At 38.0% G+C, this 68,993-nt stretch overlaps 7 protein-coding genes across 10 annotated transcripts in view; 4 read left to right on the top strand and 3 right to left on the bottom strand.

Moving 5' to 3' along the window:
* LOC144648187 (RYamide receptor-like) overlaps positions 1-620 on the bottom strand; it is a 1,620-nt gene extending 1,000 nt beyond the window's left edge. The window contains exon 1 of the mRNA XM_078507819.1: positions 1-620. This exon is cut by the window's left edge and continues 1,000 nt beyond it. Within this exon, the coding sequence (XP_078363945.1) occupies positions 1-515 (515 nt within the window). The 5' untranslated portion in view covers positions 516-620.
* A 10,401-nt stretch (positions 621-11,021) lies between these two features.
* On the top strand, positions 11,022-13,191 carry LOC144653890 (uncharacterized). The gene is made up of 2 exons (XM_078514020.1): positions 11,022-11,107; positions 12,520-13,191. Exons 1-2 carry the CDS (start codon positions 11,035-11,037, stop codon positions 12,900-12,902), a joined length of 456 nt encoding a protein of 151 aa, XP_078370146.1. The 5' UTR covers positions 11,022-11,034; the 3' UTR covers positions 12,903-13,191.
* A 3,911-nt stretch (positions 13,192-17,102) lies between these two features.
* On the top strand, positions 17,103-22,456 carry LOC144636326 (neuropeptide FF receptor 2-like). The gene is made up of 3 exons (XM_078495514.1): positions 17,103-17,594; positions 18,735-19,346; positions 21,195-22,456. The coding sequence occupies exon 3, from the start codon at positions 21,284-21,286 to the stop codon at positions 22,454-22,456; it is 1,173 nt and encodes a 390-aa protein (XP_078351640.1). The 5' UTR covers positions 17,103-17,594; positions 18,735-19,346; positions 21,195-21,283.
* Positions 22,457-25,861: 3,405 nt separating this feature from the next.
* Positions 25,862-27,425, bottom strand: LOC144648180 (neuropeptide FF receptor 2-like). The gene has a single exon (XM_078507811.1). The coding sequence runs from the start codon at positions 27,349-27,351 to the stop codon at positions 26,251-26,253; it is 1,101 nt and encodes a 366-aa protein (XP_078363937.1). The 5' UTR covers positions 27,352-27,425; the 3' UTR covers positions 25,862-26,250.
* Positions 27,426-38,267: 10,842 nt separating this feature from the next.
* LOC144648156 (neuropeptide FF receptor 1-like) lies at positions 38,268-51,470 on the top strand. 3 transcript variants are annotated; one of them, XM_078507794.1, is made up of 2 exons: positions 38,268-38,406; positions 49,606-51,470. In XM_078507794.1, exon 2 carries the CDS (start codon positions 49,716-49,718, stop codon positions 50,838-50,840), a length of 1,125 nt encoding a protein of 374 aa, XP_078363920.1. In that variant the 5' UTR covers positions 38,268-38,406; positions 49,606-49,715; the 3' UTR covers positions 50,841-51,470. The 3 variants fall into 3 exon arrangements, with proteins under 3 accessions (XP_078363920.1, XP_078363913.1, XP_078363928.1); XM_078507787.1 differs by lacking the exon at positions 38,268-38,406 and adding an exon at positions 42,391-42,648; XM_078507802.1 differs by lacking the exon at positions 38,268-38,406 and adding an exon at positions 45,500-45,530.
* A 5,926-nt stretch (positions 51,471-57,396) lies between these two features.
* On the top strand, positions 57,397-59,620 carry LOC144636318 (galanin receptor 2a-like). Its single transcript, XM_078495500.1, has 2 exons — positions 57,397-57,730; positions 58,311-59,620. Exon 2 carries the CDS (start codon positions 58,406-58,408, stop codon positions 59,618-59,620), a length of 1,215 nt encoding a protein of 404 aa, XP_078351626.1. The 5' UTR covers positions 57,397-57,730; positions 58,311-58,405.
* Positions 59,621-61,479: 1,859 nt separating this feature from the next.
* The window catches only part of LOC144653582 (metaxin-1-like), a 13,613-nt gene continuing 6,099 nt past the window's right edge, over positions 61,480-68,993 (bottom strand). The window contains exons 6-9 of one of the 2 annotated variants that reach the window (XR_013570765.1): positions 67,867-67,943; positions 67,049-67,206; positions 63,530-63,845; positions 61,480-63,464 (exon numbers count right to left, since the gene is read on the bottom strand). Coding sequence is in view for 1 of the 2 variants with exons in the window: in XM_078513622.1 (XP_078369748.1) it covers positions 63,595-63,845; positions 67,049-67,206; positions 67,867-67,943 (486 nt within the window). In the remaining variant the exon portion in view is untranslated. Of the gene's footprint in view, positions 63,846-67,048; positions 67,207-67,866; positions 67,944-68,993 lie in introns of both variants that reach the window. The other variant, XM_078513622.1, reaches the window with a different exon arrangement.

Raw genomic sequence — 68,993 nt, 5'->3', positions numbered from 1 at the left:
AGTTGACTCGGAAACAGGCACACTGCAAAAACGATCACGACTATGACAACTGCTTTTACAACTTGCATGTTATTTTTTCTTGCTGTCCTCAAGACGACATCGCCCTGGATGTTGAGCGCCCGTTGTGAGGCTCTCTCGTTCCAAAGATAAACAGCAATTCGAATATATGCTGTAGTGATGATTGTTAAAGGTAGCAAATATTGAAAAACTACAAGAATAGCTGTGTAGATGTTTCTGTAAATAATTGCAGGCCACTCTTCTTCGCATTCGCTGACACCAGTTGATGTGACTATGGGCAACGGCACTACAAAGATCACAGCAAGTACCCAGATTCCTCCAATTACAAGAAGCGCGGATTTTTGCGTCATCTTCAGATGAAAAGGTTTAGTTATGACTTGATGTCGCTCAAGAGCCATAGCCGTAATAGTGAAAATGCTTACAAAAAGTACCAACGTGGACAGAGGACGCAGGAATTTGCAAAATAGTAGACTGTACGGAAAATTTGCCAATTCCATGTAAACATCGCTTAGAAGACATACAATGAGCACAAGATCGGACACTGTTAAATTCAGGATAAACCAGTCGTTTGCAGTTCTTCTTTTCTTTCGCTTTAAAGCGAAAAGAACAAAGAAATTTCCCACAAATCCAAGCACGAAAATGAAGAAGTAGGCCACTATTCGTATGATGCTTTCAGGAGAGATATGGCCACCATCTTGGTTGTCTAAACCTGACTGAGAACTGTTGTTCATTCTCTTATCTACCGAAGTAAAAAATAAAATAAAATCTGTATTAGAAGGCCATTCTTCTATTTTAAATTTCACGAGCCAATTGCAAATGCTCCATCATTGGTTAATATTCATTTTCTTAGCATTACTGGTTACTATAGTAACCGTATAACCTGTAAATGTACAAAAATGTAAAAAAAAATGTAAATGTTGTTTGTAGTGGTAATGCACTTTGCTTCATATCTCTTCGAGATAGCTAGTTTACAGGCATGCCACTGAAACAGAGCAAACAAATATTTTTAAATGAACATAACAAGGTTAAAAATCCCAAATGGCAGGAGGCAGACCAGTTGGCTTTATACAAAGCGTGATCGAGGATTTGAACTCGGGACAACCGAGAAACAAATTCAGCTAGTGGCAGGGGCAGGTCTTGAACCGGGGACATCCAGATTACAACACAAGCGCCCTTAACCACTCGGCCACGCTAACCCCCTGAAACGTTTAATTTTAGCTTTCAATGCTTATAAATCAAAAACGACCTCAGTGATTTTTCATTATTGAGTAATGATCAGCATGTAATGAAACACACGTTTTGCAAAGTTTAAAATGTATATACGGATCAGAGGGGGCTCAAAGCCACCGTTGAATATTTTCTTTGAAATTTTTTTAATAAAAGTGCTGGAAACCGTTACCTGGTTGAATAACGGTAATATTAAGTTTGAATACCAGAATTTAGAAGGAGTTTTAGGCCTAGCATGAGAAAACTCATAATTAACCACCACCGCAAAATATCGACCAGTAAACTGGAAGGTAGAGATTTTAGGCCAGTTTGAGAATAACAAAATTTACAAGGATTTTTGTAACAGAAAAGCACTACAGTTTTACTGGATGGCACGCCTTGTTTTCCACATTCAATTTTTTCTAATTTTGAATGGGCATAAAAAGTACCCTCTTTTTTCCAAACCGATGTGTTGCTTTTATGTTTAAGGAAATACTGCTGTTGATTCTGAGGTTAGTTTTCGCTAAATTAAAATTAAAATGTTTACTCCCGAGTGGAAGAAAATTAAAACAAAACAACCTCGAACAGCCGAACAGATTCCAAGGGTTAAAAGAGTCAAAGAATTCGGTTCCATGCTAAGTTTTAAGTATTTTTTTGGACCGATTTTATTTGTAATTGATGTAAATAAACATTTATTTTTGAAAATGGTAGTTGAATGAAGCGCGCATGAAGTAAATTTTTCCCGAGCGGCAAAATCACAACAGAGCCGTAGACGCTTTGGTGTAATGCTTAAAACTTTCGTCAGGCAGCTAGTTTTTAGTGCCATCGAGCTGTTGTCATTCATGGTTGGCCCATTCTTCCACATTAGGGCCGTGAAAAAATGATTTTCGTCCTTCGAGACTCGCCCGTTAGTTGTTGTTTTAATGAAGAAAAGCACACAAACAACTTTGACGGCAAAATCGAATTTATTTTCTCTTTCGCTCTCCGTCTCGTAATAAGATACAGCTTACCTTGTAGCTCGTATCCTTAAAAAAATATTGAACGGATTCACTTTTCATATTCCGAAGATAATATGTCATCGCTTTCGCAAAACACAGCGTATGAGCTTTACTCAGTGAGATTTTCACTCGTCCATTACGTCATCAGCGTGCTCCATCGGGATTTTGAGTACGCTTACGTATACTGAATTTGATTGCGCGGCTCTGCTAGCTATGTTATAATGAATAATGATCAACACTGTTAAAGGTGTATTTTCAGTGACGCGTAATTTTTTTACGTACGTGAAAAAATTTAGAGACAATGTATGAACGACTTGCGTAAACGTGTACGCAAGTCGTTCTTACATTGTCTCTAAATTTTTTCACGCACGTTAACGCACGTTAAAAATTACGCGTTAGTGGAAATCCACCCTTTCTCTTGACATAAAATTCGCTGAACATTTAATTTTGATGTCAAAAGGTTTAACAATTTTCGACTTTAAAAACGTTTACAATAAAAAGCAAACGTTTTCGGTACAGAACGAGAAGACAGAAGAAATTTGTTTTTGTCTTCAGGTAAATTTGTCATATATCAATGCATCACTTCCCGTAAATCGCTGATGATGTCTGTTTAACTGCTGGGCTATAATGACATACTTGACAATGATGTGACACATTTTATATTATATTTTGACCTTCGAATCTTTAAAATGACAGTCAACCTAAATTTCACCGCATTTTGCCCTGACGTTAAATGTAATGGCTAAGTTAGATACATGTAGCTCGCACCTTTCAAAAAGAATGGCAGATTGAGATAACAAATTCAACAAGATCAACTTTGTTCGTTACAGAAAGTGTCATTATTATCTAGAAAGGTGACAGCTAGAAGAAGAATATAAAACCTATATCAAAAAAGTCCTTTTTCCCGGCAAAATTCTCCTACCTTATGAAGACTTCGATGTGAACACTTTTCAAACTTGCAAAATACGTTGTCCTTCTTAAGTTTGCTCAAAATATCTTTTCATGCGGATAAAATAGATGTCAGTGCTAACAACTTCTGCGATTGCCCACCGCCGCTCAGAACACGCAGCAATTGCATCTTAAAACAATAGACCACAAGTCGCAACAATGGCTCAATCTTTAAATAGTACTAGAGGAAGTGTTAATAACAAAGTGCCTCATATAACGATTGGTCTAAATTGCGAATCCGCACGTCAACACATAATTTGCCCTGGCAGATAATAATAAACTTATACAAACACACTTTCAAAACATACGACCAGGTGATACTCCTATCACGGGTCAGATGATGCACTTTTATTTAAACTATTTGACAAGAGGGAATGGGACTTTTAAAAATGATGATGAGTTATTCCATTGAAGTCAAAATGAGTAGTTATTTGACTGGCATTTATTAAGCAACGAGTAACCGCCTTTAAAGTCACCCGTGTAAACCAAACTTTTTTTAATAAGTCTAAGAAGGCAGCGTTTCATATCATAAATACAATTAATTATTTATGTTTGCAGAGTGTAAAGTGCTAAAGAGTTAGAATACATTGTGATAAATTAACACTCAGCGGCGTGCAAGGCCGCACATTCTGTATTCATACCTGATATTAATAATTTAATCATATGGTGATTTAAAACTGTATATAGCTCCACAGAAAATGGTATATGCTTTAAATTGAGATTTTTTCGGGCGCTTAAAATGTTAGCAGGTCCAAACCTTTCGGGGCTGCTGTTTCTGTTCCGGCTGTTCCTGTTTTGACTTCCTAGCGTAGTAATACTTATAATACTAGTAATACTTGAAGTCTTGTACACTTTAATTTATTGCTATTATACATGCTATTTCTAATAAAAATATTTCTCCAATATGTGTTATTGTTTTTTTTACAGAAAATTGGTCACGTGACCAACTGTTGCCAAAAGACTAGTTGTAACATTGATAGAAGATTTGCAAAGGTAACAAAATTTAAAATGAATCTTTAATGCATATTTTCGGCGTTTCATACATTTCCCTCTAAATAGCTAGGTTCTGAGGGTTTTGACACATCTTTACAAACAATTGTTTGGAAGAACAAAAAAATGTGTTCTCCTCCTTTCACAATCTTATGAGTTACTTTTTTCGGTTGAATGTTTCATGATAATTTAGATCACAAAAAGATCAAATACAAATAGACAAAAAATGCAAAACCAATTTACGCGCGCATATTTAATTTTCGCAAAGTCATGACACAAGATCAAGCTTTAAAATCCTTAAGTTTTTTGTAATCTATAATTCAGAAATTTATAGAACAATCCCAGCTACTTTTAATGGCCTATTTTGGCTTGATCAGTACACAACTGTTCAAACACAATTTAGCAGTTTTTATTGCGCGACACCGAATAATGTCAACAGTGACTGTTGACATAATATTCACTGAACATTTAATTGTGATGTAAAAAGGTCTAAAACTTTTCGACATAAAAACGTTTACAACAAAACCTTTTCAAATCATATTAGACTTTTCGGTTCAGAATAAGAAGGCAAAATAACTGTTTTTGTTTTTTCCTCAGTAAAATTTGTTATATATAAGGGTGATTTCCATGTAACACAAATTCATCACCTTCCATAAATCGCTGACTAATGTCTGGTTATCTGCAAGCCTATAACTGATTACATACTTCACAAAAATATGACACATTTTATATCTTTTGACCTTCAAATCCTAAAAATTTAAACCTAAATTTCTCAAGATTCTGATTAAGTTGAATTAAGTTGAATCATAAAAAAGGTAGCTTGAGATTTCAAATTTAACAGGAACACTGTTGCTCTTTGCAAGAAGTGTTATTATAAAAACGAAAACGGACAGCTACTGAAGTAAAAGACAAGAATTTTAAAAAAAAAAGTTTTCTGGCAAAATTCTCTTACCTTTTGAAGACGTTGATGTGAACGCAAATGTGCCTGACTCTCAAATTGGCAAAATACGGAACTCTTCGCCAGTTTGCTCAAAACATCTTCCAATGCAAATGGAACAGATGTCAGTGCTGAAAACGTATGGGAAACAAGTTAATGGATCTTTAAACAACAGGCCAGAGGTGATAATAATGGCTCAATCGCTAAAAAAATACAGAGGAAGTGTTAATAGTATAGGGAAAAATATAGATGAGAGAAAGAGGTAATGAAATTGCATAAAGAGCTAACGATTGGTCTGAAATGAGTACCCACATGTCAAGTAATAATTAGCCCTGACAGATGCCCCCTTAGTATTTACAAGAATAAGAGAAAACTGGCAGAAGATGCCTTTTTATTTAAACTATTTGACAACAGGAAATGGGACTTTTAGAAATGATGATGAGTTATTCCATTCAAAATGAAAATTAATTTGGCTAAAAAATTTACTAAGCAACAAGTAACCGCCTTTAATGTTATCCGTGTAAACCGGATGTTTTTTTAATAATTTGAAGAAGGCAGAGTTTCATACCTCAATCAAAATAATAATTATTTATATTTGTTTCAACTCTAAGGATTTCGAATTCATTGTGATGAATTAATACTCAACGGCGAGCATGGCCACAGTATTTTGTATTCATATTTCTATTAAAAATTTGATAATCATATGATGAATAAAAAATATGCAGCACTACTCAAAATGGTATATGCTCTAAATTGAGCTTTATCGGGCGCTTGAAATGTGAACAATTCCAAACCTGTCTGGGCGGCTGTTCCTTCGTCATTAGAAATAGCCGTTAAAACCGTTTTAACGGCTTTTTCCATTGATAAAAGTAAAAGGGAATTGAAAGGGTTTCGAGGATCCAAAAAACTCTCTGTTAGGATCTTTTATTTTCACCTCTACATCACCTAGAATTCACATTTACTGGATAAAGTTTAAGCATCAACTGAAAACTTGTATATCTTGATTTTGCGTTGTGTATACCAAAGTAACTCCGCATTGTTCAATAACACCCCCCTTAAATGTTAGCCCTCGGACGTACAAAGGGGTGGGAGTTGGATGACTCACCCCCACCCCTCCCCCTTCCCCCATAAGGTTTTTTACAAATTTTGAACAAAGGATTTACTCTACAATGCTGAAACTCTCAGTAGCTGTTCATTCATCCTTTGTGGAAATTTTGATATGTCAACCATGTGTCCATGATATTTGACATTGCCATGGCAACGTCACAAATACAAGCAGGTCTTGCCAAAAAGCGCCATTTTTAACATTTTTCTTTATTTTTTCCAGTTTTTTGAGACAGAAGTGCAAGATTTGTTTATTTTTACATTTCATAAGCATTCTGGCTTGATTTTGCATCAATTTCCGTTATTTTGTAACTTTCTAAGAAAATGTTGAAATCTAAGATGGCGGATCCAAGATGGCGGCTGTAATGACGTCACGTTACGTTTATTATTTCATCTTGTAGAGTTAGCTAAGGGCTTTCTTCTCAGTGCAAAATCGCCACGCCTTAATATAACGAAAACTCCGGGGAGGGGCTCCATCCACCTCCCCCCACCCCCTTGTACGATGGTGGGGGTATGAGTTTGCTTGTACGTCCGAGGGTTACGTACTCAATACGTAAGTACTCTACTTATGTCTTTGCCAATTAAAGCTTTCTAGACTTTCAATAAAACACGGGTTCGGGAAAAAGTGCTCGTTCCAAACAGGTCACCCTATGCCCCATCATTCTCGTTCCCAGAGCCTTCCGTTTCTTTTGGTCACGTGGTCGGCGAAACGGAGGGCTCTGGTAACACTGACTACCGGATGTCGTAAAATCCACGACATCCGGTAGCGCATGCCCACTGCATAAATGTTCGTCTGCGCCTGCTCAGTAAAAGAAAGGGGAAGGCTGGGACTGACTGAGACGAGAAGAAAGCGAATTTTGAAAGAAAATGCGAGATTTGACTTTGGCGTGCTGTTTGGTGTTCGAAGAGCTGTACAGCAATCCTTTCTACAATTGTCGGAAGACATCAAGAAACAAGGAATGGAACAGGAAGCCGCCCTGCCTGCTGTAGTCGTTAAGAAAACGACTGTCTTTGTGTTTTGCCCGCTGGTTTTGGCAATTCAAGTCGTTGATATTCTAACTTACAGAATTCGATTCGTTTGGAACTCATTGAATTGCATGGCTGATAGATGATCATGTGTTCTTGTTGTGTCGTCTCTACGCGCAATATTATCTGACGGCAGATAGAAAAGTTAGAATCCAGAGGAATTGGAGTTATAGTGTTTAAACATGGATATCATCAGCTGATAAACATTCCGACGGTTGATGATACTGTGAAATTTATTTATGGCCATGCGGAGGTATTGTAGAAAATTCAGAACTAAAAAAGCCGCTGATCGACGAGGTATCATTCTATTGAGCAGCGGTAAGAAATATGACATTGAATTTCAAAGTCTTCATGTATTCATGAACTCCATTTAGTGTGTATATCTTGTATAAGCTAAGTTGATAGTGCAAATGTTTGCAATACATGTATTTTTAATGCAATAAAAAGTACAACCGAGTTACACCTTACAAGAGATGTACTTGTCATTCGTTCATATTCCAACAAACTACCACTGTTATTCGGTCTTTTTTCCGGTAGCATTTTCAAACTTGCCCGCTGCATCTTCAATTGTTTCGATGACCGGAAGTATAACCAAAATTGCGTAGAAGCGTTTCGTTTTTTACCTAATTACGCATACAGTTTTTATCAGCCAATCAAAAAAATCATATTTTTTACCGTTACCAGGGCCACTACGTCATGTCATTTAAAAAAATACGCGTGGCCCTGGGGAAGAGGATGATGCCCCATAGAATCCCCCCTCCCTCCTCCCCCTCCGGCTAATGAAGATTGTGACCTCTCGTTTAGCTCCCTGCTCTGTTAGGATAAGGGCCTCTCTAGTGGGGGATTATATGACACCCCAGAGAGGGTGGGGGATTTTGTCCCTCTTGCCAGAGAGGATTGTGACCTCTCTGTGCCATCTTAGTTCGTAGTCGATCTTGACCTGTATTAACATTCTGGAGCATTTATTATAAATCTATAAGCCTCTTATTCCCTAAACCTGGTAGTGAGTGTCATTTTCTTGGTCGCGGGCTGGGAACATTAAACTTCTTTCCAAGCATGGACCATATTATTTTGGCCCTATTCTCCCAGAGGAGAGTAAGGATTAAGGAGAATAGCACTACTAATGGTCATAAACAAATATTGATCTCCAACTATAAAAAATGACAGTCGATTGAAAACAATCGGCTTGTTGGTTGAAAATAAAACCAGAGAAAGCAAGCGACATCGCTACCGTTTTAAAATACCTGATTTCTAGGTAATAACTGCTTAAACAAGTTAAATTTACTCAAACAATATTCTTACCTCCAAGAAAGTGAATCGTCTATCGGTCTTAAAACTTGCTCAAACTAAATATGCAAAGACAGCGTTCAAGTCCAAATACAAATACGACAGCTTAGCTGTCGTGATTAACGTTCTCCAAAATAAGCAGAAAGTGGTAATAATTTCACGACACTAGACGCCTACGAAATGTGCCGAGTATAAAACACAAATGCAGAGCCACAGTTATTCTCATCAAACCGTTCGTAAAGGCACGTTTCTGTTCCCGCTGCTGTCGTGGTTTGCTTTATAGCTGCCTTAGGCCGAGATACAAATATTGGATATCTGTTAAATATTTAGACAAATTCTAGATGTTTAGAAAAATGTGATATTTAAGTGATATTTATATGTTTACTTTAGTAGTTTTTTTTCAGTATTTTTTGGCGTTTGGATCTGTTTTGCTCAATTTAGTCCCGACAGTTATCTGCTTAGGCGGTTTCTCACTAAACAAGAATCTGCAAGCAGTTTGTAACCGTGCGGTTAGTGTTTGACCACCTCTTTCAGTTCTTTAGCTAGCAAGGTGCGGCGCCGCACAGTAGAAAATCTTTAGAAAAGCAGTCACTTCAGAAACATACAATTCGTGTTTGCGTCAGTCACGGAGTGTGCATGACATGAATTTCCTTCAGCACGCCTGGTCGGAGAAATGCCTGCTTACGCATGGAACGCAAGCAAATATTTATATTGTGCCGAATGCTCAATAAAATAAACCCAAACCAGTTCATAAATTGCATTAAAAGAAGTCCATTTCACGCCAAAATAAAGAGTAGTCTTTCCAACAACCTTTCTCGAATTAGCTGTAAATAGAGCATACTTGCCTGCGCAGGTAATTCCCCTGGCGCGATGACGTGTATCCCGTGCCTTGACACATTCTTGCTGAGCTTGCAATATACGTTTCGATTCCCAGAATAAACTGAAAACAAAAATTTGAATTTCCCGAAGATAAGTCGTTGTTTTGCAATATTCAACACATTCCGGGTAAATTGTACGACTTGTACTCGCTCCGAGCCTAACGCCTAAATAACACAAATTAAAGTAACTATTTCACACAGAGCGCAGAGTGTTCGTAAATACTTTTAAAATAAGTGAATGATTATTTATAGCTACAGGCGAGCGATCGCGTGACATGAGTCTGACATAGTGGTAGTTTTTTTTTAACTTGGACATGTCCAAGCGGTCATCAAATCTTGCGTGACCGTGACAAAGGAGCCGGCTGGGCCGCGTGGGTCTGGAACGATTTACCGACAAAAAAAAAAAAACGACAAAAAAATGCCAGCCAGATTATGAACCGGCTTCGCACGGTTAATGATGCTCCCAGTTAGCAGGGGGGGTTAGTGTTAATTATGGCAGCAGGTACAAGATGGCGGATGATAGAACAAGATGGCGGATCCCAAATACCGTGAAGCTGAAGTAAAGCCACTATAACTAAGTTTATATCAATTGTTACAGTTATGGCAATACGGGAATATTTTGGAAAATGCTATATATTTAAAAAAAATATATATTTGGGATATCAAAATACAGAAACAAGCATCGAAATTGGGATAAAATTTAGAGATTCTTGGTGGGATATTTAGAGCTTTTGTGCGGAATTTCCGGAAATATATTTAGGCAATCATCCGTGATATTTATAAATGTATTTAGCTCGAAGCTCTTTTATCTCAGATCGTATCAACCCGCACGCTGATGCAAATATAATTTTATTTTGTAAAATAAATAGGAAACGTTTTTTCTGACTAAAAATATTTGTGCCGGGTTTGAGTTGGAAGAGGAAGAGTTGTAAGAGCACGCGCTGTACCTTCGCTCGTCCAACATCATGTTTCGGTAACCCCACAGAAAAACAACAGGCCTTTTTCCAGTTGAACTTTGCACTTCAGCCTAGTAAATAGCCTAGCTCACCAAGAGTATGTCGTAGCTCAGTGGCCAGAGGGCCCAACTGGTATCTGGGAGGCCATGGGTTCGATTCTCGTCGCGACAAATGAAAATTTCATTTTTTCTTATTTTGCACTTAATTTTTGTTACTTTTATTCATTCATTCATTCATTCATTCATTCATTCATTCATTCATTCAATAACTTATTCATTCTTTCATTCACTCATTCACTCATTCATTCATTCATTCATTCATTCGTTTGTTCGTTCGTTCGTTCGTTCGTTTACTAATTCATCTGTTTGGTTGTTCCATGGCTTGCTCGTTCGCTCGTTTGTGCATTTATATATTTGTCCGGTTTGTTCGTTCCATTCTTTTTAATTTTACTATACTGTTTACTACCCCGGGTTTACTAGTATTTAAAGTCCAGTCTTATCTCTTAGTCACCCTTAGGTTCCCGCGTCGACGTCTTTTTGACGACGTCTCAAAATCACCTTCTATAACGACTAATATCACCTTCCAAATACCTAACAGATTGAGCGCGCGCAGGATCAATAAACTAGATAATTAGACTTTACGACGCACGTTGATTGTGACGTGAATACCTAATTGTCGGCATTGTAATGGTAGTAACCAAAATGCAACTTCCGAACAAGTATCTGTTTTTATTTTGCTTCGCAGCGTTCATTTTAACAGGTAAGAAAAACAACTTGCATTGATCTACATTTGCAACAAGCCTGGTTATATAGTTCTATATACAACATAGGATTGTAAAGATTGTTTTCCCAAGCTATGAAAGCTAATAATATTAAAGGGGACATTGGGGCTTTCGGTTTTACCCATGCATTTGCCAATATTTTATGCGGTATTTCGGTGATTTTAATTATGAGCTGCGGTGTTGCGGTTATCTCAAAACAGGCTTGATGCGTATCAGGCTTAGCGTTCTGGTCAACGATAGTCGGTAAAAGTTTTACCCTTCACGTTTAATTTTTTTTTCAACTATATTCGGGTTTCTGGGCGTTACGGAAACAAACTGAAACAGTCCTATTCTATGGCACGAGTTAACATGTAACGTGATAGTAAATGTTTCTTGTTAACCTACAATTTCGTTGTTTTTGCAATCAAATAAAAGTTGTCTCATTGCTTTCCCTGTCCCGCCGCTCGCTTTTACCTCATTTCTTGCCCCCGCAACTAAGAAACCGCAGGCCAACTATGAAATTGCGTTTTTTGTCCATTTTTGTGCGGTGTTGCAGTATTTGCCGAATTTGTTTTGCTATATTGTGGTGTTCGGCGCCCCTCAATGTCCCCCTTTATTAAGTTACGGCAATACCAATACGAAGTTATATTATAAGAATTTTCAAGTCAAAGCAAACTGCACCGCAATCAAGCAACGCAGACAGAAACACGTCAGGACTCATGAGGTAAAATAGCTAGCGGTCAATGAGAATGTAAGCTCTTCCTTTAAAAATAAGTTTCGAAAATAACAGTACCTAAAAGAAGCAACCCTCCAAAAACTGTCCAAAAGTTAAGGGTTGTTGTTATATCCCAAACGAGACGACTCTCGTAAGGTAATGCTAAAGAAGCGACCTGAAGAGTATATTGACGGAATAGCTACGGAAACAAACTTTCACCTTGACGAACCACTTGGCCCGAACACAGAATAAATGATAATGATGATGATAATGAATTTATATAGGGCATTTTCATAATTATGTATATATTCAAATGCACTGTACACATACGGTAATTTACTACACAAAGGCCAGACCACAACACCGGGAGCTTCGTGTCCTACTCTTTGCGAATGGTGTGTGGCTTCTTTAACGTCCCCTGTTATAAGACTGAAGATACAGGAGACGGGATGTACGGTTTATCGTCCTTTTCCGAGAAGACTAGAATGTCTAACCAATTGCAGATTTAATTACAAAGGCAGCACAATTTCATCAGTTATTTTAAGACCCTGAGCGTTGGTCCGGTCTGGGGTTCGAACCTTCGACCTCCCGCACAGCAGTCTGGCGCTCAACCAACTGAGCTTACCAGCCGGCAATTCATCTTTAAATTAACATTTCCTTAATTGTTCACTACTGTTCAATGAATTTCTTCACCAGGCTCCACTCTGCGCTGCCACATGTGTCCTCCCCATGAAAGAACAGACCTGTCAGCTTGTATCGCTCACTCGCCCCAGGAATGCAAGCATTACGAGAACGCCTGCTTCTTTGAATACAGAGGAAGAATAAAGAACATGGGCTGTGGTCGCGACTGGCACAAACCAGCGGGTTGTCATGGGAACACATGCATCAAGTGGTGTCATAGTGATATGTGTAACAAAGAACTTATAAAGCATTCGCCATTTAGAAATGAACTTGGCGAAGAAGTTTCCAAAGAAGACTCGGAAAACTGGTTTACATCGCTGTTTGGCGGAAGTACAATGACCGTGTCTTCTCCATTTTACTCTCTTTTTATAATTAGCGTTGCTATAATGCTAGTCTGATAAAAAAAAACCTCTACATTCTTTCATAGAAGTGTCCACGTGATATTATGATTCTGTTATGAATTATTTGATTCAAAATTAGAGGAAAGAAAGTTGTGCAACGACGTTGAGTTAACTTCAATTGACTTCTTTTCACTCTTATTTAAGAGGGCGTCTTTCTTAGAAACACCCACACAATTTCGCGTAAAAATAATTTTGCCTGAAACTCTGTCAACTGAAAGACTTTACCGAGGTAAGAACTAAAACAGATTTGGTTTGATTTGAAATGATATTCTGGCCGCGTTAGAAGCCATAAAATATTTTCCCTTGTCAGCCCCCGTCACAACGTCTCGAAAATTGAAAAATAGGCACTTTTCGTAACACTGTAAAATATTTCTTTCGCATCATCTAGCCGCAAATTTTATATCAACTTGCTCATAAACCTTTCTAGTTTTCCAAGAAAGTCACAATTTGCCTCTCAATTCTCCTGAAAAGGCAAAATGGAGCGTAATATGACCACTACTAATCGCCTTCGAGCGAAGGCTGTAAATTGGCTTCGATTTAGAGGCTATTTTTTTAAATTTTGGGACCAACCTAATACTTCTAGCCTATACAGCCGACTAGAGTAGTCGTTAATCTGCAAATATGTGCAAAATCCCATGTACGTTTTCAATATTTCAAAAGTTGTGACCGTTTTTATCAGCACATGTACCAGCATTTTCGATTTTTTCGCCTATATTGAAATCGAACTCTCTCGAGCAGATTTTGACACACATGCAGCCTACCTGCTTCTCATCTCGGTTTATGTCCAACGTTAGACGGTTAACAATCCCCAGATTGCTAAATCCCATAATAACTCCAGCAAATTGGTAGGTATTGCCTTCAAAACTTGAGCACCACGGCATCTATCGAGTCCCTTGTTGGCGAGCGAAAGCCTGAATCCAAGGCTACATTTCGCACTAAATAGCTCATTGAACACCGTTTCAGAGCCGTTTTTCTTCAAGAATCAGTCAAAAGACACTCCGAGACTGGTATTCAGAGAACATAGCCGCGATTTGAGGTCTGAATTCCGAAGAAACATCACCATTTACAGTGTACATATCGACAATATCGACACTGTGTGATGCTGCTTCCGCAGAGGTCCGCATAAATGGAGAGACCGCTGATCGCTTGTGCCAACAAGGCAATGTCACTATAATTTTTTTAAATCAAAATTTGGAAAGCATGCGCAATTTCGAGTTTTAAATAAATCAATCCTATACAAACAGGATGGGCCCTAAGCAAACCGAGGAGCAACTTTAGAATTTCGCAGGCACGGTTTACACTAGGAGAAAGAACTTGGCGAAAGGCGGACCCTTCACCATAGGCGTACAGGCCGGGGGGGGGGGGGGCAGGGGGGGCTGCAGCACCCTCAAATTTTGGGCAACTCAGATTTTTTGGGCAGCAAGAGAAATTTGGGCAAAGCCAGTTTTTAAAGAAGTTTTTTTTTTCGAAGAGATAGATATTTTCTATTTTAAGGGGATCATTTGTTGATATACATATTTGTAATTATTTTACTGTTGGGCACTGTACTGCAAATATCTGTCACAGTTAAACACCTGATATAGAAAGCTTCTCTGCGTTACTAAATTTTATAAAATCGACGGAGACATTCTGGAAGCCGAGCAGAAAATGTGCGCGAGCTTTCGTCGTGTGCGCGGATTAGGCTACATGACTGTTTCAGAAATGCAAGAGAATGATCCATTTGATAAGTTTTCAGAGTTTCCTTACGTTCTTCATATCCGTGAGTGATACCTGCTACATCGTGTTCTGCAGAACGATCATTCAGTGCGTTGCGCAGATTGAAAACTTACCTCCGCAGCATGTGATGGGGCGACAACGTGTCAGTATGGCCAATTAAAAAATAAAAACAAAACAAGTGTTTCTCGTCCCCGCCCGCTTCATTTTTTGGGGCCGCCTCTCTTTTTTATTTTTGGAAAAGTTAGAACGAACAAAAACCAACAATGTTTACTTTCACTTTGTACGGAGTAAGACATGGCTTTTGTCTGCGTTTAATACAAACTAAGGCCCAAAACTATAAATCCTTGTTACACTACTACCAGACAAGTTCTGGTAGACGAGGTTAATAGAGAAATCAACGTGTCGCATCCCATCTGCTACGACACGTATGACCTCTGTGAACGTTACCACAGCAACACGCTTCAAAAATTCAATGTGGTCATGCTGAAAGCCATCTGTAGCCACTTTGAGATTCATGTAAAATCAAAAGAAAAAAAAAGCAACTTCTGATAGACAAGGGGACGGATATGATTCGTGAATGTAAATGTGTTTCTGACTAAACCATGTTAAACATCCCGTAAGAGTAACAGACAGTCGTTGAGTAGTCTTGGCTCCATGCCTTGACATAGCTGTGCTTTTATTACATTAAGTCCTCTCATCCCTCTCATCAAAAGGCAGGCAGGCTAAGAATACTACATCCTATAAGTGGTTTTCACTGTCACGCCGCCAAAAGTAAAACCAAAACTATTAAGTAAAAAAGAATATTACAGGTTGTAGAAAACTGCTATATAAACTACCGTTACTTGTCCAAGTCTCAGATCTGCATGTACATTATTCTGTACTCTAGTTATCCGTCAAATTGTTTCACGCAAATTTGAAGAGCACAGACATGTGATCTGGCATTAAATTCTGCTACAAATCCGATCACCCTCACGAAAAAGTAAACATTCAAATAAACTCTTCCCGCAAAACCTCAACGCTCAAGTGTTCAGAGTATTAAAAATGGCGGCCATCTTAGGTCTTGTGTGGCGTGAACTCCGAAATTCAAAATGCTATATCTTACAGTCGGCCGGACTCCAGATCGAACTGTCCGCGGTTCGATCCCTGGTCAGCGTTGCTGTATTGTGTTCTTTAGCAAGTCAATTTTCTCTCATAGCGCCTCTAACCACCCGGGTGTATAAATGGTTACCGGCGAAATAATTCTGGGGAGGAGGGGGGTGGGGGGGGGGGGGAACTGCGATGGAGTAGAAAAATTCTTAGCCGCTTAATGCTATCGAAACCGGGATAAGCTGTGACAGTATGGGCCGTTTGGCTCGAGGCTTCGCTTTTAAAATATATTTATTTATAGGATTGATTTATTTAAAACTCGAAATTGCGCATGCTTTCCAAATTTTGATTTTAAAAAATTATAGTGACATTGCCTTGTTGGCACAAGCGATCAGCGGTCTCTCCATTTATGCGGACCTCTGCGAAAGCAGCATCACACAGTATCGATATTGTCGATATGTACGCTGTAAATGGTGATGTTTCTTCGGAATTCAGACCTCAAATCGCGGCTATGTTCTCTGAATACCAGTCTCGGAGTGTCTTTTGACTGATTCTTGAAGAAAAACAGCTCTGAAACGGTGTTCAATGGGCTATTTAGTGCGAAATGTAGCCTTGGATTCAGGCTTTCGCTCGCCAACAAGGGACTCGATAGATGCCGTGGTGCTCAAGTTTGAAGGCAATACCTACCAATTTGCTGGAGTTATTATGGGATTTAGCAATCTGGGGATTGTTAACCGTCTAACGTTGGACATAAACCGAGATGAGAAGCAGGTAGGCTGCATGTGTGTCAAAATCTGCTCGAGAGAGTTCGATTTCAATATAGGCGAAAAAATCGAAAATGCTGGTACATGTGCTGATAAAAACGGTCACAACTTTTGAAACATTGAAAACGTACATGGGATTTTGCACATATTTGCAGATTAACGACTACTCTAGTCGGCTGTATAGGCTAGAAGTATTAGGTTGGTCCCAAAATTTAAAAAATAGCCTCTAAATCGAAGCCAATTTACAGCCTTCGCTCGAAGGCGATTAGTAGTGGTCATATTACGCTCCATTTTGCCTTTTCAGGAGAATCGAGAGGCAAATTGTGACTTTCTTGGAAAACTAGAAAGGTTTATGAGCAAGTTGATATAAAATTTGCGGCTAGATGATGCGAAAGAAATATTTTATAGTGTTACGAAAAGTGCCTATTTTTCAATTTTCGAGACGTTGTGACGGGGGCTGACAAGGGAAAATATTTTATGGCTCCTAACGCGGCCAGAATATCATTTCAAATCAAACCAAATCTGTTTTAGTTCTTACCTCGGTAATGTCTTTCAGTTGACAGAGTTTCAGGCAAAATTATTTTTTACGCGAAATTGAGTGGGTGTTTCTAAGAAAGACGCCCTCTTAAGTATGGTATGTTAAATTAAAGCGTAGTACTCTTGTTAATTCTCAAAATAATATGACCTGATCATGATACTTCGAAAATAACAAATATAATGGAACAAAACTTGAACAAAGTCGTTTAATGAGTTGAAAATTAAATTGGAAGTTTAGACAATGTTTGGTAATACATGTAGGTGTCAAAAGATTCCACAATTTAAACTGTTTTATTTTGATTTCTAAGCGACTTTTATTGGACAAAATAAATAAAACGGCGTATTCAGTTTCATGATGATATATTTATTCAATGCAATTGGTGCCTCATTGTCTGTACCATTTAGTTATTTCTTTGCAGGAAATCACAATGCTGAGGGTATCTGAAAGTGTTATTTTTCTTTTTCATTTTTACATAACGTTTACCTCATAAGCTTGATTTTTAAAGGTGTCTACAGCTAGATAAACTGCCGCCAAATTTTGTTTGGCTTGTCTCCAACCCCCTTCCGTGGATGCTAAGGCCATGGGGTGAGTGTTTTCGGAAAAGTGCGAAATTCTGTCTTGAGAACAATGCCATTCGATTCCCGACTATTCTTTACAATACGAATAGCTCTCATTGACGTCATTGTTTTGCCCATCATCGCGACCAAAGGTACAAGGCTCTGGAGACGAGCATGAAACAAGACTTGCAATAAAAAAACCTCCATGATCTAAAAATTGTCACTATAATCGTATTATTCGATATTATGGTATTTTACATAGACTTTATTTATACATTGTTTTTTCTTTTCTTTCTGTTATCCATAAAAGTGCCAAAACCTTTTTCACACAATGTTGGAACTATCTCTTAGTTGCAAAGCTATTTCTTGTTAATCTGTTTCAAATTTTAGGTCAGTCAATTTCAGCATAGAGGTCTCCAATCGCAAAATATAGCAATCGCTACTCAAGCAACCTTATCAATATCTTTTTCCCCCCCCCCCCCCTTCACACATGTTCTTTCCTCTCATAGCTTTCCATGCCTCCCCCTACTACGCACGGCGCAATGAGTTGCATGCACCCTATCACTTGTGACGGCGAACAAATTTACTGCGACATTGCCCCGTGTAAATAAAAGGGCAAACATAGTCCGCTTGCTTTCTCTAACCTTCTATTGTATCGTATTTTTCTTTGTTCTAAACCAAAATATGGTGAAAGATTACATGAACGATAAAAGCTGAAAATAATCGAATAAAAAACAAGGCGTAGATAAAAGAGTTTACAATCACGAACGTTTTTGCAAGGTCATTCACACTCGGTTTCAGTTCCTGGACACCTTTCACAGGCAACGAGAATGATAAACAAACAGCTATACCCGCCCGGTGGTATTTTTAAATAAGGTTTTGTTAAAATGTATGTTCGACATAATTTCATCTCAAGAAAAATTAATTCATGTCTAAAGAATAATAACGCTAACAAAAAATTTAAATTAAATGGTACCGCGTCGTTTGAGTAGTAATAGCATGCGAATTTTTTTTTTTTTTTTTAAACCAATTTAATTTAGTTCAAACACACAGCTGCCCGCGTTCTCTCTGAAATATTGACATGCCGCCAACTGGACCAATATATGCGTCTGTTACGTTTCTAAATAAACCACAATCGAATTTAACCGAGCTCGTTTGCTATTTTCAGGGAAGTATCTTACCACCCCACCACCCTCCCATGCTTGCTGAAGTGAGGTGATGTTTTTGCTGTTTTCCTATTCCTGAAGAAACAAGATGGCTATAGCAAGAGAGACAAAAAGAGGTCAGGACTTTTCCCGGCTTTATTCTGTGTAATTTAGAATGTAAACAGTCTAAATTTGCTAGAATAATGAACGATACAATACAGAATAATATCTCCTGTTAGATATCAAAACCTGACAAAAAAATGAAAACTATATATCTTTTTTTTTTCATAAAGGTTAACCGTGTCTCAGTTCACAGACTACTTAGGTGGTTGTGGATATTTTGGCTGCAAAACAATTTGGTGTTAATCCCTTTGTCTCTCATTTCAGGAGGGCAACAGACCAATGGAAGACAAGCTTTTTGTGTCCCGTTTAATGAAATTTAAACAGAACCATCGGCAAGGGTGCAAATTGTGGGGGTGCTACTTTTCCAATAACGCAAATTAAATCCGTCATTTGCATTTTAAGAGGTTTACTTAAGATTACTAGTCTGTCGCTTGTCGATCACTTTTGATCAGGCAGATAAAAGAATCCAACATAAAACATCGTCAGAGATCAAGTAAAGACACCATCAAGCGGTAAGCTGGTATAACGTATTTAAACAACGCAAAATACATCTCCGTTTGTAAGGTACATATAGCCCTTTGTATTGCGGGTTTGCTGTTTCTAGAATATAACAAGTAAAGAACCAGCTTCGTCCTTTCGCCGCTCTGGCGAAATACACACGCCTATAACAAGATTTACTGGAAAAACTAAAAGCCATAATAGCTATTTTCTATAAGGTTGGGTGTGTCATTCGTACTTGTGCTTTGTTCAAAATAACAAATGGTCGAGTTTAACTCTTTAGATGACTGTATGCAAAATAACAATTATTTCGGAAAGCGATTAGACGGTGTATCAAAGTTCATTTGAAAACAATTATTTCCTTGCATCTTCGTCTAGACTTCTACAGGAACTATTAAAATCGGCAGATCATTGTAAAGATTTCAACTGGCAAGAAAATAACTTCTAGGATTCAAAGAAGGCTAATTTAAGTTTGTGATAGATGCTAAAATTACGAAACGTTTTGCTTGTTTGCTGAAGGCAGATTAGCTTTCCAAAGGCCTCCAGATGTATGTAAACAGGAGAAGTTAAGGTCGTTAAGGCACAATAGCAGCCGTTGGGCTGAATACTGAGCGCAAAGCAAAATAAGAGAGATTTAGCTTTGTATTAAAATGATATATATTAACGTCTTCGTGCACATGAATAGCTTCAGCAAATTGAAAGGTATGTTTTCAATGGTTTCTTAATGTGGATTAACCACCACATAATGTGCCACCTTAGTGGTAAATAGAAAGAAAAATGAAATTTCAAATAAAAAAGAGTATTCCTTAAAATGCCTACCTACAAAATTAAACGATAATACTTTATGTCGAAGATCCAGTGCTACTTTCAATTAACTTCTGTTAATGTTTCAAAGGGCGCGCCTACACAAAAAATAATAAATTTCTCTGTTCGCTAATGACAAAGCAACACCCTCAATGAGACAAAACCAAACACGCCGAGAAACAATAATAAGTTGTTATAGTTGACGGCTTCAATTCCTGTCGATAACGTAAACGGGAAAATACAATATTCTTTACTCCTTTATTCCCAAGAGTTGACAGCCTAGTTCCTCTTTACAATCTGTCTATGCACGATTAAGATATTTTGTTACAACTAGCGTAAAACTACAAGTTGTTGTAATTATTGATGAAACATATTTCGGAGTAAGTGTATCTCCAATGGATTATGGTATTTAGGTGTAGAACCTGGGTGCCGGGTTGATTAGAGCTTTAACGCACATCTCTAAATTGCCAGTTTTGTTTCTTTTGTTTCAGAAGCTTAAAGAAGGTTTTTCGATTTCAATTCATGCAATCTCGCAAGATAATTAGCAGAACATCTTGTGCATATGAGCCTGTAGTCACTAAATTATGATTAAAACACTATCATAATACGACCTTTGTTATAAAGGGAAAGTGACAAGAACAGCGGTACACATGGGTAGCGTCTAAGCACCACATAAGGACACAGTGGCCTCTGTGGTAGAACGGCTATAACTCTAAACTAGCTATGGCATATTGCAATTCTTGAGTTTTGAATGGTTAACAGGCAATGGTATATAAGCTCATATACCATTGACCTCAAAGACGGTTTTACCGAAGCCGATGCACGTCAACGAAAACAGCTGGGGAGCTCAAATATTGAAATTCTTTGGGCGTTTTTAATAAAAAATTATTCCACTCGCGCTTGTTGGATATGAGATCGTGTGCCATTTTCTAAGTTCTATTTCATATCATGTCAAGTTACATCAAATCATGTCATGTCAAGTCATATCATGTCTTGTAAAACTGTGAATTAGAATATGAATTTGAATTGTCTCAAAGGCTTTTCTTTTTTATTTCTAGGGGCCTGAGAACAAAAGTGCAAAACCAGTTGCAGAGATCACATTCCTTGATACATGCTACATGCTTCTGATAATTAAAGATCCGAAGCCATGAATGGTACCAGCAATTCGACGGCCACCAACCCGTCGATATATTATTTTATCAAACCAGAAGTGAAAGTAGCACTATACTTCTGCATTTTCTTCCTCGGACTGTTTGGCAATGCCCTCGTGGTCGCAGTTGTGGCGAGAAAGAGGACCACTCGGACTTTCCATGACATCTTCATCCTCAACTTGGCTGTGTCTGATCTCTTAGTTGTCATGATATACTTTCCGTTGTTTTTTGCATACCAACTGGGACAGTTTAAGGCGCCTAAGACATTCTGTATATTGATATGGCCTCTGATTACAGTCGCATATCTCTCTAGCGTGTTTAACATCACGTCCATGGCTGTCCATCGAAGCAGGGTTATAGTGAATCCTTATACATCCGAAATGCGCCGAAGAAGTATTTACATCTGGATCTCAATTATGTGGTTCGTGTCGTTTGTTTGCATTCTGCCAGCGATGGTGTTCGCCGAGGTTTCTCCGGTTAATGGCATGTGCTACGACGCTTGGCCCTCCATAGAAATCCAAAAGGCTTTCAGGCTCTTCATGCTTGTTGTTCAGTATCTCCTTCCACTGACCATCACAGCTGTTGCCTACGTACGTATTGGCATATCAATAAACCAATCAAAAGCCCATAAACGTTCCATGCAGCCCAGAGCACTATCCATAACCAGGCGAAGAGAAAATATGCAAGTCGTCAGAACCATAGCGTCCATTGTGATCATATTTGCTGTCTGCATGTTTCCCAAACATCTTGCTTCCCTTTATTATTACTTTGGAGAAAACAGTCCAAAAAAGGCGATGATCCTGTTTAGAATGCTTCATTTTGCAGAAATTTTTGCCGTTCTCCATAGCTGTCTAAATCCGCTTGTTTACGGTACCGTCATGAAGCCTTTTCGCGCCGAATACATGAGGTACCTCAAGGGCATTTTCTGTTGCCGCTGGAACACACGTTCAGGACGAATTGAGTCTTCACGGGCACACACGACTAACTCAGTTGCCTCGCGATCATCCAGCAACAGAACGGCTCAGTCGCAGTTTGCCATGAGTTCATTAGATGCAACGGAGCTTGCGACTATGTCAGGACCAAAACAAAGTGAGCACGGTATCGTCAACCACACTGTAGCCAACGAACAAGTCCTGCACTCAGTAGTCAATCCTGAAACTCTACTGTAACCTTGTTGTGGAACAATCGCAGGGTTCTAGTCAAACAGAAGTGCAAGTAGTCGCTAGTTGAACTTGCGTACAGATTTGGTTTGGGTGTCCAAACGGACTCGCAAGTTTACTCGCAAGTGTCTGCAAGTCATTTGAACGCGAGTCATTGCAAGTCCACGCACTTGCACGCAAGTCCTGGCCAAACAGAGTCGCAAGTAAACGCGAGTTGTAAACTTGTGTCTTCTTTTGACTCCAAATGGAGAAGCCTTAAGACTCTAAACAACATTATGCCTTAGCTTTAGGAAGACGTTTTGCCCCTTTTCTGACTTTCTTTGCAACTGTTGATGTTGCTACATAACTGTAAAGACTGCAAAAATGATTTTTACTGTAACCTATTTCTCCAGCAGTTCAAATCTATGATTAATTTCCGCATAAACATGGCCAGTCATCATCATCACAAAATGTAATCTGAGAGAAATTGGTATCAAACAATATAAATCTGAGGGAAGCAAAGTTCCCACGCAAAGTGAAAATGTGATAGTCAGGATAAACTCCAAGAGAAATACTGTATCTTGTTTTGTTTTTCACTTTGTTCACTTGAAATTGTGACTCTACTGGAGATATTGTGCTTTGTTACATGCAGTGTAAACCTGATTTCAACAAAGTTACATTGTAAATCTAATAGACCATTGTGTCATGGTGCACACTGTTCCAAAAAGACGTGCATCGATGTTTTTGAACACGCAATAGTCTTGCAAACAAATTAGCCTTAGCTTGTTGAAACTCATTTTAAAGTGTTTAGATTAACAGTGAATCTTGCTTTCTGGCGATTTGGAAGTTGTACTTTTATGGCAGCGTAAGATAACAAAAGAAAACATCGAGATTATAATGATGTTTTTACTAGCAAAGCAGATAAGACAAATGAGTGGTCGGTAGAAATTATTATCCAGTCAAAACAGCGCCGGAAAATTGTCAGCCTAGCATGGCGCGATGAGTTGCCACTGTGTTGCTTAGCAACGCATTGGTGACAAAAACCGTCGGTTGAGATAATCCTCAGTGTTAAGGGATTTCGACCTCAACTTGTATTCAGGCCCCTAACTGGTATTTGGACTTAAGTTCCAAAAATAACTCAGGGCTTTGAATTTGTAAGAATACTTTTATTTGGGTATAATTTTGAGCGAGGGAAAAACTCGGGAGTGTGTTTATATTAGGATGGGTAGCATAGTACAAGAGATAATAAAGAAAGTTCCACTAAAACAAACACTTAAGAGTAGTCTTTTTCTGCTGCTTTATTAAGAAAATACAGTTACAAAATGAAAACACAATTGAAATATAAAAATGCATAATACAGAACCTGTATATCATGGCCATATATTTGCTTGAATACCCAACTGAAGTATTCAATAGTTTTTCCATAAAAAACGGAAAATTAGCGACGATCGACACATTTTTTGATATAATCGGAGTCGGATGAACTTCAGAAAGCCACCGTACCTTTTGATATAAAAATTGGCAATAATTCTCCGGAAATTCAGAGGTTCTCTATAACAGAGTTCTCTATGGTTAAAGTTCGAGACTTTTAAGGCGCTAAATTCGGCGTATTTCAAAGTGATATCTACATCGAACAGCCCAGGTTCGAGAAAATATAAGTACATTATCTGCCCCTTCATTTTCGTCAGCTTTGTTGTTCTGGCTGTTAAATTAGACAGACACTTGGTAATTTATCGAGAGCACTTAACTCAAGGAGTTAAACACTGAAGTATTATGTAAAACTAATGGCCATATACTTGAAGATTAGAGATCTACCAATTACGCCTACGAGTACTGAGCTTCTAGATGTCTGTAGTGAACATTTTTTTCCTCCTCAATTTAAAAACTGAAATGCCTTGAATCGTTTCAACATCAAGGTCCTGATCAATTAAATGACCCTGGTTTTCGATGGATTTAATCTTTGCCCGAAAAGATATACCCATATCTCAGAATTTATTTATATGAACAATCGCGTCGTCAATAGATGTAAGATATTTCCATTATAGTGAGGTGTCGTTCGAAAATCGGATGATTTTTAATTCACGCTGATAAAAACGCTTCCTTCTAGAAATTCTCGTCTTGCCTCACTGTTTTAATCTGTGGAATGATCATTGCCGCTTACAGGCTACTTTTTGTTTTTTATCTCAGTTGTGCTTGCCCTGTACGTGCTTTTATAATTTGCTATAGATATCCTCCCCTAACTTTTGCTCTATTTACTCCAGAGCCTGGTAAGCATTTAATTTAAACACGTACGTGAATTAATGTTGCTGAAACGCCGCCTGGTTAGCTCAGTTGGTAGAGCGCCGAACTGCTGTGCGGGAGGTCGTGGGTTCGAACCCCAGACCGGACCAACACTCAGGGTCTTAAAATAACTGAAGAGAATGTGCAGAATGTCTTCTCGGAAAAGGACGATAAACCGTAGGTCCCGTCTCCTGTATCTTCAGTCTTATAACAGGGGACGTTAAAGAACCCACACACTATTCGCAAAGAGTAGGGCACGAAGTTCCCGGTGTTGTGGTCTGGCCTTTGTGTAGTAAATTACAGAATGTGTACAGTGCATTTGAACATTACATATGAAAAATGCGCTATATAAATTGATTATCATTAAATTGATTATCATTATTATTATCATTGAAAGCCATGCTTAGATACGAATACGTCACGTGTTTTCTTCATACTTTATTTAAATCCTGTAACAAACCCCGGCATTTTTTTTTTTCAATATTAAAAACGCCTCTCTAAAATTTAGCTGCAGCCAAACATTTATTATTTTTCATCTTCACATTGAATAGTTTCACTAATATTGGAGTAGATAACACGAACAAGATGTAAAGGCCCCCAAACTTCGCAGGTTTTCCTTACAAGCATTACTTTTGTTTTACTCTTCTCTGTTTTCTTTCTTTTATTTTGTACGAGACAACCTGATATGTTCGCTATAAGAAGTAGGATTCATTTCCAAATACCGAGTGTTTCTCTAGGGTAATGCAAACAAATCATTTATTCAGTGTTTTTTTTTTTTCATTTCTTGCCGTATGTATGTAATTGGGGAAGAAAAAAAAAAGAAAAAAACAGTACCGTAAAATTCCCTTAGTTTATTAAAAAATTAACAGCTGTGTCAGGCTTGTTTAAAAAAATTATCATTTTTCTCATGTTCAGATTATAAATTTAAATGAACGCACTGTTGTTGCAAAAGTACAAGAAAACTAACAAAGAAAATCACGACTACCTAACTCAGACAAGGATAGTAATTGTAGTACAAAGCATTTCAAGTTGGGACGGTGAGAACGGACTATCTTTATTGTGTAGAGGTGCCTTGTTCTTGTAATACACGTTTAACAGGAACAGGCGTCACTATATATTTATACGTTTAGCTACCATAAATTAAGTTAGCTCGGGAATAAATTACTGGGTGGCAAATAATTGTCACAAATGAGAATAGGAGTAGCCACAGAACTTCGCTTCCATCGGAAATAAAATAAGTCCATTAAACATGAGGCTCGAAGGCTCATTCATGGTTCCTCCCCGCGTGAGATAAATGGCTTAATAAAGTAGCCTTGTGCAAGCTTTTGATAGATTTTACATCAATAAATTGAACAATGTTCTCCTTGTCAATGCCATTAAGTTAAGTGAGTAATTGAGTAATTTGAATAACAAAAAATTCACCTGGTATCTTTTAATTCATATTTCCTACCCTCACCTACTTCCCTAATTCCAAACTGAAAAAGAACAAAAGGGCAACAATATTACTGCTGATATTGAACAAGCTGCCACGAAGAAAATAAACATTAAACCACTTCAGAGATAAGCTTGGTTGATACTACAGTTCCTCGATAGTTCATTTCCAGCAGATCCTGACTTCTTGAACATGTATTATACCCCGCCCTTTGTCTGGTGTGTTCGATTATTTCAACGCAACAACCCTTTTGACACGTCTTTGGTAAATTTGTTGTCTTTTTACAGCAAAAGAGAAAAGAAAGATATCTAACATAATCCTGGCGAAATTGACGTGTTACTGTTCCGTAGATAACTGGGTTTAAACAACTGTGAAATACCGCTAACAAGTCTGAAAACTTGAAAATAATTTCTGCTTTCTCCTGCCCGCTTTTGCCGCCAAAATCGACTAACAGCCAAGCCACGTGAGTTGGCAGCATGCAGACAGCAAATGAAGCGACAATGGTGGCAAGAATTTTGGCAATCTTCTTGTTCTCTTGTTTCCTTGCTTCCTCGGCTGTTCTCGCCTGGGAAGTGAAAGAACTGCGTCGCTTGGAAAAGAAAAGCTCTCCTCCAATTCTGATGTATGCTACAGCAATAATTATAAGCGGAACGAAGTACTGAAGACCGGCTAGTACAGCGGTGTAGGCTCGCTTGTGATCACTCGTTGGCCAGTCTTCGTGGCAGTAACCCGATGGACCCACTTTCGCGATGATGATTAATGGCAGTGCTACGAGAAAGGAAAGAATCCATATTACCACAAAACATAAAGCCAGCTTCCTCTTTTCAAGTGTGCTGTCGAAAGGACGGAGTATTGCTTTGCAGCGATGAACCGCCATCAAGGTCACGGTAAAAATCCCCGCGCAGAACGAAACAGTCATCATGGGCCAGATAATCTTACAATACACTAACGAGCCACGGAAATCTGACACTTGCATGTAAATAAACACTGGCAGACACAAGAGAATAAAACTCAGGTCAGAAACTGCCAGATGTACGATAAAAGTATCGTTAATTGTACGAGTGTGTTTCTTGGCGACAACCAAAAGAACAAGAAGATTTCCTGTAGAACCGAACACAAAAGTCAAAACAAAAATCCCCAAAGTGGCTTTCCTTGCCGCTTCGTCAACTGTCTCTCCGGTAGCGTTGTTATTGTCTGAAATATTCATGCTCATTCCGAGTTTCAATTCGAAGACACTAACATGGCAATTTTGTTGTTGAAAATGTGGTTGTTAGGGATTTTCTCGACATCTATGAACCTGCAAGCGGAAAGAAAAACTCGATTTAGTCGGTCCGCGGAAATCGCCTTAGTAAATACGAATTGTCGGCTGTCACAAAGACAAGCAAATTATGCCATTTTCTGACGGCAGTCGGGTCTACTTTGTATCTGTAACAGCTAATTGAAGAACGTGTCATTATCTAAATACATATCGCCACACAATCAGCTTAAAACAATGCTTATCCTATGGCGGCTAAATTCGTTCAAAACACAGTGGATTAGTCAAATGGAAGGTCTTTCAATTTGCTTGATTCCGAATCTGATTGTAATCGCATAGGGAGAATGGTCTTCAGTTCAAAGCTAGCCGACAGATGTGCCGATAAATGTCCCGATATAATTATGTAGCGCAAAAAAAATACATACAATCACAAAACGTTTTAAAATTTTTCTATACTATCACATTATGAATAAATTCTGAAAAAGCAATTATCGCGTACGTTAAAAAGATCCTAATTAAAGCTTGTAGTTTTCTATTTTAACACAAATCCCGCTTGTAGTGAAGTGATCATTTCTATCCCTTGTTAAATACGGCTGACCACTTAACACTTTTCTACTACGGGAAATTATAGTATTGACCAGTATTTGCTTATCAAGAAAAGAAATTGAGTGCGCTGACAAATCTAAACTAATAATGCTAAAAATTAGCGCATACTGTACTAATTTTTTTAGGAGATGATTCTTTATCCTTGGAATTGAAAGCTACTCTTCTCATTTGCGGGAAATGTTTGCTTTTGCTTTTTCGTAGTAAAGATCAGGATTTCAATTGTTAGGGAAATTCCTCTCAAAACTTATTATTGCTGTCAATTTTGCGAAATAGAGGATTCGCTTTAAAAGTTGACAGGTTTCCGTTCGTGTTAAGTAAAGAAAATTACACAAAAGAACCCGCATGATTCTTCTTTCTGTCATAACAATGGCATAGAAAGACAGAATGTCGAGAGAAACAGGTCTTTTAAAAGAACTTATTGATGATTCCTAGCGTGCGTAATTCAGAACTACACTAAAAAAACATACATTTTAGATTCACACCAGGAAGTAAAATATTTACGGAACGAGGAAGTGTTACAGTTACAACAGGCGTTTAGTTTCACATTGAGTCCGATCAATATTTTTGTATGCATCCCGCTGAACATCAACATAATGGGCCATTTTTTTATAACATAAAAAAACAGCTCTATTCTATACGACTCAAGACAGTCGATTGAAAATTTTCGGCGCTGAAAATAAGAGATGGTATACGTAAAACCAAGGTGCATCTCTACAATTTGAAACTACTACTTAGTTTCTTATAACTGCAATGCTGAGATAAGTTCAATAACTTGTAAAAATCGCCTATTAAAATCCGCTGTACCCTTGCAATCGATTGAAAGGTCATTGCGAGACCGTGTTTTGAGCGGACAATAATACAATGTTTCAGACTGGTGCCCAGTCGCTATTTATGTGTTTTTAGGTTGACGGCAATGGGTAGCTCTTCTCGTATTTCTTAGCCGGCAAAGCCTTGGTAAGAGAAACGACAAGCCGTCTGGGAACATAGGACTTTTGAATTAGCTCGATTTTTTTATTGGCTGTTTGAAACAAAGGATTATTGAACAGAAGTCAAAAACGCAACGACTCTCTAATACATTCCTTTGAAACATCTTGACTGCATACACGAAGACCGAAAGTCCTAGAATTTAGGACTGGAACATTCTCGTCCCCATAGCCCTTTCGTTTCTCTTAGCCGGCTTGGCCTTGGCATGAGAAACAACGGGCTCTGGAGACACAGGATTTCTGGTCCTAGATTCTATGACTTCCGTTCTTCATGTATGCAGTCATGATGTTTCAAAAGAATGTATGAGAGTGTCGTTACATATTTTTGACTTCCGTTTAGGAATTCTTTAATTACTCGCATCAAATCTCTCCTCACCCAAGAATCAAATAAAAAACGACTGGATTACGATTCTAAAAATGTTCAGTAAGGAAGTTAAAGAAGCTGGAAAAAATCAGTGTTTCAAGGGGGGGGGGGGGGGGGTTAAAGATGATTTCCAGTCCGTACTGCGCAATCTCTGCCTGCAATGTTTGTGTGAGTCTCACAAACAGAAGAATGTTTACTAGCAAAAATAAAAAGTCCGGGACAAAACTTACCTTTTTCTTCATTATTAACGCCAGATATCCTTGCAAAACAATAATAACGAGTAAAAGAAGCTCGACGGTATTTCAAACGGACGTTTTAGCTCATCGTGAATTCTTGAACACAACGATCCGTAATGGCGCACTAAAAAACTTCATGTACGCTATCACCGAAGTGTAACGTTTCAACGAATTCAAAACAAAAATGAAAACAAACTCTGAGTCTGCGCAGTACGGACTGGAAATCATCTTTAAAGCCAGCCGTGCGATGTTAGGTGACCGAAAAATCTGACACCATCTTGTTTTGCATGAGATCAAGGCTACTTGTAGCGGTCCAAGATGGCTTACAAACGCTGAACTGACCTGCCATCGCCACGTTACCCGCGGGACTGATTGTAAAAACCGCGGGACTGATTCCTGACAAACGACAGGATTTAATTGATCTGTTCTCCTTCGTCTCGTCGAACGCAAAAAGGAGGTGGCTTTCGTGGTCATTATACACTTAATGGCTGTTCCCGAAGGAAACAGTTAATTTTGTTTTTCGCGAATCTCATTGAGATTCAAGGGAAGCAAAATTAACTGGTTCCCTGAGGGATCCATCATTGAACGTTTTGTTATACAGTCAACTCTTTCTTAACGGACACCTCTATAGACGGACACCTTGTGTTGGCCGTTTTCAGTCATTTTGCAGTAAGTTTACTCCCTATAAGACGGCCACCTCTCCAAGTCGAACAGTTGAAGCCGGTCTCGACGGTGTCCGTCTTAGAGAGAGTTGACTGTAAAGCCAAACAAAGCCTCGGTCATCATTCGCGGGAAACATTGCAATGTTACCCTCTGACGTCATAGATTTTGCAATGTTGTCCGCTCCGGAATACTTTTGGGGGGAAACAGTTTATACTGTTGTTTGTCATGTGACCTCGATTAGCCAAAAAAAGCCATGCTGTTGGGGAAAAATTTCGAGTAATAACAATACTTCTTATTTCACAGTCTTATTTCTGGAGCGGCAGGTAAACATCTTTAGCGCAGCGCTTTAATCTGGAAGTGTTGAACTCGCTAGATCTGGAGATCCAACCGCAACAATGCAACATGGGTAGGAGCAGGAGAGACAGGAGAAAACTGCAGTGCCATTATTTAAATAGCTGAGGACCTCATTCCATAATTTTTCAGAATATTGCGGTGAAAATTCCGCTTGCTGATTGTACGCAGAGTATATTAATCATTACCCCTTATTACACGCGTAGAATGGCGGATACGATTAATATACGGCATTGAGAATAAATACAGAGTATGATAACTGGAAGTTTGTAGCAAGACGTATGAAATGATACTTATAACGAAAAATAAATTGCTATCTTTTATCTGAGGGATTGTTCTTCGTAACGGGAATCATCCAAACGTTCTCTGTTTTCTGCCATTGATTAGTCAAAACTACCACAGGCAACCCAGACCTAGCCTGCCTTGTGATAGGTTGTTTGTGATCTGTGAACGTGACAATATTGCGTTACGTATAAGCCATTTAAAGTGTGTGAGAATGGCTCAAAAATCGCTCTAAGGTTAACGTGTAGTAAAGGATTTACACTGGATTTAAAAAAAGAAGTAGCTTACCTTACCCTGCGCTTGTGTTATTGATGTCTCTGAGCTAGCTGAGTCGTTCTAAAGCCATTTTATAGACGATTTAAACTTTCCCAGGTTTGCTCTACAAACAAACGTATGGTCGAAAACGCGATCATCACGCTATCTGGACACCGTGGGAAGCGGATATATCTGTCATCTTGACCTTGGTTACCAACCAAAACCATGCCTGATATTAAAAACAGGGTAATTATCAACTTTTACCTTTATCCAATTTCTATTTATATCTTGGGCGACATTTACAAAGGTGTCAGTTGGCGTTTACACAAGTAAAATGTTTACCCAGTTAAGTAAACTCTGATACCTCGGTAAAACGCCCAAGTCATTTATAACAAAAGCACTCAAACATTGACCAGACAAGATGTTAATTACTAGCTAACTGTGGTTGAACGTAGGAATTTACCGCCACAATTTACCTGGTGGACCGCTCGTGTTGAAGCTGACTAAAGGTAAGATCTAATGTGACGTACGTACGTTTACGTGTCTGAGCTACGTTTCGGCGTTTCATTTCGTCGACTTGTAAACTGTTTTGTAAATAGAATGCCAAAACAAACGAAAACGTAGGCATATCGTGGGCGAAGTCCAGGTCAAAGCCTCAAGCGCGTCGACGTCCCGTACGACATCAAAAACCAGACAAACACCGGAGAAGGCCGGGACAAACACAAGCGCTGAAATTCCAAATCCAAACTTGATGCTTTCATCTGAAATGAGATCGACTGGGTGAGAATGATATACTTCAAACTTGCCTGCAAATGATACAATCTGGTTTCTGGTTCGCATTATCATCAGTACATAAAATTGTTACACACAAATACCAGAGCACGATTGTTTATTTAGTGTTGTATGCCGTACACTGTAACTGGCTTTGCGAAAATGTGGCGAGGTTGCTAGAACTTTTTTTAACCGGAGCTTTTTTAAGAGCTTTTTGTAGTTTTCAGCAATAATAACTCCAAATAAGTTGAAGAAACCGCGTCTTGTTCTTCCACGCTCAGTTTAAGTTGGTTGTCAAATTATGTCAATACATAAGAACCTTTGTCCCAGTTGGCACTCACAGCAAGTGTAGCGACTCAATCCTTGTCAAACGATTTCACGGGGGCTCTCCGTTTGGTCGACTTTTTTGGAACAAAAGGGCAGCTTGATCGCTTAATTTCGTTTACTTCTGGAAGAAGTACCGAAAAACACGTCGAGAAAATGCTAAAATACTGCGTGGACGGCGGTGTCGAGATTGCGTGTCAAAACAAAAACGCTTTGTCTCACTTTGGCGAGTTAACAAAAGCGTTTACAGGGTTAGGCCATGGCCCTCTCTGTGGCTGTACCCTATGGCCTACTCTATGCCCAGGGGGGGGGGGGGGGTAATCCGGCTTGTAAATGACGGGGATGATCGAACGGAGGCAAAACTCAGGACCCAAAAAAATCCCTAAGTCTTCCGACATTACCCAAAAAAAATCCCTGGACCAAAAATAACCCCCCAAAAAATCCCTTGTCAAATTACCCCTAAATTGCCAGGAGGGGCAATAACATAACACAAAGAACGCTCGTGCAAGGCACTTTAGTTCGTTTTTAATACCCAAAAATTCCCAAATTCCCCTATCTAAATGAAGTCACCCAAAAAATACTTGCCAAATTTTCCAACCCAAAAAAATCCAGGAATCGAAAATTTCAAACCCAAAAAAATCCTTCGATCATCCCCGTCATTAACAAGCCGAAGTACCCCCCCCCCCCCCCCCCCCTGGGACTCTATGGCGCACCCTTAATGTTATATTTTACCGCAAAAAAGGAGAAAAAAATAACTACTTTTGCTCAGGGATCAGGTCGAGCGATGGCCGCCATGTTTTTCATCCGGCGAGTATAAAACATGGACTGCGGACTGTGGACTGCGGACTGGGTAAAATACAGGGACTAAGGTAAAAAAACGCCGGCTACCGATCTGCGAACTGGGTATAAAATAGGGACCACGGTATAAAATGCGGACTAGACACAAAAACTGCGATATTTCAGCGCTTGATCCCTGGGGGTGATTAGTGATATTTTTCCTAATTTTCGAGGTAAAATATTAATTTAGGGAGGGTCATAGAGTAGGTCATAGGGTGAGGCATGGCCCGGGCTATGGTCTACCTTATTCTCACTAAATTTCGCGAGTACTTAATTTCGCGATTTTGAGAGGAAGGTGCAATTGGAGTGTATGAAATTTCGCGATTTTTATCTATTCTTCAATATGAAGCTTTGACCTCGAAACTGTAACAACATGATTAATATGAAAGTCATCGTAAAAACAGTAAACAAAACAATACACACAGAACAAAACATAAGATATTCAACAGTCTAAATCCCTAATAGGTTCCTCTACGACTGCAAGAGCGAGATTTTGAGGAACTTGGCGGCAGAGAACAGTTCGAACAGTGCGACTGAAAGAGTGGGAGATAACTAATGGACAAAATTAAACAAAAAACACTAAATATGAAGCTCAGACATGTTAGAATAACCATGATAAAACACATCGAGTTTCACTATTTTTTTAAATTATCAGTACGATATTAAATTTCGCGATTTTAAACTTCGCGTGTCCTATATTTCGCGAGTATTAAATTTCGCGATTTTGAAAAAATCGCGAAAATCGCGAAATTTAGTACTCGCGAAATTAAGTGAGAATAAGGTACCCCAGACTCCCCCAGACTCGTACCCAGTCGCTATTTACGTGTTTTGGGGGGCGAAAGAAGATTGGATACTAGCGAAATTAAGGCGCGCGGGGTGTCATAGGAAGGTCATGACACCCCGCGCGCCTCAATTTCGCTAGTATCCAATCTTCTTACGCCCCCCAAAACACGTAAATAGCGACTGGGTACGAGTCTGGGTCTACCCCGGGTTTTGTATGCACCCGAGAATAATGTGATGACAAACCGCCACAAAGACTTCCAATAATCAATAACAGCCAATTTGCGTAGAGAATTTGCGTTTTTTTTTAAAAAAAAAAAAAAAAGAGACTGGATTGAAATCTACGGTATTTGAATATCATAACATCTTAAATCAGTTCTCTAAAAACGGCCATATTTCAGGTGGGATGCTACCTTAAGAAGTTTCACATAAGGTTTACTATAATTGGTGAAGTTTGTCCTTATACATATCGTATACAGTATTCTATGTTCGCTGTCCGCTACGCAACTCAATGCCTTTAATTTGCTCTTAATCTTTAGTTTAAATAAATAAATCAACAAACGTAAAAGCCTTTCAGACGCAGTCTGATCTGAGTTTGGTTTTCTTCAGCTCGAAATGTATCCGGCTCTTAAGAATGTTATTGTTTTAATGATAAAAAGCTTCATTATAAGCGTCGAAATAGGTATATTTGGCTGTTATCTTTTCCACTTCCTCTTTTTTCGTTGTCACTAATGAAGCATCCGAGAAATATAACTTATAAGCCTTTAAATTTATAAGGTAACATATTAAATATTATATTTTTTTATTCTTTCTTCTGTGTTCGCTGCAAGTCAAAAATCTAAAGAAAACGGAGAGAAAAGAAGAACTAAAAAATAAAGCGTCACGAAAACGATCGGCACAGAAAGGTATTTCAAAACAGTGACGCATCTGTTTAGAAAATATTTCAAACCATATAAAGTTATTTCACAATGATTTAGTATCAATAACGTATTAATAAAACTGGCTCGTGGCGTGTTAGATAATTTCACGACGTTTAAAAAACCCATGCGCTTAAATTATAAAAATAAGTTGGTGCAGCCTTTACGTCTTGGTTTATTTAAAAAATAAACGCCATTTAATACTTGCTTTGAAGAAATGTTTTTTTGATTTTAAATCGTGAATATTATTCTAATTTCGCTTGGCCTAATCTCACTCTGAAACGGTTTTAATACGAAAGTTCTTTCATATTACTTCATAGCTGTATATGCTTTTTAAAAAAGTTGACAAAACGTAGGTAACGTGGCCGAGTGTTTAGAGAACTGGACCACCACCGGATAAATCGCTATCCAGTGGATAATTGTACAAAATCTACTTCGAGGTCCACCGGCAGTGATTTATCCGGTGGATAGCGCTATCTACTACCTTATTACATGAAATTTTCGCGACACGTTTATTTCGCGATTTCGGAGATCGGATATTTCGCGACACTTTATTTTCGCGATTTTGCGAAAATGTCCTAACCAAAATCACTTTAATTTCGCGATTTTAACAATAACGTTAAAAGTTTGATTATTTTTTTGACAATGTGAGATCAGACGCTTTACAAGATTCTTTATTTCAAGAGGCGTTGATGTCTTCGTAACTGTAAGACGCACATTTCCGACGGCCACCATTTATACGAGGATCTTTAGAGAGTCTTTAGAGGGGCCAGTAGAGACAACGGTGAGAAGAAGTACATCACAAGGAATGTGGAAGCTAGTGAGATTTTTAAGTTATGTACCAAAAAAGTATTGCTCGGACATGGAAGGCAGCATTGATTACGAACTTCCTTTACTAGACGTTTAAGTAAGTAATAAATTCATCCTTTCTTTAATAATGGACATAGTGACAGTAACTAAATTTTCGGGTCATCAATATGTTCGCGACACTTATTTTTCGCGACACTTTAATTTCGCGATATTTTTATAATCGCGAAATTAAAGTGTCGCGAAAATTATTTGAACAACTGGAGCCTGGTGTTGTAATCTGGCCGGAGGTTTTGGGTTCAAACTCTCTACCCTGTAACACACACGCACATGGCATACGTGCGCAGAATATGATAACAAAAACAGAACACAAACATGTGCGACATAGCAATCTGGAGAAAAAACTGTATTTTTAAAAACATATTTGATTAAGGTTACGCTGTTGTGTTTCATGTTTTCTAAAGCGAAGTCCGTAGGACGGAGAACTATTGAGGTTTAAAACGGGCATGATACTTCAATTTAGCATAATGTTATTTCCTCATCAAAAGTGCGGGCATCAGATGTCAATATTTCTATCTGCTGGACACAATATGATGATTTACCTAGGCCAAGAAACGATGAAAATTCTTCGCATTCTTTCAGGTTAGACCACGTCTAGAGGTGGGTAAGGCAACATATAAACTTCAGGCTGGGGTAGATGAGGCAACTGGCCCTTTGAGAATTAAACTGAACTTGGAAGACTGAGAAAGTGTCGCTTTCCCACTCCCCAAAGGTGAGAAAGGTGTCTTGGTACCATATTGGGTTTATGAAGATACTCTGACGGGGTAGTAGAAAGGAAGTTTTTGTCGCATTGCATCACAACAAACATGGCGGCCGACGCGGTCCAACTTTTAAATTCCAAGACGATTAATTTCCAGGCTGTTCTTACAATCAAAACACGCATTTAAAGAATTCTAAATGGCAAGTAATGACTAAACACTGGACTGATGAAAAAGAAAACGCAATGGTGTTTAATAGAAGCAAGAAACCGTTCGGCTAGTGCAGGACCCTTCGATATCTTCCTAGATATTAAACTGCACTACGAACAAGAAGCAGTGTAATGTTTTCAAAACCCAGCCGTACGGCAGCCGTGCAAACGTGTTCGCAACTTTTTATAAATATTTGCTCACTTATTTATTATCAGTCATTTAAAATATTAGGATTGCTAAACCTGTTTCTTGCAAAAACTACAAAACCGCGCTGCAAGGATAATTACGAAATCTAGCTATGATACTAATGTGGATCGTCTCCTTGAGATGCTTGGATGGGACGGGGTCTCAGTTAGCCGAACAAAACAAACAAAACACTAAACAAGTGTAATGTTTTCATAATCCAGTCGTACAGCAGCCGTGAAAACGTGTTCACATTTTTTTTAATATTTGCTTACCGTACTTAGAACATTAGGATTGCTAATACCAGTATGTTGCAAAAACTCAAAAAACCGCGCTGCAAGGAGAATTACGGAATCTAGCTATGATGCTAGTGCGGATTCTCTCCTTGAGATGCCTGGAAGGGTTAGTGGAACTAAACAAAAGTCAGTTAGCATGTTCAAAACACTAAACAAGCTAACGCCCCCATACATGTAAGATCTCTTCTCCGCTCGTGATTTTTTCTACAGTATCCGGATTTCTGAAAAAATTCTGCAAGTACCTAATCAATGAATTTTACTCTTGAACGGGCACCCACACGGCAATCACGTAAAACAGTATTATATATATATTATATATTTTTTTTTTTACTGATGTTTCAACTACGGTTAAATTAAGTTTTGTCAAGCTGTAGTCTTATTGCTGCAATTTACTTTTAATCTCAAGAACTTCGCACTTTCCGTTCGGAACCGCTTGTTGAAAATAAAGTGAAAAGAATTTACCGCTCCGGATAAACGGGAACCGCGAAAACAATAATACACGTTTCTATTGCGCATGCGTAGAATTTTCATCATTAAATTTAAATGGTACTAATCGGCCGCATTTATAACGAAACCATCTTCTTTTTTTTTATTTTTGTTTTCTTTTTCAGCCTAAAAGTATTAAGCTGACGAATTCTCGACATAGCGTGTATCTCCGTGTTATTTAGCTACTACGTAGGACAATAGCACCCGGCCGGCGATAAAACCGATCTATAAAACAGGCAAACTAAATGAATAAACATGCTTTCCGCCGGAGCTTTACAGGAAGATCAGCGCTGTTTATACCGCCACCATCTTAACCACACTTTCCAGGTATAAGTGACATAAGCATAAATTGAGGTGAATGTTGTGCGTTTACTTATTTACATTTTTAACAGTTTCGTTCGGCCTTTGGCGCTTGAAGTTTACCGTGTCTTGTTCAAGTAAGAGTTATTTTAATTGAGCGAACTGGTAGCTCTGAATTAAAATGCTCGTTAGCAAATTACAAACTAAACCCAACAAAGACTTTCTGAAATGTTCTTCCAATGATGCATTTACAGGTATTAATTACATTAGCATTGTTGAATAGATTTGCTTTCTTTGTTCCATTGGTGATATCAACAAAAACAGACGTGATCCCCGAATGTAATTCGTATGTAAATAGCAGAGACGTGAAATAGAAATCGTTGCTGGTTTAATACTTAAACAAATTTATTTACGATTTTTGTTCTTTCGTTTCATGGGGATTTTTCTCTCTTTTTTTGCAAATCAGGCGAGCTACAAAATGAATTATCCCAGTGAATTTGCTACCTATTTTTGTACTTCAGTTGGGACGGCAAATTTGGTATAATGAGCGGCGAATAATCCTTTCTTTGGCCGACGGAAAATATTTGTACCTCAACTTTTGAAGGTAAGTAATTATAAACGTTTGTTTTCATCGTTTTGCGGTGAACTAGAATTTAACTCGAACGATTATATGAATGGAAACAGTCTACTTCTGTTTCCGCTTGTAAAAATGATTCTTTTTATGAATGAAAACGCCGGGGTTGTATTTTTTTTCAAGGTAACACCTAGTATTCTTCATTTTGTGAACATGGCTTAATGAGTTAGCAAATTTCAATATTTTCTTCTTATCACGGATTGCCAAGTTACGTTTAGCTCTTTTTGCCGAGCTTTCGGGAGAGAGTGAATTTGCAATATAGGACACGCATAAATTATTAAACATTTGTGGAAGAAATTAAAATCTTACAAGCTTTTGATTAAGTCCGAACTACTGCTTGGAAGAATAATTTAAATCATCAAAAGAAAGAGATAGGAAAATATCTTCAGGTCTTGAAAATTCTGTTATTATACTATTTTCATTTTAAATTAAAATGCAAAAAGTGGTATAAAGTGAAGATAACGTCAAGACATCATTTGTAAGATGTTTTAATTATTCCTGAGCAATATTCGGCTTCCGTTGTGTGGTTTTCATATTAACGAGTGTTAACTTGTTAATATGGTCTTGTGTTTCGACGATTTATCACAATATCTGAAATTAAGAACATCGTGGAAATTAAAAGAACACGCCGACGTTTTCAAACTGAAAGAGCGTTTGATTGAGCGGTAAAGCATCATAAATTGAACAAAGTGACATTTGTGTAGATAAGCCCTTTGTTAAAACTGTAAGAACTTTTCTCCGTTCATGGTAATGAGTTTGCGTTTCACAGTTTTCCGAAGCACCGGTTCAAAACAAGCTTGTTTCAAACGAGGATACGAAAGAACGCTATGGCAAAACGCGCTGTACAATGTTTCTTAGGACCTACAGTTAAGCAAGGCTTTCCTCGATCTGCAATAAAAACTGCCCAATACGTATCAAACTGCAAATTCAATTTAAAAAAAATCCGGAAGGAACGACTCCCGAAAGTAGCAAAGAAAGTACATAAACATTAAAAGTAGTATTTGTTAGCAAATCCCGAACCTAGCGAACTAGCGGTCAACGGCCTTTCAAAAGTAAGCAACCACAAACGTAATTTGACTTGATATAAGAAACAGTAAAAAAAAAGGAAACCACATGGTAAACCATAATAATCTGATATTTGTTTTTAGATGTCCCTATTACGAAGCCAATATATTACTTTGATTGATGTAATATAAATTCTTTTAAACAAGATATATATTTTTCTTCTCTTTATATATTGAGAACAGTTTAACTTTTTTACGATGGTTCGGCACACAACTGAAACACGCTTTTCCTGCCTGCCTGAAAGAAGACCTATACCAAAATGGCGATCGGAAAAAAGGTGCTAAATGCGAGAGTAGCGAGGTCGCCTAACGGTACTCTAGATGGATGTTTTCACTGCAGAGCCAGAACTTTTGGATCAATTTAGGTTTCTGGGAAACTGCTCACCTACCCCTCCCCAAACCTAACATTAACCCTTACTTATCGCTTTGGGCAAAATGTTAGGTTTGGGGAGGGGTAGGTGAGCAGTTTCCCAGAAACCTAAATTGATCCGAACTTTTTTTATTAAATTTGTGTAAGGCGTAGCGAGAAACCCATATTTGAGATAATCGACATTTTTTTTAAAAAAAAGTGGGCGAAAAACATGCTATGGTAGACCTTCTTATAAAATAATGTTTTGAGCGGAAAACATGGTATGGTAGTTCTTCTAATTAAATGATGTTTTGCATATCTCGAAAATTTTTAGAATTATTTTCAGATTCATGACTAATTCACATTAAAACCACAGTCGAAATTGTTTTGGGAGATATATAATTCGTATGCATTTTGGAAGTCTTTCTGAGTCAGTTTACGTATGACAGTAAAACCTGTTACCGGAAATTTCGTACATTCAAAGTCAAGGATTTCGTCAGTTTGACAGAAAGTGTCGGAGATAGTTGACTAAGAAATTTCCATCTATTGCAAAAAAAGGAAAATTACTTTTGTCAGCTTAGAACGAATTGATATTTCCTGATGAAATTTGCTTTATTTTAGCCACATATTTCTCTATACTTGAGGAAAAAATAGTGAGTTTGTGAATGTTGGGATTTTAAAGTTTGAAAACATAGCAACAGGAAATCGTTGGGTAGAATGGGCCTGAAACGGGCTAAGAATTTCAAGAAGTGATAAATTAGTTTTTAAGAAATAAAGGTTTTTTGGTTGAAAAGGCGAATGTTTTGGCTACGTTTAGCATCAAAAGTTGTCACGGAAAATGCTTTTCAAGAAAAATATTCGCACTTTCACGTTAAGGACCATTTAAACACAGTAACCGCGCGAAAGGAGGTGTGAGAAAGAAGTGTGAACTGTTGTCAACAACCATGCCAACACTTATCAACACTGCAAGGCTTCATGAATATAACAAACTTCGTTTAGACCAAATTGGTGCTTGTTATATATTTAGAAAAAGAGAAATCCACCAAAAAGCTGTATTAAGTTTTCCTTTTGGTTTAATATATTTTCTTACTCGGCGGATTTTGGGAATCCAGAGTATCCAAGGGAAAAGCTGTAACTTTTTTAAGGTATGTTGGAAAGAGGTGTTAACCCGCATTTAAATAATAGGCTCCAGATTACGTTTTTTTTAAGTCGAAAGCCGTTCTTTTTTGAAGAAATTAACAATTTAATTTCGAAAAATTATTTTAAGTAGTAATATTTTCAAGCTTATTAAATAATTGTCGGGGGGAAACTTGAAACACCATGTGTTCGTGTTTCGACGCGACACGAGAAAATTCAGATTGTAGGTATAACGAGATTATTAGGGCTAGATTGAACAAGAAATACAACCAAAATTATTTTGTTGTAATAAATTTTACATACAAACACCAGAACACGGGAAAAACTTGAAATACCAATGATTTGTTCGTGTTTCGATGTCACACAAGAAAATTCAGATTAGGTATAACGAGATTATTAGTGCTAGACTGAACAAGAAATGCACCCAAAATTATTAGATGTAATTTCATTTTGCGAACAAACACCAAAACACTTTTTATATCCTATGTTTGCTTTCACGTTTGTTTCCTTCTAGAAGCAAACAAACGGTCAAACTGCTGTTACTCTCGAGATTACACGAGCGATATATTTAAGTGGCTTTGAACAGCAATTAACATGCGCGTTCGAAAAGGTTCTTCCATCGCCGAAACGTCCAATAATTAAAGATTTTTAAGTTCATTTCCTGTAGCCTAGTTAAATAAAAGCTCTTCAATTAAACAATAGTGACGTAGACTCAACAAAAATCACAAGAAAAACGGTGATGTTTTAATGATTTACGTAAAGTTCCAATACTCAGATTACCGCTCTGGAGGCAAAGCTACGCCCATCATAAGCTTTTAATTTTTTTTCATTTGGATTTTTCTTTATTTTCACGAATTAACAGCACAATGTATTAACGTAACCAAAACATGAACAAAAGCTTTCAGTTGGTCAAGGGGACACGAAACAATATGGTTTAAACGTAATAGCTCTATTTAGGCGCAATTTCTTTCGAGATTAAAACACAATGAATATTAATAATTCTTCAATGTTTAAGTGATCAGTAAAAACACAATATCTTAATGAAATCGGTAAACCAGTCACGAACTAATAGAAGAAATACGAGAAGAGAGATTTAACTTTGTCCAATCGTTCATGCCATAAGATACAATATTTCATGTTTACCTTCGACTGAAAGCGAAATTAGTAAAGTGTACAAAACGAATACTCAGCTCATCTTTAGCCTATTTGTATTTCAATGCGAGCTTCCGCTGACGAGCGCTTTGCAGTTTTCAAAAGCTGTTGTCAAGCAATTGTTAATTATTTTTTGAGAAACTCCGGATATTTCGAGTTGTCATTTGGCAGGCCTTGTGGAGGTCGTGTTAATAAGACGGCACTTCGTTTAAGATGCTTCAATTTTAATCTGTTTGCTTGTTGTAAACTGGATCAGGTTTTTTCCCATTCTCGTCAAAATTGCAGTCGAATTAAATTCGCAACAGAAGAAATCGAATCGAAAAAGCCAAGAAAGGAAGCGGTGTAAAAACTTAGCATCAAAACTGCTTGCAAATCATCTGAGGAAAACCTACAGCGTTCTAATTTGTCGAAATTTGTGCATAGCGTTTAATTAAGAGGAGATAGACCAGTAACGCCGGTCTGAGGAGTGAAGAAAACAAGTCGACGACAAAGATCTTGTTGAAATATCAGGTAAGACAGAAACCCTTAAAATACTCCGTGAAATATTCGGTATACAACACTAGCCACGCAAAATTGTGAAAACCTATCTCTTTTTCCTGAGATGTTTAAAATGAAAGCGCTATCTCTAATAAATATTAGACCATTTTGCCGCTCATGAAATATTACTTTTCGCTTTAGACAGGTGATGAACACAAATCTAAACAGCGAAAGGGAAACTATTAATTTCAATCAAACACGAATGAAGAACTAAAGCTTTTCGTAGCAGAAACGGGTACTTTGCAATGATTTCAAATCAGTATTTAAGAATTACGAATATTTTAACACGAGAAAGACGACTAGCTTGAAGATAGATCTGCCTTGCTGCAGAGATCAGCACTTCAAACACACCGCTTAGCAAACACGTATATGAGTTTACACTTAATATAGACCCCTTCACATTTCCTTCAAGATTTTGAATATGAATCTTTATTTGCATCAAATTCCTTATGTCTTAACAATGAGATGTGAGATATGTTGTTGACGGCATTAAACGCTTCGATTGATGTCTGATGTGATAAAAACATCCTCAGATAAAAAGTCAGCTATATTTCGAATTTTTTTTTTAAATGTCAACTTTTCGTATAGTACAAACTTAACTACAGACGAGATGCAGATATTTAACCAGAATTTGCTGTGCCTTTTACAAATTAATGATCGCAGACAAACGAATGGAAATGTTGGCAATAAATACCTGAATAAACACACCCAAATCTCACAATGTGTTTTTGAATATAAGAGCATCTTACTCAAATAGAAAAGGCCACTGGACTAGCAGTTTCACACGTATTAAAATAGAAACACAAAATTATTTTTAATTCTGAGAAAAAAATGTTTCGCAATGTGGGAAAATGTATGGCATGAGAAAGGCAATTGTGCATTAAAAAATGACGGATTTAGTTATGTATGTCGATGTCCCTAACGTTTTGCAACCCTGCTAACGTTACTGTATTTACATCTTAGCGCTTTCGAGTTTTCTCGTGAAGTGATTGATAATGGTGACACGTTCACAGCATTTCCATCGCGGCAGAACTGTTCAAATAGTCAAATAACACTTCACAGGGTGATATCCGTCAACTGAACAACAGGGATCATACATTAGTTTCCCAAGAGATAATTTCCTATTTTAACGAATGCTCTTTTTAATTCATCCCTTTGAAAAATTAAACCAAATATGGATACTTTGGTGTGAAAATTTAACCTATGTTTAACTTATTCTTTAAAAAACGTTGTTTGAAATTAAAATTCGCTTTTCTTTTACAAAATGGTTGGCCTGAAACGCTTTTCTGTTTCATGCAAACTTGAAAAAGCTGATGTGAAAAATATTCGTAAAAATTAACTTTCAACATCCTTGACAGAAAACGTGCACGTTCCTATCAAAGCCACATCAAAAAAGTGACATCTTTTTTTAACTACTGCAAATTAAGCTATGCTACATCGTCAAGTTGAAATTGGATTAAATGACCACGCCTAAAAAGCAAAAAATTAGCTTTTTTAACAAAATGGTTGGCCTGATACGCTTTAATGTTTCATGTTAACTCAAAAGTGATGTGAATAATATTGGTAAAATTAACTTTCCACATCCCTGACGTAAAAAGTGCACATTTCCATCAAAGCCACATCAAAAAAGAGAAACCTTTTTTAACTATTGCAAATTAAACTATCTTACATCGTTAAGTCGCAATTGGATTAAATGACCACGCCTAAAAAGTTCTGAGACTGGCCTCTAAATCAGTATCGTTCAAAAAACTAAAGGTGAAATAAAACGTTGCATAAAAGATAGTGCCGAAATAATGAAATGATTTCGTATGTTTTGTAGAAACTTGATATAAGGAAAGTACAAAACGTCAAGTCAAGGCAGTAAACACTTTTTTGCATCGTGTCACAAAGTTTAATTTCGTTTACATTTTTCTCATCCTCAAAGAAATTAAAATTACAACATTGTCTAAATTCGAAATAAATGTCATATTATGCCACGCCTATGTCATCTGAGGACATGCATAGTACGAACTAGGTGCGAAAAATAAACAGATTTACATGGAGTGAAACAATCTAGGTGTCAAAATAATTAAATAAATCACTTTGGTAGTAGTACTTTGGAAATTGAAGATTTTTATCAAAAGTAGCGATAATTTTTAACTGTTCGATTATTGTGTGACGAAATTTGTCTGATACTTAAGTAAGCACAGAAATGTCAAACTGTTTTCTATTTTGGGTGTTATTTAATATTTTTTTTATCATTTTTGTGTTTGAAATATTGCCGGATGAAACATAAAATTTGGCGCTGCGTTCTCGTTTCGAATTTTGCACAGGATAACTCTTGCCGGTCGATGTGGGGAAAACTGCGTTCGTTCGAATTTTTAATGCTACTACAACGCACAGAGCAAAATATACCGAGATTAATATTTAATGAATTTTTCTGTTTAAATAATGTTTTGACACAGAAGCAACTGCTCCCACACCCAGCCGAACAAAGTTATTAAAAAGCGTCTGTTCATTTAAATGACTAAAGCCCAAATAAAATAGAAGCAACGGCTGTCGAGCGTGTTGAAAAGAATTGTCATTTAAATCAGGTATAGTTTTCGAATAAGATCAATTGCAAAATTAAGTCCCTAGACTTTCGTTTCTCGAATCCTTTTTTCCTATTTGTTTTCAAATCACGTTAAAGTTGTCCGAGCCCAGTTTCCAATAACATGTGCATTTAAGATAAAAAACTAGAAGCTCGATTGCTTACACCTGATTTAACATAATCAATACAAAAGTTCATTTCTGGCTTGATGGAAAATGCAGAATATGTCGTTTAACGCAACTTTTCCGCAGCAGGTGTTCAAGGGATTTTCAAAAGCATCCACAAGGTAATTTTACTTGGTTTATTTATCTGTACATTTTTTTTCAGCGCCGACTGTGAATTATGTGTAAATCACAGTAGCCCAAAACATAGATCAGTTTACTAATTCAGATAAATCCTATGACTAAAAGCTTTCGCTAGCAAGATTTCCATGCGAACCGAAAAAACGTGAAAAGATCTGCTCTTCAGTGTGAATTTATCGCAATAAAAAATCGATTCCTGCTGGCTTGGAACCTCACACTGGTTTTATTTTTATTTTTTTTAATACTGCGCGAAAATTAATGTCAAAATAAGACAGAATATTGCAGTCGCAGAATTCAGACCGATTGGCCACAAATTTTGCATTCATGTCTTAAACCAGGTGTTACATAATAAACATTTTAAAGTATCCGATATTTTAACTTGCTTAAGCTCGTGTTCGCTGCCTTGACTAGACACGCACAAGTTATGTCATGTCATACATTAAATCTATAAATTATCACCGTTTAATCATCGATCGATAACACCTCGTATTTTTTTTTTACAAAAATCCACAAAGTTTCACCCACCCCTCTTGAACGGCCTGGATTTTTCGTTCGCGACCTTAACTATATTGTTAACTTGTTAGAGCGCTGGATGCCAGATCGAGTGGTCGGGGGGTCGAGCCCTGGCCGGGGTCACTGCGTTGTGTTCTGGGGTAAGGCACTTCGCTCTCACAATGCCTCTCTCCACCCAGGTGTATAGTTGAGTGCCATTGAATTAAAGGGACTGTGTCACGGATTTTAGCCAAATTTAGGAAATGGCCATTAAATTCGGTGACATAAAAATAACCGCTTGAAACAGTGAAGGAACACTTAAGATGGTTTCCGCACAATTTTCGAGCAATACAGGCAAAAATAAAGTTACCAAAAAGACCTCTTAGCATGGCAACAGTTTTAGTACAGCTAACAAAAACCTGCCAAAAATTTAGCAATCAAGCTGACCCCGCGAGAGAAAAATGGATTTGAAGTTGTAATTATTTCAGTTAAAACGGACATTTTGCGCCAGTTCAAAACAAAATGGCGCGCGTTTTATACATTTTTTCGAGGTTTGACTTTAATTTTCTCGAGAATACTTTAGAATTTAATTGCGGGGTCACTAAGACAAATGAACTTCGATGAGATCTTTTAAATAGTATACAAAATGTTGCCGTGCAATGAGTAGATTTTTGGTACTTAATTTTCACACTCATTGCTCGAACTTTCAGCGGAATCCGTCTTAAATAACACAGCAAATACAAAGGTACGGATGGTTAAAAGTGAAGAAAATTGAAACGGATTACGATATGGATTTTTGAAATATTGTTGGGCTGAACCGTTTTCAAAGTTAATCTCGTTTGCTTGTAACTTTAATTTATAACGCCCGGGAGACACACCGCCGGGCTTGGTTGTAATGAAGGAATTGTTTTCTCATTTAGATCCATAGAAGTAATTTCTTTGCAAACATTAAGTTTCAAGTATTGGCAAAATTATTTAACTGATAAAATAAAAGCAACTCAGCTGTGACACAGTCCCTTTAAATGCTGGGGTGGGGGGGGGGGGGGTAACTTTGCGATGGGCTAGTATCCTATCCAGGGGGGAGTAGAAATACTCCTAGTCGCTCAATGCTGTAGAAAATGGGATAATTGGACGTGGCCGTTTACCTAAAGCTCCCGGGTTTTTTTGTGATAGAAAACTTCGCTAAGTCAGCAGGTCTCTCAGACACGAAAAGATATACGCGTTCTTTTTTATATCAAAATAGCCTTAAAAATGAATACTCACAGGAGGCCTTAAGACTGGTACTCATATGATTGCTCCGATCGTTTCTACCGCATCGATCGTTTGCAAATACTGAGACGATCGTAGGCAATCGAAGCGATTGGAAGCAATTGGGGGTTCTCATATGATCGCCCCGATTGCTTGGTATGAGCGAAGACCTACGAAAAACACTCATTTTAGTCATATCCAACTCAATGGCGGCCTTCAATGAAAGAGCAAAACTCGTGGCCTCCTATCTTCTCAGTTGTTACTGTTTTACGGCGAAGAAGGCAAAGAGAAGCTAGAAGGATAGAACTCGGGCGATCAAAGCGATCCTGATCGCCCCAATCGCCGCAGACCGTAGCGATCGTCTGTGTAATGTTCTCGTTAATCGCTTCGATCGCAAAAAATCTTTTTGAAGTGACAAAGGCGAAAGAAACGATCGGCCGATATGAGGACCAAGCTTAAGCGATTTCATTCCAGAAAAACAGCTAAATATTAAGACAATTAACGTTCCAAACTCATGCGCATTGGTTACCAGGAAATACAACAGCAGCACAAAAGACCTATGTTATTTTAGAAAATACCTTGTAAGAAGTGTTAAAATCCATAGTTTTACTGATAACTCCATAGTAAACACAGTGATGGCGGAAGGCAAAGAGAATTTAGATATGAATGTTGACATCGCCATTTCTCGTCGCTCGTTTGTGTTCAGTCTATCTTGTGTTAAGGTTTCTCAGTACCAGTCTGTCCGATGTGGGAGGCCTGGCAGTCGGAGCATTTGATCTTATAAGTCGCCCCCTGTCTGTAGTTTTCCCTGTCTCTAGCGTTGTAACGTAGTTATAGGTTTGTGTGCAATAACAACAACAATTTTCGTCCAAAAGTTTTAAAAAAAATAAATACATCAAGAGAAAAAATTAACAATAAAAAGAGCACAGCCACTTAGAAATACCTGAGGCTAATCGAGCTAAGTGGCTGGGCCAAGCGGAAAAAAACATTGCAATAAATCCGTTTGCTACACGGATATTTAATTTTTGTAGAATCTGCGCAAGTCTCAAAAGCTCCCTTGATGCAGGGAGGGTTCGTACGGGTCATGAAAAACCTGAACAGTCATGGAATTTTAGAATTTTTATTTTCCAGGCCTGGAAAGTCGAGGAATTTAAGTGTAGGTCATGGAAAGCCATGGAGAATCGTATTGATTGTAGCAGGTTATCTTTGTGAAGAAGAGGGTAAAAACGCACCCAAAATCAAGACAATTTTTTAAACATTTTCCAAGAAAAGTGTCAAATTAAGGTCATGGAAAACTTGAAAAAGTCAAGGAAAAGGTCGTCATGGAAAGTCATGGAATTTCCAAAGCTCAAAAGAATATGACCCTGTGCAGGGTATAGTAGCTGTTGTAACAGGTCGGGTTTTGTTCGTTTCTGTACTTTCAGTCTAGTTCGGTGAGTGTTTCATGTAATAAAGTCGGCGTTAGAAGCTGTTCTTGAAGAAAGCACGGTCAAGGGCTGGTATTAGTTGTCGTCAGATAGGATGTCCGGAGTGTGACAGCCTATTGCGTCCGTCTTGTAGGAGTCTTTATAGTCGTAGCGGGTTGTAGGGTGATTCATCTAGTAATCTGTCAGTATATGCTTTGTTTGTTTTTTGACACTGTGTGGTTCGTAGTCCGTTCGTTGTCCACCCAAATTTTTCTGTCGTGTAAACGGCCTTTTAGTTTGCTTAAACTTTTACCGAATATTCCAAAGCAAATTAAAAGGCTGGGAGATCGAATTCTCAAATAAACTGAATTTGGTATGATTACATTTTACCAAAAATTTTTCATAAAAACGTCAGCGAATCGAAAACTCTTATTTAAAAAATCCGGCTAGCTTGCTTTAGAATTGCTCGCTTACATAAGCAATGACACTTTATTTTCTACACCTAATTTAATAAACGTTGACCCTGGGAAAAGCATAAAATATGAACGATTAAGACGAAGGGGATGACCCAATGGTATTCTGGGTAGACAGCCTTGGTAAGCGTAGTTATGTTCCTTTTGTTGATAATCAAGATATTTTCTTTTTTTGAGAGCCTTTCTTATTATACTGTTTACTGTGTCACAGACGAGTAAGCACTTGGGTCGCATCGTTCATGGTTTATGCTTTTCATGACTTGAAGATTCTTGAATCAGGTGTATACAGCAAATCAATTCAGAACGTGCAAGTTGGCAACGCGCCTATCATTCTTCCTCCAAGGCACCGGAAACCTCAAGTTAATGCCATTCCTGTGTGAAACAGTACCGTAGCTTTAAAACGCTATAGACTAAACAGATGTGATTTTTTCTTATCTTAGATTCTTCTGCGACCAGTAATAACATATTTTGGAGCTGAGCTAGCCTCAAGAAACTCTTCAATTCCCGCAGTGCCAAGCAGCTGGACAGAAAATAAAGTAAAGGAGACAAGATGTCTGATAACTCAACACAACCTTTCCCAAGTCTAACGGAAAGAAATATACGGGTGGGGTTTTACATCGCCACGTTTGTCATCGGCCTCATCGGAAACCTTCTTGTATTAATCGTCATCGCCGCCAAACGAACCAAAAAAACAGTGAACGATCTGTTTATCATGAATTTAGCAGTCTCGGACCTGACACTGATCTTTTTCCTTCCGCTCCATATTTATGGCATGTTTCACAGCATCCCCGTCAACGCGTTCTTCTGTCATTTTATTCGTCCACTTATGACAGTCTCGTTTTTTGTCAGCGTCTACACACTGACGTCAATGGCTATCCACCGGTGTCACGTGATCTTAAACCCGTTTAAACAGGAAATGCGTCAGAAGTCCGCTGTGGTCTGGATCACAGTTCTGTGGATTCTGTCGTTTACAAACGTTCTCCCATTGATGATTGTCACCAAACCAGATCCACCCACAGAATGCCTTGAGGACTGGCCGAGCCTGGATCACAGGCGAGCTTACACCGCAGCGCTGTTCGTTCTTCAGTATGTTCTTCCTTTAGTCATAATCGCAATAGCTTACGTCAAAATCGGTTTAGATCTTAATCGATCCTGTTCTCGGCGTGGTTTAAGAACTAATAGATCCGTTAACAGTCTAGAAAACCAAGCGAGACGGCGCGAAAACTTCAAAGTAACGAAGACTTTGGCTATTATCGTTGTGATTTTTGCCGTCTGTATGCTTCCTAGCCAGGTAGCGTGGATGTTGTTGGACTTTGGAAACAAGAAACAGCAAAACATGGCTATGGTAATCTTCAAGTTTTCTCTTGTTTCAACAGTCTTCCATAGCTGTCTTAATCCTCTCGTTTACGGAAGCATCACCAAACAGTTTCGGCGCGGATACGTCAAATATCTTTCCTATTTCTGCTGTTGCTGCCGAGTATCAATCTTGAAGGAGTTTAATATTTTACGCGCGCTTGACAGTTCCTCACAGCAAGGACGCGATGAATCAAAAAGAGCTCTCAACGGGAACAAGCATAAAACGAAACTTGAAACGGTTACCTCATCCGAACAAATAGCAAATCGAGCAAGATTAATGTCCAATGAAGTAATTGTTGATACGGTGACAGTAGTGTAGTACGAATTTAAGGTGGCACTGTCACACCGCGAGGTGACTGTGTTTTAGTGGAAATGGTGTTAAAATTGTGACTAAGTACCTTTACTTATGCATGAAATGCGCCTAGAACGCCACCATGGAAATATGAAGTTAAAATGTTAAAGGATAGAAAAATGTTACTTTTTTACAACCTCGCTCGCATGTTCTATCTAAAAACGAGGTTGACTTTTTCAGTAATTTCTCCAAGACGCAAAGTGTACAAGTTGAAAGTCTGCCCGACTTTTTTCAATTTGAGATCAAAACTTCGTGCGTGCGTATCTCATGTTAACACCCCTAAAATAGCTTCAGTGCGCTAGTACAGTCGTTTTTAACAAAACTTAGCCATTATTTTTACTAAGGTTACCATTGATGTATATATGCCTTGGCTTTTTGTCTTGTCGAAACCACGCCCAAGAAAGTGCCTCTTTAAAAGGACTGTGTCACGGCTGTGTTAAGTTTATCTTATTGCATTTTGCCAAGTACTCGCTATGAAACCTAATGTTTACAATGAAATTACTTCTATTATTCTATTACTGAAATATTCTCAACGACACATCTGCATGTTACTGGAGAAAGGTTCGCTTTTTTACAATTCATACTACTAAATTTGCTTTGCCAATAAAAGTACAGATCAAACATCAACTGACTACATTTGTTTGTTTCCGTAATTCGTTTGAAATGTTTATTCCCTGTACTAACTGCAATATATTTAAGTCTCCTAATTTTGGCCCTGAGAATTTTGTAGTATATGATTTCTCCCTTTCCCCAATTCTCTTTTACGCATTGCACGTTGCCTCAAAGAACGAGGGAGAACTTTAAACCTTGTAGAACATCAGTTAAACGATTAAAATATGCCATATAGCTAGACAATAAGTTTGATATTGAAATATTTTACTTTTTCCATACGTTAACAGACGCCACCCAATTAAAGTCGTGGAAATTAGCGCTTCATAAAATTAACACCACATACATGTAAATGAGCGCAAAAAATACACTCGGTTGCGTTAATTTAATGCAGTGTTCTTTCCTGAAACAAGGTATTTTATTTTGAAGGAAAGTCAATAGAGTTAAGCAACCAATTAATACTCATAACATCAACAAATTATTTGGCAATCACAACTGAAAACAGCTCTGAGGAATTAGGGGAATTGTCTAGTTTAACACATTGGCGCGTGGAGATTTTTTGGACATTTTTGACATTTTCTGTTCAGTTATGAGCTAAAACTGTTCCAAACTACTCAAAACGGCATTTACTACATAAAAGCATACCTTTCTTTCCACTAGCACCGCATTACCCAAACGAGAAATTCTTGCCATGGAGTAGCCAAGGGTGGTTGAAGCAAATTTTCCTCTGAGTTTTTCACTTCCCACAGTTCACTTTTTCTCTTTCCCACCCCAATTTCCAATACGCCTACGTCTGCGTATACGCATGTGCACAGCTAATTTACTCGTTGACTGGCACAATCTCGTCCTGCAGAGGCCGCGATCCTTCTGGTCTGCGCCAGGGATCGGGACCTCTGGGCTAGTCGGAAAGCCCGCCAAAAACACGGCCAAATTGGATTGGCTGTTGAAAACTTGTTCATTTTATACGCAATCTCCCACGCATGCGAAATGTGCGTGCATGTGATGGCAACCCAAATGTCCTATTTTAGCAAAATCGTAATATTTTCTAAAGTTTTCTCAAAACTTCCTTGTTTTCCGTTACAGGCAACGTCATTTTTATGGACTATATAGCTCTCGACCAATGAGCAACCGATCGAGGATATTCTAAGTTATTTAAAAAAAAGCTGTTTCGTCCTGATTAGTATAGGACTCGTCAATCTGGTAAAAATGGTCATAAAAAAACATTGCCGACCAAACCACGGATATTTGTAATATGGCAATTGCTTTTCATTGGATTTTTTACCGTATCTTCAAGTTTGCCAAAGGAAATTTAACTTTTGATGAATTTATGTTAATAAGGATACCAAGCAACACCGATGTAAACAAGGATCGCCCCAAAAACACCGCCTACAGCCAGCGCCCACCGCAGCATGAGAAAAATACAAAAAAGCCTCTCATTTGTGAAGCATATTTTCAGTGCATTTTCGTACCCCGTTAATCAAAACATCATTTTAATCACATCTGGCAGGGAGGAGGTCTTTTGAGGACAAAATCGACGAGTGGGAATGAAAAATGTGGAAATTCAAATCTAACATGGAGAACATCTGGAACATACAGTGACATATATAGTGTTGACAAGGGTTTGACAAGTTGCGAATTTAGTGAAATTCAAAAAGTGGTGAAATGAAATTTTAATTTCGGTCAATTTACCACCGTGTCATTTCCCAATTTTAATTTTAATCTTTTCTGGTCCTCCGCCTTGCGTATTTGTCATTTCAAATATTATCTTTGTATCAGATAAACATTCGCAGCGTAGCTATTCAAGTTGATAGGAAAATCCACTGTCAAACAAATAAAGGGAAAGCCCCATGGCTGTGTTATTATTTGAATAAATAATAAAGAGAAGAAGAAGAAATTCGGACAGGTGTATAGAGCATTTACATTTCCTCGGCCGTACGCATGCAATGTCCTACAATAGTATTTCCGGGGAAAAATTCTGCATCCAGGCTGCGGACGGTTGTTTGTGGGAAATCTGAAAATTCGTTACAAATTGAGGAGCTGTTTAGAAGCTGAAATCTCTCTGCTGTGGTTTTGCTTGTCGATGGATGACTTTTGCGGATAATATAAAGAATTGCAAAACAGTAGGTACCGCGTTACTTGTTATGTAGAACTAATTTTGAGAATATACAGAGCGCGGACACGCAGTTAAGATTGGCCAGGTCTTATCGCCGTATTGACAATGTTCACTAGGAATATTCAGTTATTCTTTTTTTGCGCAGCACAGTGACAGTCAAACTGCTGCGGAGGTTTATTTAATTATTGCTCCGTGTTTAGTTTTGGCTTTTTTTTGTAGCAGCTATATTCGGAAGAAATAATTTTTAGTTCTAAAATTATAGTTCCATGGTTATGTTGTTGTTCATGACAAGCCATAGAACGCGTATAGTCTTTATGCCGGCTTTTTTTGTTACGTACGTTAACAAATTGATTTTAAGCTTTTTTATTCTATTGTGGTAGATACGTATTTATACGGCCTTACTTCTTCAGTTGATAAGCCTTCGAGTGGGTGCGGGTAATGGCACTATATTTAAGCGTGTAATGGTCAAAAAGATGAAATGAACTGATAAACGAAAGTTGGTTAATTAACCATTCATATAATTTCAACAATTGGAAGAAAAGATATGATGTTGTTCACAGCATACAATTGATGTTGTGTACCCAGCAATATCTAAAAATAGATATAAGCATATTGACAATGGTACTGGTAATTTAAACTTGAAGATAATTTAAATTTTCTACATGAAACAAATTTCGAAAAACTAAATAATGCTAATAGTGTCGAAAGAAAAAAAAGAGTTTTTTTAAGCCAGGTTAGGTTCTTTCTTTTTGATTATCTATGCTCCCTTTGTTTTAAAGACACGCGACTTAAGTCAATTTTGTTACAAACTGGTTTTAACTCGAATGAAACGTCAAAATCTGGTTTAACGTGATTGGTCGACGATACAATGCGGATTATGGAAAAACCGTCGATAATGCGCATGTCAGTCAGCCATCTCACTGACTTGGTGCTAAGCCATTCGAAAAGGCGTCTGATTACATCAGACCATATTATGACATTATTCTCCTGATTCTTAAAAGATAAACTTGAAAATACAGATATTAGACAAGCTCTATCTCTCTCTCTAAAAATTTCTTCTTTGCGACTGATACTCAAATGAGCGTAAACAAAGTTTCGTGTGTGACGTCACATGCTAGAATTTCGTGCTAAATTCGGACCCAGTCCTCGAGATAGTTTTTAATGAAAAATAGCCAACTTTCGGCGCTTGTAAAACGAACAATTTCTGTCGTATGATTCTTAAACTTAAGAATTAACATTTCAAAAAGTAAACTTTTTTATTATGTAGAAAAAAATTCGCTTCATAGACACTTTGACATGTTCAAAAATGGCGGCTTTTTATATTTAAGTTCCATGTAATATGTACCGGTATCGACTTAAGTACACGCCTACCTCAAACAAAATCCCTCACCGTCGCTAACAAAAATTACACAATGCAAGTTAATTAATTAAAAGCTACAATTAATAAAAATAATATCGCATTTGTTTGCGGCGAAGACGCTAATAAAAAAGGGCTCGTCAACTATTCGATAGAACTCCCTTGATATTGAAACATGGATAACGATGGCTCAATATCCGTGCTTGTGGAATAACATTATACAAACATCAATTTTGTAATCGAAAATGGATTAAAAATCTTTGTATAGAAATCGCTAATTAAAAATGGGTTTAAAAAGTTGGCAATGGCTTCAAAATACTATGTAAGAACGTTTCGCTTTCTGCTGTAAGTCGCTTATTCGTGTACTAAAATAATTTAAAAGGAGAATGATTTCCTTCTCGACAACCCGGGCTTAAATTCTTAAAATAAGGCGATTATCAAAGAGTTTTCAAAGGTCGCGTTATTTACTTTATAAGGTATAGTATAGCTTATGAAATTGTCGCTAGAATATTCTCTCAATTTTTAATAATACATCCGTAGTTTAAGCAAACAAAGTTATAATTATGACCGAGGATTTGTAACATGATCCTAATTAACAAAGATTTTTCCACTTTTCGACTTTTCTCGGCATCTTGATTGATCTTTATTTGAGTATAAGACAAAAACCGGCATTTTTTGTAAAAATACTCGAACATTGCATTTTGGCAAATATACTCGCTTGTTATGGCCGTGCGCGCTTGTAAATCAGTTACCGCCAACACAGTGTTTCCGGCATGATATTGCCTGGTGGAACATACTCTTGGTATATATACTTGCAAACCCTTAAATAAACACACAGGTGCTTGTATTGAAATAAAAACCTTGAGCCTCCGACAATTAACCACGAAACTCGCGAACATTTAAGGGCCGTAACAAGACCTTTGCCATGGACGAGGCATGATTTTTCTTGTGGTTTCTGAGGGCATGCCCTCCCGAAAATTAACAAATCTAGTAGCCATATTATGAATCTCTTTCAGAGACATTTTTCATGAGGTATTTCTTGAGAAAAATTAATCTTGTTCAACTGGGGATTATTTTGCCAACAAAACATTTTTTGTTTTTAATTTTGGGTAAAAATTTAGACGAGGCAAGTGCCTCGTCTTGCCTCTTTCTAGTTACGGGGTATTGAAATTAACTCGCGTCAAAGTGCAAAGAAATAAAACATTTTTTATTATGAAAGCATTGAAAGCGCTCGACTTTCATACTTAAAATTAAAAAGCTATAGGAGGTAAAGCGGATACCTGCTCTGTGTTATAGAAATTTTCTATTGATTCAATATTGTCTATTCTGTAACTATTGTTGTGCATGATAAAAATATAGTGAAATTAGCAATTTGTTCTCATATTCGTCCCAATCTCGCACAGCGGTTACAAATGTAACGCCCCTCTAGTCGGAATAAAAATATACATTTTAAGTATAGTTTTAACGCTTGTATTCTATTACAAAATCCATCTTGATAAACATCCAAAAACTTAATTCACAAAAATCTCATTTTTCAGTGTTTAATTTAAAAGTTAGATCTGTCATTTAAACTCGTTATGGTGTCTCGTTTGTTACAGTTTTACAATAAGTTTGTGAAATGGAGACACGACAATGAGATGTTTTGCATATCTCAGATAAGCAAATTTGCTGCGTTTTAAGTTAAAAGTTCGCTAAAAGTTCGCGACATGCGAATGACCCTACCATATTTTCACAATAAAACAGTATCTGTCTAACATAATGGCGATTGTTCGTCTTTCGAAAAATTGTTTCCGCGTTTATTATCATTATTATTTTTTTGAATCTTAACGACTTGTAATAATAAAGAAAGCAAAATTCTCGCGACAATAAAAATGAAAAAAATACTGTTAGAGTACTCCCGTTTAAAGTAAAACAGTAAAAACCTTTGCTTGTAAACATGGAATTAAAATTTGGTTCTTTCTAGAGATTCTTTTGAATGTCACCCATTATTTTGCAAATAACCTATGTACCGCCATAAATAAACAGTACTTATGCCGGCAATAACTAATATGTAAAACTTCTATCTTTTTATAAAAAAAAGAAAAAGAAAAGGTTTTTAGAATTAGCTTTAAGAAGTTTGGTATGTAAAGTTGAAAATGAAAGCAAAGCTAGATTTCTAAGCTCTTAACCAAAGTTTACCAAAATAAAAAACAAAACGGCGCAGTAACCTTTAAATGTAAATTTTTCGGACAGGTATCGGTTTTTAAAAACAAATGACGAGATTCATTAACTGTCGGCCGACAATTCGCCTAAAACGCCTTTAGAAATATCGAGTGTATAAGATAATAACGTAATTAAGAAAATCTAACAAAGACGATACGTTCTCGAATAACCCTCTACGGGCATGGCTTTAATTTTCAAAAGAGGATACATCTTTTTCGCTAATTACAAAACAGCGGGTTACTATTTCCAAGGTAATCTCTAATAATTGCAAAGAACGAACAAGCTTTCTTTTCGTTTTTCCATTGCGCGGCAGTGAGCGGTTCTGACTGCGTGAACATTACAATTATAAACTTTCAAAACCTGTCAGTTAGGAAACACCCTGTGTGATTAAGGTAAAATAACATATTAATCAACCAAAAACTGAGGTTTTTTCATTTATAAACAGCTGACACCAAGAAATGATTGTGGAAAATCAATAGCGCTACCTCCGAGCCCGCTGGCAGAGGTAAACGGCCAAAGTTTTCAACCAGCTTTGGCCGAAATCTGACGACGACTTTTTAAAAGTTAAAATTTAAGGTACGCTTTCTGTTTATACGTCTCTAGTTTTAGAGAAATTTACATTTAAATCTCTTAAATGCAGGCTAGTATATAAAACTACATGTTATTACTTCGCAGCTTATTATTAACCACAAGATTCAATTTTGGAATTCGCTCGCCCTATTAAACCAAGACTTGAAATTATACTTCATAGATTCAATATCACCTTACACCGACAAAGAAATTAACTCGTAATAATTTCCTTCTCAATTCAAGTTTAAGTAGCTCTTGAAAACATATATAGCCATATTGTCGGCTTCCCTTGAATGCTCAAAATTAATTTACCCAATACAAGGTAATACAAATTGAGCGACCGAAAATGAAATAAGAATTCAAAATGCATGCTCTTTGCATTCTGTTCCATAGAGCCTTTGAGATGTAATTGTCTGAATATTTCCTCAGCCAAATACAACAGATAATTTTGCTTTTATTCAAGATTTTATCAGCTTTGTAAAAATTTATCTCCTGTTGTACGACTAATTTCACTACCGGTCAGATCAGGGTATTAAACCTATTTAGTTTTCTCTGACTAATTACAGATAATTATTTTATGTCTTAGAGGTAAAATCAATCTTGGGCGCTGCCATCAAAACGAGGAAGAGTCCTTGAGCTACCCGCAGAGAAACTTGCCTTTGAAAACCTGCCGATCCAAGAATGTCGAATAGCACAGATTCTTCTGAACTGCCAAATGAGACTATAAGAAATGTAAAACTGGGCTTTTACGTCGCCAGTATAATAGTTGGTTTTATCGGCAATAGTTTAGTTATTGCAGTCATTTCGGGCAAGAAAAACAGAAGGTCAGTTTACGATCTTTTCATTCTCAACCTTGGAATTGCCGACTTGAGTTTCATCGTTTTCTACATGCCTCTATACATCTACGAGCACCTTCACACGATTAACAAAACGTTATATTACTGCCGGCTTGTACAGCCATTGCTAACAATATTCTATTTCTTGAGTATCTTCACCATTGCTTCCATGGCGATCCATCGATGTAGGTTGATCACCAATCCTTACAAACCCAAGATGACAAAGCGTGGAGCGTATCTATGGATCGCTTCTATTTGGATTTCTTCATTCTTTATCGTGCTACCTCTGTCGATCGTGGCAAAGGCACAAGATGGCTACTGCTACGAGAACTGGCCGTCCATGAATCACCGCAAAGCCTACACGCTAGCGCTGTTCCTTCTTCAATTTCTACTGCCTTTGCTAATCATCGCTGCAGCATACTTGAGGGTTGGAGTCTATCTTTGGCGCTCAGCTGCTCCACAAAGCTCTCTACCCGCAGCAAAGAAGAACCGAGAACAGAAAAGAAGAAAGGAAAACATCCAAGTCATCAAAACACTCGCTCTGATCGTGATCCTCTTCGCCATTTGTTTACTTCCGGGTCAAATCGCTTGGCTTTTGTGGGACTTTGGAGATCAACAGGACGAACAAACCGCAAATGTGATTTTTCTTTTCTCTGACGTTCTTGATTGCCTGCACGCGTGTGTAAACCCAATCGTATATGGCTTGTTAACTGAACAGTTTCGCAGACAATACATCAGATATTTCTCGTATTGCCTTTCATGCGGCACAAAGCAAGTGAACACGGAGCCCGAAACGCATAATATGGAAAGCACGGTGGAAATTTTATCGCCAATGACGAAAAGACGAAAACTCACCAAAGAGGAAGTCGAGACAGTAGCGAATAACTTTAATGGGTCACCAGATTCCAGAGATCTCAGTACGCCTATGGAGAGTCCCTCCACGCACACTATGTCCGGTTGCGCGTTTTCCTCTTCTGTGTTCGTTCCCTCTTCTTTCTGTGCCTGCCTCCGCGCTCTCGTCTCCCTCCACGCACAGCAAATATGCATATGTTCAGACTGAATAGCAACCCTGTGGAATCCTGTGGCATAAATGTGCTGGCTGTCCTGTGGCACACTAGTTTAAGCCACACGCGAAGGCTTTGATGTGTAACTCAGCTCTACGGTCTTTACACACAAGACTACATGACATGAAATCTGGGTGCCATGGTAACTCCCACGGAATATTTTTATGCCTGAACGTTTGACTAGCCGCATGAAAATGAGGAGGCCTTGATAACCAATACAAGCCAGTCAGACAAAAAACTAAAACAGAGGCCGTCAGTTTAAAACGCAGACTGCGGACTGCGGACGGAGACAGACTGCAGACCAGGAGTAAAATGAAGACCAAGGGTAAAACGCAGACTGACCAGGGCAAAATGTAGACTGAGGGTAAAACGCTGACTACCAGCTGCAGACCAGGGGTAAAATACAGACCGAGGGTAAAATAATGAAATAAAAGTCACAAAGCCATTTTAAATTACCAAAAATTCCTGTTCACGACAATCTTTAGACGCGAACCCAGGCATAAGTTGGACTTGGATGTTTTCTTAAGTCTCCGCCGAAGACAAGCGACAGCTGGAAATGCGTCTGCGTTCACAGGCTAGGCAATCTTTGGCAAATATGGATCTTTGAGCAATATATCTCTTTTTTGGTGTGTGTGTGTGGGGAGAGGGGGGGGCAGGGCGTGGGAATGAAGTTATTGCAAATTTCGAAGTCAGTCTATTGCAGAGTTCGATAAAAAAAATTTCTTGCAGCAATTGAAACGTTAAGCTCGGTAAAAAAGAAGTGTTACCAAAGGGGGGGGGGGCTTCGGGGAGAGAGGGAATATTTTTTTATAAAAAAAATTAAATTTTTTTTTTTTTTTAATAAAAATTTTTTTTTTTTATAATATATTTTTTTTTATATATAAATTATATAAAAAAAAAAATATTTTTTCCACCCCCAAAAAAAAAAAAAATATAAAACCCCCCCCCCCCCTACAAAAAAATAATAGCTTCGGTAGCTAGCCATTCCCCTCGTGCAGTATTTTACTGAAAAACATCTGTAGTTCGGGGTTTAAATAATCACACGAACAGCAAGTCCCTCAAAGTATAAAACAAAATTGTCATAATTATAATTCTTGCGTGCTTGTCAAATTGGCAAATCGCGTTATATTCGGCAAATTCGCCTGCCCTCATATAAGCTATGTATGCGTGGTTAATGCCACTTTGAATAACGCTATTTAAAAGCAGCAGTGAAAGTCTGACAATAACATATATACTGTTAAGTATAAATCTAGTGTACGTTCTTTCTGCAAACATACTTCATCAATCTATATTATATAGCCACTGAAGATTCCAATTAAGTGAGAAGTTGCATCTTTCCTGTTCAATTACAGTTTGTATCTTCAGTCTCGTAGTTTAGTTGTGACAAGTACACTTGTGTTTCACTGGGGTCCCAATCCGCGGGAGAGTTCCCGCTAGGGAACCGGTATAGCCCGTGTAACGGGCGGTTGCCATCCCCCGGGGGAACTTCCTGGTATTAGGCTAAGGAAGATATGCCGCTGGATGGTGTCACATTTTCACGACTAGGTTGACTATAATGGGTTTGGATTTTCCATACACAGGGTTCGTACCCTGTTTTCACAAACAAATTTTCTAGTTCTTTTCAAGGACTCAGAATCATTTTTCCAGAACTCCAAAATTCGCATAAACCCTTTCACTCTCAAGATCTCAATATTATTTCTCCTCACTGTCTGTACGTTTCTTGTAATGTTAGTTCTGAGAATTCAGTTGTAACTTGAGATTAACAGATTTCCAGAACATTTCGGGACCGGTAGTCTTTTTTCATTATTCTTCATTTTTAGAACATTAATTTTATATTTTTACCTTTTTAACTTGATTTTTAACCTTGTAATTAGTTTTATTTGAGGACCTCCCTGAAAGCCACTTCATGTGACGGGAGCCTCCTCTTTAAAAATTATTTATTATTAATATTATTATTATTATTGTTATTATTACAAGAAGTAGTTTATGGTAAGAGTTATTGCTATACGACGTACTACTCCTGCTGACTTCAAACTGACCAAGTTATTTGGCATTGACGATTTTTCAGTTGCAAAGGATTTTGGGAAGGTTTTTATTATAATTATATATTGTTTTTATAATTATTATTATTATTATTAAAGTGACAATAAAATTCTAGGACTTTCCAGGTTTTCTGGACTCGTACGATTCCGGAATACAGTTACTAGAATTCTTATTAGAATGGGGTCGCACATTTTCGGGATATTGGTGGTAACGTAAACCGCTAGTAGGGATTTGGGGTATTAAAAAATGGGAAGATTCGCATTAATAAAATAATTTGCAAATGTACCGCAATGTCTGACGACGAGAAGTTAAGTGTTCTACATTCAGTTTAACAAATGTGTCGATTCATATAAGGATGACCTAGTTAAAAGGATTTATAAGGTAGCTGCATCAACAAAAGTGATGAAGTCGGGAGCGCGAAATTACATTTGCCTATAATGACAACATGGAGTTTAAAATTGGCCACAGAATAGACTAGAATGTGGTAGGGTGTTAGGGATTCTGAGAGGTCAGCGGCACAAACCCAGCAAAAAAAAATTGACCCAGGTACGGGATTCGAACCCGGCGCATGGGAGGCGAGTGCTTTCACCACTGCGCGATCCATGGCCCTGTCGAATTCGACATTCGTACGTAAAAGTCATGCTGTCAACACCGGCAGATTTAAATCTTGACTTCTAGGTCAGACCATTTCAGTAGACATGTAATTCTCATGTGAAATAAGATATAGACAAGATAAATACTTTCACGTTGTAATGAGCCAATATCTCATAGCATTTCTGGTAAATAACCCATTTAGCCAGTCCTGTAATCCAGGTGTATTATAGGTGTAAGGAATCTTAACTGAGCTGGGTTAGGGCGAGTCCATAAAATATTGGCCCAACCCTCTACGTTTTCCGAATGCAAGCTACGGGCTAAACACATGGGCGAATTCAACTAGCACTTCCCAGTATAGAATAAACACCTTTACTGCTGGCTATTCATCAACAGCTTATTAGATATATGTGCATACTGACAATACCTGAAATATTATATCGTTACACTCAGATGTAACCGATTAATTTACAGTCTGTAACCCTCTCACTCCCAAGAGCCACATACAACTGTAACACAAGATGCCATAACATGCTCAATATTTGGACAATTTGTATGAAACTTGGACACGAAAATGGTCTTGAACAGATGTCTTTTTAAAGCAATAAATCATCCGATCTATCCCCCCCCCCCCCCTCCACACCCTCCTAATACAAAAGACTTGATTAAGCACCCATACAACTTTTGCAACATTTTCCTCTTTTCTTGACATCACGCAAACAATACGTTTTAAATGGTATATTGTATGTGGTCTTTGTGTCCATGGTCACCGTTTCCCACGGGGGTGAGAGGGTTAACGATACTTGTCCTCTGTAGTCTTTAAACCAAGCATATCGTCCATAAAATAACCCGTATTACAATACATGTCCACTGAGACCGAGTTTCTTTTATAACACTGCAGTAATTGCGGTGCCCACCAAGGCAACTTGTCAAGGCCCCATCCACACTCACCCGGGTAAATTTAAAAACGCATCTTTTTTTTTTCCTCCGGATAGGCCAACCGTCCACACTGAAACGGCGTTTTTGGTCACCGAAACGGCGCTTTTCAAAAATGCTCTCCAAAGAGAAAAATTTGAAAACGCATTAGGGTGCAGGGCAAAACCGGATCTTTTTGAAAACGCTGACGTCAAATAGTCATGTAATCTCTGTCAAAACAAATGGTTGATGAAGCGTATCGTTTTCAAATTTCTCCGGATTAATGTGGACGGAAAACATTTTATACGGCGTTTTTAAATTTATCCGTTTTCAAATTTATCCGGATTAATGTGGACAGGGTCTAAGTTTAAACGTCTGTAGCTGGATCAAAAGAGTTTTTCAAGTGAACGTGAAAACCATTTCACCCTGCTGCGTTGTCTTCGTCGTTTTCTTGATCTCTAAATGTAAAGGCAGACATGTCGGGTGCGGCTTCATCCGAGTCATCCGATTTTTCAGTTCTTGTGATTTCCACTTGAACCAAGCCGCTGAAAAGAGCGTACAGTGTCATGGCAACTGAAGCCACACCCAGAGCCAGCCACTTATTACGACGCTCAGTTGAATCTGTCATGTCATCCTGGTCAGGCGATGGTTGAGGCTGTTGCTGTTGTTGTTCTAAAAAAAAAAAAAAGAATTCATGTAAGATTTCGTTTTGCAGCCTATTCGTCCAGCATCGACATTGGCTCAAATTATCTGCTCGAATTATCTGCTCGAATTATCTGGAAAGTTCGTCTACCGGACAGATGATTCGTCAGTTCGCCCGTATTTATACACAGACAAATTATCAGACGAACTAAAAAATGCTCGCCTAATCAAAGTGCAAGTTCCTCCACACGAATCATCCTTCTCCATGCAGTATAAATCGAGCCATTGTACCCCTCTGTGGCCTTTCAGTGTTTCACCCTTCTTTTTCTAGTTCATTTTACTACAAAATAGATGAAATATTTGGATAGTCAGCTCTAAAAGCTTTAATTTGATACAGCGCTTCAGGGAATTAAAGAGGGCCTGCAAGCGTACGTATACGTTTCTGCAACCTTTGAAGCCCGAAAAGCTATAATATCGTTTGAAATTCAGCTTTTGTCGATTTTTAACTACTAGAGCAATGATACTTTACATTCATAAAACGTAAAGGGCTGATTTTTGGCCTGTAACTACACTGCCATTTGATAGAAACTGGAGTTATAAAAAACAGCTCTTGGGCCTGAAAAGGTTGCGGGGCGTTTGAAAAATGCACCCCTGGCCTGTCTGGCTTTCTCACACCTGGCTGGTTGTCAGCCATCAAAGCATGAACAACTGACAAACAACCCGCATATGTTCTACGACAGCTACTGATCAAATGTGTTTATTTTTTACTAAGAATATTTTTTTTAAAATATTACCATCTTACTGTGAAATCTTTGACACTTCTGTTAAAAGTACACCTCTACATTTCACACACATTTAAGGTGTGAAATATAAGGAAGGGGGGAGGGTACCATCCCCTTTATAGCAGAACTTCCTGTTTAATTGCCAACGAGACAGCCGAGCCAAGAGGCGAGGCTGTCGAGGCGGCAGAATCATAGAGCCGTGTGCGTATGAGTGTATAGGCAGAGAAAATCTTAAGTTCTGCGTAAGGGACTTTTTTTTTGACCATATTTAGGTGTAAGTAAACCCCATATTTGGGTTGTATTGTTCTTCCCAACTGGTTCCCAGTCTCTCACTCCTTGCTAGAGAGCAAATGTCCAAAATGGCGTCAACGCGGCTCGCTGTTAAAATTTTCAATGTGGTCATTCATCCCTTTACCGATCAATACACCTTTAGGGAATTATAAATCGAAAGAGAATACCCTACAGAATATTCGACCGCCGAAAAAATGAACATCAAGGTCTTCAAAGCGATGAAATAATGTTTCGACTTTGGGAGTCCTTTGATTTACGATCGAAGAGAGACATGAAAATTAAAAGCGGACTGTTGACTTCAAGTAGAGTTTTCTTGACTTATGAGAATGCTGAAGTCGGGTAAATGCTACCTTTTAGTGTTGATTGTGTTTATAGTAATTGTTTGACCGATGATTTATTCCAAATCAAATACCGTTTATATATTATTTGGCACGCATTTTCGCTCCGCGTAGGAATAACATCAATACAAAGCGACGCTCACTAAAGCATAACAGCTCTTATTAAAACGGCATCGACGCAAGCATAAGCACAAGCACAAGCACAAGGATCAAAATTTGTCCTTTTCTTGTGCTTGCGTTCGTGTGAAAACAAACATCGCATAAGCACAAGAAAAGTGTTTACGTCTAGCCATGTCTAGCCAATTGAAGTACTAGTTCCAGCATTTGAACAAAGTCGCAGAGGCCGCGGTTGATTTTGATAAACGTTTTTCGAGAATGTTCGGAGAAGTGTAGACAAAAAAACAAAAAGGCCCAGGCGCGGACTTGAGTAGCGAAAAAAAGGGAGACGAATGCTTTCTTTAAAAATATTTATAACCCCAAATGTTTCGTTTTTCTCCTTTATTAGTCGCTTTCACTTTCTTCGTCACACGAGTAGAGGAGAGATAGTTTCTGCCACAATATTTGCAGGGAGAACGGAGTCGAGAACGAAGCCTTCTAACTTGTAAACATCATATTCTTATGCTAACGTGCTTGTGCTTATGTCGACGTTCGTTTTCACTTGGCACGAACTACTTATGCTGCTTGCGTTTGTGCTTGCGCTTGTGCTTGCGTCGCTAGTGAAAACCAGGCTTAAAATTACTGCATGTCATACGCACAAGAAAGTCAAACGTTTTTTGCTTCTAACAGCAAATGTAATGTTAACTTGAATAAAAGTTTTGTTTCCAAATAATCCTTGACCGTTCAAGTTTTGTTTTCTGTTCAAATTTTTCAAGTTTTGCGTAACTGAACATGACACTTCGAATTCGCATGCGAGACTGAAATCTGACCCGTGCATTACTGTCTCTGATTACTGAAAATTATATTTAAAAAAGCATCTTAGCAGTTTTGATTTTGGGACTTGATTTATAAGAAGTTCTTGAAATGCAACTATCACTTTTGTGGACGGAAACATTTTAACCATCGTTTGTTGTATTTAAAAAACAGTGATTAAACCTCATTTATTGCCTACATTTTGTGACATTTTAACGTTGAAAAGAAAGATTTGTCAAGAGTTATCAATCTGTCAAACCCGTAGCCTGCGTAGCAGACATCTGTGTACGTTTTTTAGTGTGTTTAAAAAAGTGCGCGATCGCGAGAATACGCGCGCTGGAAACTACGGCGCCTGCTACGCAGGCTATCAAGCCTGTGTCATTTATGAACACCAGAGAAATAGCATTTTATTCGCATATTACCTAAAATACAATTTACCATATTTTGGTCAATTCAAATATAGTTCTATCAAAAACCATTCAATATCTTTTCTTATGAACAAACATGAGTATTTCGCTCGTTGCCACTTACCGATAGGTACAACTAGTTTTAAACTGATATTAGAGACAACACTGAAATTTAAGATTTGTCTGTAAGTAAAAGGACTTACTCCCAAAATGGCATGACCAATCCTAAATGAAAAGTTAAGTTCCTGCTTATTCCTCGGTCGGTTGTTTATCCACCTTTTTTGTCGTATTGTTTTCCGTCTCAGGTTTCAAGACCTATCTGAAAGTATTTTGAAGTTTTCTTTTGTATACAAATTTGATAAAGCGCGGTAAAACAGATGGAACTCTTTCGTTTCTGCGCCATTTTAGCCTGCGCGAGCAATAATGACGTCAAGCAGAAAATCGTAGCGCGCGCCTTTGAGCCATGTAAAAACTGTATTCAGCCACCTTAAATATTTGACACCTACCTTCCTCCTCTGGCGGAAAGTAGCGTTGTAATACACGGCCACAGAACATGCACAAGTTATCATATCCTTGCAAGTAATTACAAAGTTTGTTATTCGGTAAACGAGCTTTCCAGATCACTGCAAGATGAGCAAATACTACTGCATCAAGGGTGGTTGGGCTAGAAAAAAAAAACATAAAAATGCAGTTACTATTAGCCAATTAACAGGAACCCAGGATTAAGAGTTGATTAAGGGGTTTAGAAATTGTTTCTCTTGTATAAAAGGGCTTTTATTGCTTATGTTTTGGGGAGTTTAATATTGGTCTAACTCAAAGCTGGAGAATAGGAAACAGACAAAAAACCTCACTTAAAAGTTAAAAAATTGAAGTCAAAATTCATCAAAAATCAAATTGATTCATGCTTATCCTGGAACAGCTGTAATTCTGCCTTGAACAACCTGGCCCAGCTTTTTTGTAAGGTTTCTCCAATCATTCGCCAGTAACCATTTTACATTTGGGTGTGGGGATGTAAGGCAGGCGGGCTTGAACCAAGACCTCAATAATTATGGATTCTAAAAATGCTAATCAAATAGGCCAATTCGGATATATTAATATTCTTACTTGGCTCCAAGGCTTGGGGGAATAAAACAAAACAAACAATGATTTATTCATCCCTGAACCTTGACGTGATATCTTTTGTTTTATTCCCCCAAGTCTCAGAGCCAAGTTAGAATTTTAATATATCGGAAATGGCCTATTCTACTGCCTTAATATAATGACTCTTTAAAAAAAAAACAAGCAAACTACATAGTCAAGATCACAGGAAAGACTGTGAATTCACCTGTCTCCAAAGAAATACTCCTTTCCATCCAGCATTGTGGATAATAGTTTGAAACATTCCAAGGCATCTTTAAAAAGCTGAAATTAGTCAAATAATAATGACACCACATTAATTTAGGCATTCATTCAGATCTACCTTGATTGTATTCTTATTCAATGATAACCATATTTGGCATGATAGATAACCTAAGGTAAAGATTATTAGTGGGTTTTGATTGGGGAATAGTTATTGACTATTTTACTGCCTAAATGTTTGGGAAAACTCACAGGGTTCGTACACTTTTTCAGGCCAAAAATTCAAGGACTTTTCAAGAACTTTCCAGTACCCTTCTTGAAATTTCAAGGACATTTTTTCACGAAATTTACCCCAAATCAATGGTTTATTGCTTTCTGAAGAACTAAAAAAATCGCTTATTTTGGCGCTCTTCCCATAATTGCCTTGAAACCCTTTGACCTTCAATAAAAAAATAAAGGACTTTCAAGGACCAAAAACCAATTTCAAGGACTTTCAAGGCCTTGATTTTTGATTTTGAGATTCAAGGACTTTCAAGGCGTGTGCGAACCCTGAACTCATGAGAGTTGTAGTAATTTGTTATAATTTTAGCCTGTCAAAGCAGATGGATTTCCGGCTGTTGTTTCTCAGGTTAGGGGGGAGGGGGGAAAGGGGAAAGGGTGAAACAACAGCCAAAAATCTGCTAGCTAAACCTTGCTTTACAGGTACATGTACATTGTACAGTCAACTTCCTAGACTGTCCACAGCCTCTCGATTTTTCAACGCAAAAAAGCAGACAAAGTTAGCGCGAAGCGCGAGCGCGCGGGGGAGGGGGGCGGGAAGCGAGCACCCCCCACCCTCTTGCTTCTTCCGTTTTGCGCTGGCGTCCAGTTCTCTCGCCGTTCTCACCACGAGCTCATCGATCGAAAAACACGAAAAAATAGAGGGCTGTGGACAGTCTATCAACTTCCACCTTCCTTACAGACACTTCACTAATGGACGACCCATTTATGGCCAAAAGTTTAAAGTCTCATCCAGTAAGAATTACTGAAAATAATTACTGCTACACTGTACTACATTGGACTTTCTCAAGTACTGACATCAAATTGTGGTCCCGACGGTGTCCGTAATAGAGG

The sequence above is a fragment of the Oculina patagonica genome, chromosome 1 (genome assembly GCF_052425735.1).
Source record: "Oculina patagonica isolate OP01 chromosome 1, crgOcupat, whole genome shotgun sequence".
Classification (NCBI taxonomy): Eukaryota; Metazoa; Cnidaria; class Anthozoa; order Scleractinia; family Oculinidae; genus Oculina; species Oculina patagonica.
This window is presented reverse-complemented; position numbering and strand designations above follow the sequence as displayed.

Coding starts and splice junctions, on each gene's coding strand:
- LOC144648180 (XM_078507811.1), bottom strand. CDS start 27,351: ATGAGCATGAATATTTCAGACAATAACAACGCTACCGGAGAGACAGTT.
- LOC144636326 (XM_078495514.1), top strand. CDS start 21,284: ATGAATGGTACCAGCAATTCGACGGCCACCAACCCGTCGATATATTAT.
- LOC144636318 (XM_078495500.1), top strand. CDS start 58,406: ATGTCGAATAGCACAGATTCTTCTGAACTGCCAAATGAGACTATAAGA.
- LOC144653890 (XM_078514020.1), top strand. CDS start 11,035: ATGGTAGTAACCAAAATGCAACTTCCGAACAAGTATCTGTTTTTATTT. Junction 11,108..12,519: donor CGCAGCGTTCATTTTAACAG/GTAAGAAAAACA, acceptor TTTCTTCACCAG/GCTCCACTCTGCGCTGCCAC.
- LOC144648156 (XM_078507794.1), top strand. CDS start 49,716: ATGTCTGATAACTCAACACAACCTTTCCCAAGTCTAACGGAAAGAAAT.